The 72089-nt window shown below is 45.4% G+C and overlaps 3 protein-coding genes across 4 annotated transcripts; all 3 read right to left on the bottom strand.

The window, feature by feature from the left end:
* Positions 1 to 34442: 34442 nt before the first annotated feature.
* Positions 34443 to 37853, bottom strand: LOC125517340 (nuclear transcription factor Y subunit C-4-like). Its single transcript, XM_048682538.1, has 2 exons — positions 37663 to 37853; positions 34443 to 35518 (listed from the first exon to the last, which is right to left on the bottom strand). Exon 2 carries the CDS (start codon positions 35476 to 35478, stop codon positions 34708 to 34710), a length of 771 nt encoding a protein of 256 aa, XP_048538495.1. The 5' UTR covers positions 35479 to 35518; positions 37663 to 37853; the 3' UTR covers positions 34443 to 34707.
* A 207-nt stretch (positions 37854 to 38060) lies between these two features.
* On the bottom strand, positions 38061 to 39830 carry LOC125517341 (transcription factor SOX-4-like). The gene has a single exon (XM_048682539.1). It carries the CDS (start codon positions 39695 to 39697, stop codon positions 39059 to 39061), a length of 639 nt encoding a protein of 212 aa, XP_048538496.1. The 5' UTR covers positions 39698 to 39830; the 3' UTR covers positions 38061 to 39058.
* A 12000-nt stretch (positions 39831 to 51830) lies between these two features.
* On the bottom strand, positions 51831 to 59549 carry LOC125517339. Of its 2 annotated transcripts, none has more exons than XM_048682535.1 (14): positions 59373 to 59549; positions 57973 to 58180; positions 57420 to 57470; positions 57053 to 57183; positions 56830 to 56952; positions 56603 to 56725; positions 55364 to 55422; positions 55019 to 55188; positions 54706 to 54759; positions 54035 to 54144; positions 53308 to 53421; positions 53101 to 53226; positions 52768 to 52831; positions 51831 to 52030 (listed from the first exon to the last, which is right to left on the bottom strand). In XM_048682535.1, the coding sequence occupies exons 2-13, from the start codon at positions 58147 to 58149 to the stop codon at positions 52804 to 52806; spliced, it is 1266 nt and encodes a 421-aa protein (XP_048538492.1). In that variant the 5' UTR covers positions 58150 to 58180; positions 59373 to 59549; the 3' UTR covers positions 51831 to 52030; positions 52768 to 52803. The 2 variants fall into 2 exon arrangements, with proteins under 2 accessions (XP_048538492.1, XP_048538493.1); XM_048682536.1 differs by having other exon boundaries at positions 52029 to 52169.
* Between the last annotated feature and the right edge of the window lie 12540 nt (positions 59550 to 72089).

The following is a 72089-nucleotide window of genomic DNA, read 5'->3' as shown; positions in this document are numbered from 1 at the left end:
CCAAGAAGACTTTAGGGCATGACCTGACTCCTGCTGCCATTCTGTGCAATGAGGAAGACACCATTGATCTGTCTAGTGATGAAGATCTCGGTGATGAAGCTCTAGAGAAGCTGATCAAGAGCAAGCAAGAGGCTAAGATCTTTCAAGATCTGCCACTCTTTGATGTTGATATTCTAAAAAACTTCATTGACGAATGGTTTAAGGACCAAAGCATCAACATTGATGATCTGCAGCTGCCAGTGGACATAAGCGTCATGTTTCACGGAGCTATTGCCAATGAACCGGCCTTGGCTTAGAAAATCATCGAGATCAAGAACAAGATTGATTATGAGAAGGCACACTTCAAGAAGCAGACGGCCAATCTCAGTGTGGCTGATGTGCAAATCTTCAAGAAGATGATGAATGACCTCAAGGCCGAGTTCACCAAGAAGCGTGAAGAAGCCAAAGGCTCATGCGGGCGCATGAAGTACTATGCGCAGAAATGTGTTCAAGTGCACAATGAAGTTGAGAAGAGAAAGGCTCTTGGGCGTCCTAGCATCGACCCCGGGATGGCTGCCAAACAAAAGAAGAAGTCTATTGATGCCATACTCGAAGCTCAATGGCAGGAACGACCAAGCATTGTCTTCCCTGCCAGCTTAACTGGCTCGAAGCCAAAAATTCCCTCAGCGGCTTCTGAAATGAAGAAGACACGGTGTCGTGGGTTTGTCATGGCAGATGTCCTCGTGAAAGGACTTAGTCGCGGAGCCATCGCTATGGGTTCGCTTAAAGGGGTTGAACCGGACAAGGGGACACGGGGGGTTTTATACTAGTTCGGCCCCTTCGATGAAGGTAAAAGCCTACGTCTAGTTGTGATTGGTATTGCTAGGGCTTCGATGACCAGGGAGCGAATCCGCTTTGCCTGGCTCTCGAGTTGTTGTCTGTCGTCCCTAAACCGCGGCCGGGTCGTCCCTTTATATACATAGGTTGACACCCGCTGGTTTACAGAGTCCCGAGGCCGGATCATAAACGTGTCCGGCTCGGTCTCTATTCCTTTATCTTACAATACAAGTTACATAAAAGAGTCGGTTTACATCTACAGGCCTTAACCTGCCTATGGGCCTTGGGCCTTCGTAAAGTGCCACCATCCTCATGTCTTCATGGGCTTCTATCTTCATGGAGCTAACCCGGCCACTCCTAGCCGATTTACCTCCAGTAATCAAATCCCCAACATTAGGCCCCAGATTGATTTGAACTTGTTCATGTCAATCTTCAATACTTAGAAAAATTCTTGCCCTGGCAACTTCGTATAAGTCTGGTAAACCGCTGTGACGTCATCCTTTAGATCCGTAGCAATTTGTTATGATGTCATCTACCCGTTGAAGCCGAAGATACCCTTCATTAATGAATATCCAACCCTCGAGGCGACATCCTTATTAACTATTCATTTTAAGCTCCTCGATTTACGCACCGGTCACTTATCTGTTCACCTTATAAATAGGCCCAAAGGTCATTCTCTTTTTCCCCCTTCGCCTCCTTCACTTCTTCTTCCTCCTTGCGATGCCTCTGCACCTGAGCGACGCCGCCGTCACCGAGCTTCGCCTCCGTCTCTCCACCGGCTGCTGCATCAACCTGGTTGCACCAGAGAGCCGCGGCGTACCTCCGCTACTTCAATAGCCACTATAAGTCCCTTCCTTTCTCCGTTGTAGATCTACCTAGGGTTTCCTCGTTTGTTGAAGTTCATCCATGTTTCTCCGGCGCTGTTCTTCCCCGTTTCTCCTTAGTCCACGGATAAAAACTTCAAATTTGATGTGTTCCATGTAATGGCCTATCTTCTGTTACCAAAACAAACCTTTACGCGCATAAAACACTGATCTGGTCCTTTGTGAACTGCTTCGGGATCAACCCTTTAGGTCTAAATCCTTTTATTTTCCTGTCTTATGGTAGATCCAAAATTTCCCTGCAACCTTATGAAATCTGTTTTTACCTTACTTAGTCATTTTTGCCTTAGATCTGTATCCTCTTTATCACATAGGCGGTTTACCTTTGTAAGAGCAACCTATCATATACCATTAGCACCCTGGTGAATCGGACAAGCCTTTTACCTCCGTTGTTATACTCTGGTTTAACAGCATGTGCATACCCTTGTTCTGATATTGCCTTGTCATTCATTATTGTATCAGCCTCCGGTTTACGCAACTTACATACCTGTATGTCTGCCGTTGCATCTTATATATCACCATGAATGATTTGTAAACCGGTATTTCCTTTCAGCTTTTTGCTTGCAATGGCCAAATAGTTCTATGCTTGTAACTGGGCTCCTTCCCGAGTCACCGAAGAACAGCTTAACGGAATGGTCAAGATTGGTACTTTGCCAAAAAAGAATGAAATCCGGTGGCGAGTTCCTGGATCGGAGAATCCTCCTACTCCTAAGCAGGGTGAGGTAGTGGTATTTGTTGAGCACATAGGACGTGGTTTCAAACCGCCCGGGTCAAAGTTTCTCCGGGATGTGCTTTCCAGTTTCCAGCTCCACCCTCAAGATATTGGACCTAACTTAGTTTCCAATATATGCAACTTCCAAGTCTTCTGTGAAGTGTATCTACAGGAAGAACCAACTACTGAGTTGTTCCGGGATTTTTTCCATCTGAACCGGTGCACTGAATTTGTAGACGGACCCAACACTGAACTTGGGGGTGTCTCAATTCAAAAAAGAAAAGAGGTTGAATGTCCTCATGCCAAGCTGCACAGCCACCCCAAAGATTGGAACCAAACTTGGTTCTACTGTAAAGATACCTCCCCTGAAGATGAGAACCCTCTGCCGGGCTACCGTGCCCACTGGCTCTCCACCACTCATCCACTGCCGCAATGTTTAAGTGCTATGGAACGGGCCTCATATGCCCCTTAACTCGCCAAGCTCCGAGCCTTTATGGCCAACGGTTTATCAAGCATCGACTTTGTGCCTTGTTGGATATCCTGGAGCATCTTGCCATTAAGTCGCCGCTCCGGTTTAATGTGTGAGTACACTGGTGAAGTAGAAGACTCCCAATGCCACATCAACATTCAATTAACTGATGAAGAAGTTACTGAGGGTGTCAAGAAGATTTTGAATGAATCGGAATCTATCTGCCGCCAAACCGGCTTAAACCCCTTTTACACACAAAAACAAACCGCCTGCTGTAAGTATTGTCCTTCCTTTTTATCTTCGACATCTTTCTAAACTGTTCAACTTGTGAATATCCTTCTGCTTGTTTATAAACAGGGCGATGATCCATTCTAGAAGAAGAAACCTGTAGAGAAAGCGACAAAGCCATCCCGCCCCAAAACAAAAACCGTCAAGAAAACCTCAAAGCGGAAGGCAACTGAACGTATCAGCATGGAACTGGATGATGACATGGATGAACCGGAAGTTGAGGTAGAACTTGATTCACTTGGTTCCCTATTTATGCATCTCATTAACAATCATATTTATCAGGAGGGCGCGGAAGGCATCCAAGCCGACGATGTAGAGGTAATTGTCCTTTCCTCCGGTTCAGACTCTCTGCCAACACAAAAAATCCGTCAAGCAATCCGGAAAGTAAGCTTTCCACATCCTCTTGCTCACTTGGATCCAACATTTATTTTGAAGAAGCAGCAGCATGAGGCTCGTCGTACAACCCGGCACAACGGTCAGAAGGTCACTTCGACCAGTTTACCTGACACCCCGGTTTGAAAGCGCCGATCTGAGGTCTCACCTCCTTCTGACAATTCTTACCCCAAGGCAGGTTATTTTCGACAACCTCTTAATCCGTCCGATTCAAATTATCAGGTGACACCTCCCTCATCATCTGGCGAGTCAACAGCAACCCAACTCCCTCCTCTCAAAACTGTAGCTGGGTAAATACTTAAACCCCTTCTTTGAATGTTTTCATACCTTGTATACTATGCTTAATTTTCACATCTTTTTTTGTTTGTAGAGCCAAAGCCAGACCCAGCAAAAAAGCTTGGGTGAACAATTTGTCTGAAGACCAGGTGGTTCTTGAACAGGAGCAAACAGGTGAACCGGACCAAACTGGTTAACCGTAGGGTCCCAGTCCTGAAGTCACCTTTGATGAGCCACCCCCTCAAGATCACAATATCGATGAACAACCAGAAGCTGATACTGCTGTGCCTGATACTGAACCGGCAGATCCAATTCGGACTAGTCCGATGCAAGCTACTGAGACTCCATCAACTCCAGACAAAGCTGTTGGAGATAAAGAAGGCGAGGTTACCATTACTGGTATTGGTCACACCTCTCCTGGCCATCCTGTAATCTTGGCCCAACATAGTGCCAAGGAAGAGCGTGCTACCATGGAAAAAGGCAAATGGAGCACTGACTTGTCAAGCTACGCTCATCTCAGCGCTCAAGAACTCCACTCCGGTTTTCTAAACCGTCTGCACTCAAACCGTGATTATGAAGCCGGTTTGGTGAACCTGGTGAAAGAACGCTATGAGGTATTTTCATTACCTTTCCTTTCTTGATTTAAAAATGTAAACATCAGCCCAAGTAGCCCCCAAGGGCCAGTTTAGCTTTTGTGAGGTAAACCGGTACTTTAGCATTGTACTCATGTAGTGTTCATCGGTGGATCCCCCAAGGGCCGGTTTAGCTTTGCAAGGTAAACCGGGTCTTTAATCAACGCGTCAGATTTGAACAGATGTACATTAGCCCCCAAGTGTTAAGGATAATGCTTGCATTGTACTTGAGACTTGTGAAAAATATGTTGATGAGAAAGCAAATAGGCATTAGCCCCCAAGTACAAAGTGCATAACTTGTTATATGCTTGGTACTTAGAAAATACACATCTCATTGTTGATGTATCTTCGCCTTTGCAGGCCAAGCTGAGTAAAAAGGATACTCAAACCGCTGATCTTCAAGAGAACGTAAAGTCTCAACAAGCAGAGGCTTCCAAAGCCAAAGAGGAGCTGAGCAATGCCTTGTCAACTATGGAGAAGTTGAAAGAGACCTTCAACAAGGAGCGTGCTGACTGGGAAACAGAAAAGGCCGGCTTGATAAAAAAGGCCGAGGACGCAGATGCAGCCCTGAAACCGGTAGTGGAAGAATTGTCCGGCTTAAAGCGGAAGATTGACGCCATGACATCCGTTGTATTTGGTAAGTGCTCTCTCGTGCAGTTTGTCTAATCATAAGATTTTATCAATGGCCGGTTTACTGATGCTGAACCATAACAGGGACCCGCATTGCTCATCTGGGCTCTGACATGCGGATGAAGCTTAAAGCGGCGTATAGCTTGATGGAACAGCTATACTCTGGCTCCCAGCGTGCTATTTGCACTGCAGCGTATAACAAGCCGGCGCCATCGTTGATAAAGGAAACACTTGAGAAGCTGGCCATGCTACCTGCCCGGATCACCGAACTAAAGAGATCAGCCGCAAGATCAGGAGCGCTGACCGCGCTAATCCGGGCCAAGGCATGGATTCCGGATCTTGAACCGGCAGATATCATCAAAGGATATCATGGCGTGGAAGAGGATGTCTCAGACTTCAATAATGACGATCTGCGAAAGCTGACAAAGGAGATGCGGCCAATAGCAAGCAAACTGGCGGAGGACACCGATTTATCTCACTTCCAACCGGTTTACGATGCTGATGGAAAGAGACAGCCTGCTGTGATCCATGATGTTGAAGAGCTTGTGCCTCCAATCCGTAAGCATACTTACGCTCCTGACATTGACCCCTCTAGCCTTATCCATGAAGAGGCCGTGTTTCAAGCTTTAACCGGAATCGATTGGTCAAAGGTTGATTTCCAGCATCTGGGGAGGGATGAAGAGGAGGTGACTGCACAAGATGACCCTCAATCGTCAAGCTGTCCCGATGAAGCATCCTAAACCAGCGACCGGTTTATCAGCTACAGTCTGCCACTGCTTGAAACAATTATTCAATTTGGGCTGTTTTGAAGCTCCTTGTAATAGGATAGCAGAAACACCTTTATCTGCCATGCCATTGAGCATGCTTTTGTTGCTTGATATTTTGAAAACTTGTTCCACTTTTGGGATCTATTTATGCATAGTCCATTATACTTTGTGTTCCTACATATAAGAACTTGAAAGCGTCCAGGTGGTTTACCACTAGACGGGTCATGATGCCCAAAAGATATACATAACTTGGATGGATAACCAAGATTTATATTAACCAGAAAAAATAAATAATATATGTGACATACCTCATTGGCTGACCAACTGCTTGTATGGTAAAGGTGAAAAAACACCAATCCAGAGTGTTGTCAACTCCTTGCCCTCTTGCCGGTTCATATAGAAACCATATTGGGCTATAATAGCCGCATAATGCTGGTGACATCTAGTCAAAAACCGGACCGGAAGAATATACTACCGATTTAACACTGATCATGTACTGACAACTAAGAGTTGAAAGTCATGCCGGGTTGTAAAGAACACCTGGTTTATCAAAAAATATTCATAAATCCCTTATCATAAAAAACAGCAAAGACAAGAAATATGCAAGGCTTTTCATGGGCTGCCAGGCCCTAAATCGAGGCTTTTCATGGGCTGCCAGGCCACTGAGTTAAAGCATTTTGCAAAGCTTTTTAAGATGGACCTCAATCTTTAACCAATCATCGTTTTAACTTTGACAAGTTCAGGGTCCATGGGATTGACTTGTCAAATGTTCGATGGGTCATACCAGGTTTACCTGGACGGAGTGGCTTACTTAAAGAGGCAGGATAACCCAGGGTTTTAGGTGAATACACCTGGCTTCCAAGCCTGGCTTGATAGCCTATTACAAGGGTGCAAGCTCGTTGTTCTTTGAGAAGCAAGGAGCCCCCAGGTAATATTTGAGCTATGCTCTATGGTTACCTATGTTTGAGTTGTGCTTAATGCAACAGACTCTCTTTGGTTCCACATAATTTCCTTTTGGCTTGAAGACTATCAAGAGGTGTAGCTATGGTGAGAAGACAACCAAGCCCCCTAGTGATATCCCTTTTTGGTTTTAAACCGATCAAGAGGTGCAGCGATGGTTCGGATATGACCAAGCCCCCTAGTGATTTTCTTTATATCTGTGCGGCCGCATAGGTCGGGTTAATAAAACGCCGCTTTGTCAGTAGAAGCTCTTGTAGGCTCACACATGATGTAAAAAGAACAGAGACCCCGCTGTATTCGAGGCTCCGGTTTATTATATAAGATATACATTGGCATAAGTATGTACACAAGAAGAGCCTGTGGCTCAAGTATAGTAAGGCCGAAGAAGAGCTATATTCCACGACCGCTTGGTCTCCTCCTCCGAGTTACGTGAGTCTTTGTGCTCTCGAACATCAATGAGGTAGTATGACCCGTTGTGCAGATTTTTGCTGACCACAAAAGGTCCTTCCCAAGGTGGAGATAACTTGTGCATATCAGTCTGATCCTAGATGAGCCGGAGCACCAGATCGCCCTCTTGAAAAGTTATGGTCTTAACCCGGCGGCTGTGATAACGTCGGAGATCTTGTTGATAAATCGCCGAACGTGCCGCTGCAAGATCACGTTCCTCGTCTAACATGTCCAGTAAGTCCTGACGTGCCTTCTCATTGCCAGCTTCAACATAAGCTGCCACACAGGGCGAGTCGTGACGGATGTCACTAGGAAGAACCGCCTCTGCTCCATAAACCATGAAGAAAGGTGTGTAACCCGTAGATCTGTTAGGTGTGGTGTTGATGCTCCATAACACAGAAGGTAACTCCTCCACCCAACAACCCGGCGTCCGCTCTAAAGGAACCATAAGCTAGGGTTTAATACCTCTCAAATTTTCTTGATTTTCCCTCTCCGCTTGACCATTAGATTGGGGGTGAGCCACTGATGCTACATCAAGCCGGATGTGCTCACGTTGGCAAAATTACTCCATCTCACCCTTTGACAGATTAGTACCATTATCAGTTACAATAATGTGTGGAAATCCAAACCAGAATATCACCTTTTTGATGAACTGAACCGCCGTGGCCGCATCACACTTACTGACTGGCTCTGCTTCTACCCATTTGGTAAACTTGTCAACTGCCACTAACAGGTGAGTCTTTTTGTCCTTGGATCTCTTAAAGGGTCCAACCATATCAAACCCCCAAGTTGCAAATGGCCAAGTGATTGGAATCATTCTCAACTCCTGAGCCGGAACATGAGCGTGACATGCAAATTTTTGACAACCGTCACACCTTTTGACTAAATCCTCAGCATCAGCATGAGCTGTTGTAATGCCCCGAGACCGATGTGCCAGGTGTCGTCCAGTTATTCGCTGTTGTTGCCTTGTCATTGCTTGCATGTCATGCATTGCATATCATGTCATCATGTGCATTTCATTTGCATACGTGTTCGTCTCATGCATCCGAGCATTTTCCCCGTTGTCCGTTTTGCATTCCGGCGCTCCTATCTCCTCCGGTGGTCATTTCAACCTTTCGTTCGTGTGTGGAGGTTAAACATTTCCGGATTGGACCGAGACTTGCCAAGCGGCCTTGGTTTACTACCGGTAGACCGCCTGTCAAGTTTCGTACCATTTGAACTTCGTTTGATGCTCCAACGGTTAACCGAGGGACCAAAAATACCTCATGTGTGTTGCAGCCCAACACCCCTCCAATTTGGCCCAAAACCCACCTAAACCCTCTCCATCATCTAGAGCGTTCGATCACGATCGCGTGGCCGAAAACCGCACCTCATTTGGACTCTCCTAGCTCCCTCTACCTATATATATGTGCTCCCCTCCCGAAAATCGCGGATGAAACCCTAACTTCGTCCTCTCCGCGTCGCCGGACACTTCTCCACTGCGCCGGACATGTCCACCGCCGCCGGCCACCTCGCTCCGGCCAATCGGAGGCTACCACGTCGCCTTCCCCGCCGCCGCAGCCAACCAGGCGCCGCCACCTCCGCGCGCGGCAGGCTCCTCTCTCTCCTCTGCCGCCGCGGGCCCGCATGGCCCAAATCCGGCCCGCAGGGCCCGAACCAGCGCCGCCCCGCGCCACCGCACCCGGCAGGCGCCACTCCGCCCGTGCTCCGCCGCACCTCGCCACCTCCTACCATACCTCGTCGCCCGAGGTCACCGGCGACCTCCACGGCGCCGCTCCACCGCCGCCCAGCGCCGGCAACCTCGCCGCGCCGCCCTTCGCGTCCTCCGTTCCGGCCGCCCTCCTCCTCGCCTCCTCACCGCCTCTCCCTCCTACTCCGGCGATGATGAGCAAGTCCGGCCACCGCCGTAGCCATTTCCGGTGATCCTCGAAGTCCGTGCCCGAAACCCTAGATCTGTTTCCGGCCACCACCGCAGCCATTTCGCCAGTCTATATGGTCAACTTGATAACCCTTGAAATGACCAGCCACTATGTCCACCTCTCGTCGATACGCAGCCATGAGTGGGTCCTTAGAATCCCAAGTGCCAGATACCTGTTGAGCCACCAGGTCCGAGTCACCGAAGCACTTAACCCGGCTTAAGTTCACCTCCTTAGCCATCCGAAGACCGTGGAGTAGGGCCTCATACTCAGTTGCATTGTTAGTACAAGGGAATATTAAGCGGAGAACATAACAAAACTTGTCACCTTGCGGGGAAGTTAATATAACTCCAGCCCCCGAGCCCTCCAATTGCCTGGACCCATCAAAGTGAATAGTTCAATACGTGTTATCTGGCTTTTCCTCTAGTGCGTGCAACTTTGTCCAATCATTGATGAAGTCCACAAGTGCTTGAGATTTGATTGTTGTGTGAGGTGTATACTTGAGCCCGTGAGGTCCAAGCTCAATAGCCCACTTGGCAATCCGGCCAGTTGCTTCTCTGTTTTGAATGATATCTCCCAGAGGGGCGGAACTGACCACTGTGATAGGATGACCCTGAAAATAATGTTTGAGCTTCTAGCTTGCCATAAACACCCCATACACCAGCTTCTGCCAATGTCGATACCTCTGCTTTAATTCGATAAGCACCTCACTGATAATAATAAACCGGCCGTTGAACCGGATATTCCTTTCCAGCCTCCTTGTGCTCCACAACAATAGCCACACTAACAGCCCTGGCATTAGCAGCCACATACAGCAGTAAAGGCTCTTTATCGATCGAAGCTGCAAGCATAGGCGGTTCAGCTAACTGCCTCTTCAGATCCTCAAACGCTTTATCAGCCACATCACTCCAGACAAAGTCATCCGTTTTCTTTAACATCAGGTATAAAGGGATAGCTTTTTCCCTGAGACGACTGATAAACCGGCTCAAAGCCGCAATCCGGCTGGCTAAACGTTGAACGTCATTGATACACGTCGGTTTAGCCAAAGACGTGATTGCTGAATTTTTTTCCGGATTAGCCTCAATGCCCCTGTTTGATACCAGAAAGCCCAAGAGTTTTCCTGCCGGGAAACCAAAGACACATTTGTCCGGATTGAGCATCATCTTGTAAACCCGGAGGTTTTCAAAGGTTTCTCTCAGGTCATCTATCAATGTTTCCTCTTTCCTGGACTTTATCACAATATCATCCACATATGCAGGAACATTGCGTCCAATCTGCTTATGAAGACAATTCTGAACACAGTGTTGATAAGTCGCCTGGGCACTCTTGAGGCCAAAGGGCATGGAGACATAGCAGAAGGCTCCAAAGGGAGTTATAAAAGTTGTCTTCTCCTAGTCCTTAACTGCCATTTTGATCTGATGATAACCAGAATAAGCATCCAAAAAACACAAGCGGTCACACCCCGCCGTAGCATCAATAATCTGATCAATACGAGGAAGGGCAAAGGGATCTGCTGGGCAAGCCTTGTTCAAGTCTGTGTAGTTGACACACATATGCCAAGTGTCGTTTTTCTTGAGAACCAGCACCGGATTAGCCAACCACTCCGGGTGAAAGACCTCCACGATAAACCCTGCAGCCAACAACCGAGCTACCTCTTCACCAATAGCCTTGCGCCTTTCTTCGTTGAAGTGGCAGAGAAACTGTCTGACCGGTTTAAACTTAGGATCAATATTAAGTGTGTGCTCAGCGAGTTCCCTCGGTACACCTGGCATGTCAGAAGGCTTCCATGCAAAGATGTCCCGGTTCTCACGAATGAACTCGATGAGCGTGCTTTCCTATTTGGGATCCAGGTTAGCGCTGATGCTGAACTGCTTGGATGAATCGCCAGGAACAAAATCAACCATCTTATTGTCTGTGGCCGATTTAAACTTCAACGCCGGATCGTGCTCCGTAGTTGGCATTTTCAAAGAATTCATATCTGCCAGATCAACCTTGTCTTTGTAAAACTTCAGCTCTTCCGTGGCACAAATCGACTCAGCATAAGCCGCATCACCTTCCTCGCATTCCAAAGCAATCTTCCTACTCCCATGTACTGTGATGGTCCCCTTATGACCTGGCATCTTAAGCTGTAGATAAACATAACACGGCCTCGCCATGAACTTGGCATAAGCCAGTCGCCCAAACAGAGCGTGATACGGACTCTTGATTTTCACCACCTCAAAAGTCAATGTTTCTGACCTTGAATCATGATCATCCCCAAAGGCCACCTCTAGGGTATCCTGCCCACTGGATATGCAGATCAACCCCATACAGCGGAAGGTATCATAGTATAGAATATTGATATTGCTTCCCCCATCCATGAGCACCTTGGTGAACTTATACCCCCCCCCCAACTTGAGGTGCCACCACTAAGGCCAGATGACCCGGATTGTCAACCCGGGGTGGGTAATCCTCTCTACTCCATAAAATGGGGTGCTCAGACCAGCGCAAATACTGAGGCACAGCCGGTTCAACATAGTTCACGGCCCTCTTGTGAAGCTTCTGATCATGCTTGCACAAGCTAGTGGTGAAGACATGATACTGCCCACTATTTAACTACTTCGGATTGCTCTGATAACCTGACTGCTGCTGTTGATTCCCCTGATGGTTATAACCTCCCTGGTTGCCCTGGTTCCCTTGATTGCTATGTCCGGTTTGATTGCCCTGAAATCCTGAACCGGAGCTGCCGCCTCCATAACCCGGCCCATGAAAACCACCTCATGAACCGTCGGGCGAGCCATTGTCATACTGAAACATATTGGAGTTCTTGAATTCTCGCATGATATAACAATCCTTCCAAAGATGTGAAGCTGGCCTCTCCTTTGATCCATGCTTTGGATAAGGTTGATTTAACAGGCACTCCAGATTGGGGCCAGAACCTCCGCCCCTCTGGGGCTGTTTACCCTTACGACGCTGACCGTTATCATGAGCGTTGGTGTTAGCCACAAAGTCCAAACTATTGTCTGCCTTGCGCTTACCATTGTTCCCATGACCTGCCGGGTTATGCTGCTGTCCCTTGGTGTTGTCGTTCTTCTTCCCTTTCCCCAGTTTGTCCTCCTCTGACTCAGGGTCTTTGGTATTATCTGAATCGGCATATTTAGCCAAAGCGGCCATAAGCTTTGCCATATCATTGCAGTGACGTTTGAGCCTTCCTAACTTTTGTTTTAATGGTAGAAACCGGCAATTGCCCTCCAACGTTAACACCGCTGTGTCCGCATTGATGCGATCCGACGAATGCAGAATAGCTCAGACCCGCTTCACCCAATGGGTTGTAGACTCCCCATCCTCTTGGATACAAGCGGCCAGGTCCACAATCGACATAGGCTGCTTACAAGTATCCCTAAAATTCTGGATAAACCGGTGTTTTAACTCGGCCCATGATCCGACGGAGTTAACTGGCAAGCTCTTTAACCAAGTACGAGGTGTCCCCTCCAACATCATGGTGCAGTATTTAGCACACACCGCTTCATCCACATCCAACATCTCCATTGTCATCTCATAACTTTCAACCCACGACTCTGGTTGCAAATCGGTGGTGTAATTGGGCACCTTACGAGGGCCTCTAAAATCCTTGGGTTGTCGCACATTACGTAAAGCGGGGGTGAGACACGGCACCCCTAAGGAACTGAAGACCACACCTGGCTCCACTGAAGAGGCAGGGTGAACCAGAGTAGGTTGATGAGCTCCATGCAGAGCTGCTAACTCCGCCTCTCTACGTGCACGACCATGATCCACCACATCCTGCACATTAGCACCTCCACCTGCCGGGTTGTGCCATTGCGGCGAGTTACGGCGACGTGCACTGCTTGACACGGCCGATTCATCCTCAATGTGCCTGCTGTAGCTCCGGCTCAGGCGGGGGTGGAATGAATCCTCTCGCGACTATGCGAATAAGCCTGCTGCTGGTTTAAAGCTGTTTGAAGGAGCTCTCTAGCCCGTCGTGCCTCAATCGCAACTGGTGACTCGCCGTCGGTTGGGAGGGCTGCCAATCGTGAAGTGGCGGCCACAATGTTGTCCAACGGGTTGTAGTAATGCCCCGGTGACGTCGGAACATACTGCGGCACAATGTTGTTTTGACGAGGCGGGTCCATTGTGCGTGGCTGAACCGGCGCTCCTGTTCCCGGTTCCTCCGTTCGGTTTAACACTGGCTGGTTACTAGTTCCTGCTCCTGGCGTGTTGAGGAGATTTCTTGGCTCATAACCCGGTGGGGGATGCGACCGGTATCTTCTTCTCATGACTTCCTCTGGGGCATTCTGATCCAGCCTAAGCCGGTAGGCCTGAGCTTCCAACTCGGCCCGTTCCGTAGCCATCCTAGCGTTCTCTGCTGCTAGGTCCTCTTTAGCCTGAGTTATCTGATCTTTCACCTTTGCAATCTCCACATTGTGCTGGTCCCGGGCTGTTGCGTCCACCTCCGCGGCCATCAATGTTGCCAAAGTGTCGAACAAATCAGACAGAACTTGAGCCGGAGGCGGCGCAGAGCCCCCTGCTCCTGCCGGCGTTGCTGTCACTGAACCGGAGAGCATTGCCGCGGAGGTTGATGAGTGGTGTGCTGATTGTGTACCGGCCATGAAGATAGCGACCCGGTTTGGCAGATCGAGGGAGTCCGGAATACTGTTGCCATCGGAACCTCCGCTAATCCGGCCGTCCTGCAACTGATACAGCGATTCGGTCTCTCCAGTTGAAGACTCGTCGTCAGAGCAGACAACGGTTCCATCAGATGCCGGTCCATCCTCATATTCCGCTCCATGGATGACACCTATGAAAACATGCCTTGCTGTGGGCTGAACCGGGGAAGGGCTTGCACGCTGAGCCGTCTCGATGATTTCGGTGCAGGTGTCCGGCTCAGGGCCCGTTCGCCGATCTTTCCGATGAAGACGTGAATCCCACCAAAGGGGACCCGGTACCCGTATTCGATTGAACCGGCCTCGGGACCCCATCCTGCGTCGTCGATGTAGAGCTTGCCGCGACGACTCTTCATCATCCGGCCCACAGCGTATCCCTTGAGTCCATCAAAGCTGCCCTTCAAGAACTCGAAACCATCGTGTGATAGCCCCACGGTGGGCGCCAACTGTCGTGGGTTTGTCACGGCAGATGTCCTCGTGAAAGGACTTAGTCACGGAGCCATCGCTACGGGTTAGCTTAAAGGGGTTGAACCGGACAAGGGGACACAAGGGGTTTTATACTAGTTCGGCCCCTTCGATGAAGGTAAAAGCCTACGTCTAGTTGTGGTTGGTATTGCTAGGGCTTCGATGACCAGGGAGCGAATCCGCTTTGCCTGGCTCTCGAGTTGTTGTCTGTCGTCCCTAAACCGCGGCTGGGTCGTCGTCCCTTTATATACATAGGTTGATGCCCGCCGGTTTACAGAGTCCCGAGGCCGGATCATAAACGTGTCCGGCTCGGTCTCTATTCCTTTAACTTACAATGCAAGTTACATAAAAGAGTCGGTTTACATCTACAGGCCTTAACCCACCTGTGGGCCTTGGGCCTTCGTAAAGCACCACCATCCTCATGTCTTCATGGGCTTCTATCTTCATGGAGCTAACCCGGCCACTCCTAGCCGGTTTACCTCTAGTAATCATATGCCCAGCACACGGTAAGCCGAAGCCTAAGCTATAAAGAGGGAGCTCAAAGATACATCTGATGATGCTCCCTCCAAGAAGAAATTGAAGACTAAGGCTTCAAAGTCTTCAAAAGAGCGTGCTGCTGCCCCAAAGCCCCTCATAGTTAAACCCATCTTAGTTGCTCTCCCTGCTTCAACCAACCAAGAACGTCACCTGGTGATTCATGAGCCTGCTTCCACAGAGGCTCCAGAAAGTGAAGAAATTCCAGCTATTTACCCCAACAGCGCTGAAGACATTGGTCATGAAGACAGTGTGCATGATGATGAAGTCTTTCCTCAGCTCGAGCCCTAGTAGGTATCATTGCCTGCTCCCACGAGCAGTGAACCTATCAGCAATGGTCGTACATTGACGCCAATTGCTCAAGATGACTCATGGGCTGAGCGCCGACAACAAGACACCCCGGTGCAAGATGAAACACCCCGTACTCCACCTGCTCAAGTCACCTTGATGTCTACTACACAACCTTCTTCTTGTAGAGTTGTTGGGCCACCAGGTGCAGAGGTTTGTAGGACAGTAGCAAATTTCCCTCAAGTGGATGACCTAAGGTTTATCAATCTGTGGGAGGCGTAGGATGAAGATGGTCTCTCTCAAACAACCCTTCAACCAAATAACAAAGAGTCTCTTGTGTCCCCAACACACCCAATACAATGGTAAATTGTATAGGTGCACTAGTTCGGTGAAGAGATGGTGATACAAGTGCAATATGGATGGTAGATATAGGTTTTTGTAATCTGAAAATATAAAAACAGCAAGGTAACTACTGATAAAAGTGAGCACAAACGGTATTGCAATGCTTTGAAACAAGGCCTAGGGTTCATACTTTCACTAGTGCAAGTTCTCTCAACAATAATAACATAACTGGATCATATAACTATCCCTCAACATGCAACAAAGAGTCACTCCAAAGTCACTAATAGCAGAGAACAAACGAAGAGATTATTGTAGGGTATGAAACCACCTCAAAGTTATTCTTTCTGATCAATCTATCATAGAGTTCGTACTAGAATAACACCTTAAGACACAAATCAACCAAAACCCTAATGTCACCTATATACTCCAATGTCACCTCAAGTATCCGTGGGTATGATTATATGATATGCATCACACAATCTCAGATTCATCTATTCAACCAACACAAAGAACTTCAAAGAGTGCCCCAAAGTTTCTACCGGAGAGTCAAGACGAAAACGTGTGCCAACCCCTATGCATAAGTTCACGAGGTCACGGAACTCGCAAGTTGATCACCAAAACATACATCAAGTGGATCACGTGATATCCCATTGTCACCAGAGATAAGCACATGCAATACATACATCAAGTGTTCTCAAATCCTTAAAGACTCAATCCGATAAGATAACTTCAAAGGGAAAACTCAATCCATCAAAAGAGAGTAGAGGGGGAGAAACATCATAAGATCCAACTATAATAGCAAAGCTCGTGATACATCAAGATCATGCGATATCAAGAACACGAGAGAGAGAGATCAAACACATAGCTACTGGTACATACCCTCAGCCCCGACGGTGAACTATTCCCTCCTCGTCATGGAGAGCACCGGGATGATGAAGATGGCCACCGGAGAGGGATTCCCCCCTCCGGCAGGGTGCCGGAATGGGTCTAGATTGGTTTTCGGTGGCTACGGAGGCTTCTGGCGGCGGAACTCCCGATCGAGGTTTCTTTCTAGAAGTTTTTGTATATATAAGAGGTTTTGGCGTCGAGAACAAGTCAGGGGGGTCTCCGGGCTGTCCACGAGGCAGGGAGGCGCGCCCCCACCCTCGTGGGAAGCCCGAGACTCTTCTGGCCCAACTCTATTACTCCATGGCCTTCTTCTGGTCCAAAAATAAGCTCCATCAAGTTTCAGGTCAATTGGACTACGTTTGGTTTTCCTTTTCCGTGATACTCAAAAACTAGGAAAAACAGAAACTGGCACTAGGCTCTAGGTTAATAGGTTAGTCCCAAAAATCATATAAAATAGCATATGAATGCATATAAAACATCCTAGATGGAATATATAATAGCATGGAACAATCAAAAATTATATATACGTTGGAGACGTATCAAGCATCCTCAAGCTTAATTCCTGCTCGTCCTCGAGTAGGTAAATGATAAAAACAGAATTTTTGATGTGGAATGCTACCTAACATATTTATCAATGTGATCTTCTTTATTGTGGCAAGAATATTCAGATCCATAAGATTCAAGACAAAAGTTTAATGTTGACATAAAAATAATAATACTTCAAGCATACTAACAAAGCAACCATGTCTTCTCAAGATAGCATGGCCAAAGAAAGTTCATCCCTACAAAATCATATAGTTTGGTCATGCTTCATTTTCGTCACACAAAAATGCTCTCATCATGCACAACCCCAATGACAAGCCAAGAAATTGTTTCACACTTTAGTAATCTCAAGCTTTTTTCAACTTTCACGCAATACATGAGCATGAGCCATGGATATAGCACTATGGGTGGAATAGAATATGATGATGGAGGTTATGTGGAGAAGACAAAAAAGGAGAAAGTCTCACATTGACGCGGCTAATCAACGGGCTAGGGAGATGCCCATCAATTGATGTCAATGCAAGGAGTAGGGATTGTCGTGCAATGGATGCACTAGAGCTATAAATGTATGAAAGCTCAACAAAAGAAACTAAGTGGGTGTGCATCCAACTTGCTTGCTCACGAAGACCTAGGGCATTTGAGGAAGCCCATCATTGGAATATACAAGCCAAGTTCTATAACAAAAAATTCCCACTAGTATATGAAAGTGGCGAAACAAGAGACTCTCTATCATAAAGATCATGGTGCTACTTTGAAGCACAAGTGTGGAAAAAGGATAGTATCATTGCCCCTTTTATTTCTTCTTTTTTTCTTTTTTTCGGGCCTTCTTTTTTGGCCTTTCTTTTTTTCTTTTTTTATTTGGGACAATGCTCTATTAATGATGATCATCACACTTTTATTTATTTACAACTCAATGATTACAACTCGATACTAGAACAAAGTATGACTCTATATGAATGCCTCCGACGGTGTACCGGGATGGGCAATGAATCAAGAGTGACATGTATGAAAATATTATGAATGGTGGCTTTGCCACGAATACGATGTCAACTACATGATCATGCAAGGCAATATGGCAATGATGAAGCATGTCATAATAAAGGGAACAGTGGAAAGTTGCATGGCAATATATCTCAGAATGGCTATGGAAATGCCATAATAGGTAGGTATGGTGGCTATTTTGAGGAAGATATAAGGAGTTTTAAGTGTGATAGAGCGTATCATATCATGGGGTTTGGATGCACCGGCGAAGTTTGCACCAACTCTCGAGGTGAGAAAGGGCAGTGCACGGTACCGAAGAGGCTAGCAATGATGGAAGGGTGAGAGTGCGTATAATCCATGGACTCAACATTAGTCATAATGAACTCACATACTTATTGCAAAAATCTACAAGTCATCAAAAACCAAGCATTACGCGCATGCTCCTAGGGGGATAGATTGGTAGGAAAAGACCATCGCTTGTCCCCGACCGCCACTCATAAGGAAGACAATCCTCATGCTTCAAATTTGTCACACAACGGTTACCATACGTGCATGCTACGGGACTTGCAAACCTCAACACAAGTATTTCTCAAATTCACAACTACATAGCTAGCACGACTCTAATATTACCATCTTCATATCTCAAAACAATCATCAAGTATCAACCTTATCATAGTATTTCAATGCACTCTATATGAAAGTTTTTATTATGTCCCTGTTGGATGCCTATCATATTAGGACTAAATTCATCACCAAAGCAAATTACCATGCTGTTCTAAAGACTCTCAAAATAATATAAGTGAAGCATGAGAGTTCATATATTTCTTCAAAATAAAACCACCGCCGTGCTCTAAAAGGATATAAGTGAAGCACTAGAGCAAACGACAAACTACTCCGAAAGATGTAAGTGAAGATCAATGAGTAGTCGAATAATTATGCAACTATGTGAAGACTCTCTAACATTTAAGAATTTCAGATCTTGGTATTTTATTCAAACAGAAAGCAAAACAAAATAAAATAAATTGACGCTCCAAGCAAAACACATATCATGTGGTGAATAAAAATATAGCTCCAAGTAAAGTTACCGATGAATCGAAGCCGAAAGAGTGGATGCCTTCTGGGGCATCCCCAATCTTAGGATCTTGGTTGTCCTTGAATATTACCTTGGAGTGCCTTGTGCATCCCCAATCTTAGGCTCTTACCACTCCTTATTCCATAGTCCATCGAATCTTTACCCAAAACTTGAAAACTTCACAATACAAAACTTAAACAGAAAATCTCATGAGCTCCGTTAGTAAAAGAAAACAAACCACCACTTAAGGTACTGTAATGAACTAATTCTTTATTTACATTGGTGTAATATATACTATATTCCAACTTCTCTATGGTTCATACCCTCCGATACTACTCATAGATTCATCAAAATAAGCAAACAACACATAGAAAACAGAATCTGTCAAAAACAGAACAGTCTGTAGTAATCTGTATCAAACGTATACTTCTGGAACCCCCAAAATTCTTAAATAAATTGCTGTACGTGAGGAAATTATCTATTAATCATCTGCAAAAGGAATCAACTAAATAGCACTCTCCAGTAAAAAATAGCAGCCAATCTCGTGAGCGCTAAAGTTTCTGTTTTTTACAGCAAGATCGCAAAGACTTTCCCCAAGTCTTACCAAAGGTTCTATTTGGCACAAACACTAATTAAAACATAAAACCACATCTAAACAGGGTCTATATGAATTATTTATTACTAAACAGGATCAAAAATCAAATAACAAAAATAAAATTGGGTTGCCTCCCAACAAGCGATGTCGTTTAACGCCCCTAGCTAGGCATGATGATTTCAATGATGCTCACATAAAGTATAAGAATTGAAACATAAAGAGAACATCATGAAGAATATGACTAGAAAATTTAAGTCTAAACCACTTCCTATGCATAGGGATTTTGTGAGCAAACAACTTATGGGAACAAGAATCAACTTGCATTGGAAAGCAAAACAAGCATAACTTCAAGATTTTCAACACATAGAGAGGAAACTTGATATTATTGCAACTCCTACAAGCATATATTCCTCCCTCATAATAATTTTCAGTAGAATCATGAATGGATTCAACAATATAACTATCACATAAAGCATTCTTTTCATGATCCACAAGCATAGAATATTTACTACTCTCCACATAAACAAAATTCTTCTCATTCGGAATAGTGGGAGTATCATAAGAAACTCGAATACTACAAATTGTTTCCACATTAAAAGAGTAATGTTCTGGAAAGGGGTAATCATAATCATGACAAGTTTTAATATAATCATCACTACTTTTTATATCATATGTGTCATCACAATAATCATCATAAGTAGCAACTTTGTTCTTATCATAATCAATTGAAACCTCTTGCAAGATAGTGGAATCATTACTAAATAAAGTCATGACCTCTCCAAATACACTTTCATAATTGTCACAATAAGATTCAACACCCTCGAAAATAGTGGGATCATTACTTCCTAAAGTTGACACTCTTCCAAACCCACTTTCATCAATATAATCATCATAAATAGGAGGCATGCTATCATCATAATAAATTTGCATATCAAAACTTGGGAGGTTAAACATATCATATTCATAAAACATAGCATCCCCAAGCTTGGGACAAACATTAATTGCAGCAAATACATTCTCAAACATATCATCTTCATAAAACATAGCATCCCCAAGCTTGGGCCTTTTCATATCATAATCACTCTAATCATTAATAGTATGGATAGCACCAATAGTATAGCAATTATCATCATCACAAGGAGTAATAGGAGCAACATCATTTGGGAGGAATACCTCTTTATCTTTACTTCTCCGTCTTTTCTTTTCTTCTTCACATCATGTGTGGGTTTATTCCTCTTTTGGAGCTCTTTATTAGTGAGATTGGTTGAATAGAAAGCTCCTCCTCGTTACCTGATTCATCATAAGAAAGAATAGGAGGATATGGGGAAATCTCTTCCCTTTCATTAGTATTATCTTCATCTTCTATTTGTTTTCTTGACTTTATGTAATTGGCAATATAAGGATTCTCAATGCAATTCACCGCACAATACATATAAATTTCTTCTAGATCAAAATCAAGAAATCTATCAAGATTAAATTTTGGAATACCCTCAGTTATACGTTTCATTTCTTCATACCCCAAAAGAAGACTAAGCTCTTTATGATGCTCAAGGGTAATCAAGTTATCACAATTTTTGGACACGATTTGATCATGAAACAAATAGCATTGGAGCTTTAAATGACCATGTTCATTGCAAAGTTCACAAGGATGGCGATAAATATTGAATCTTTCAGCACAATCATCTAGCCTTTCTTGCAACCATTTAGTTTCCAAATACTTATGCCTCTTGCGAAATCTATCTTCCCTATTTGGTGTGTGCTTGCAAGCTCTAGGTATTCCACAAAAGTTGACATGCTTATAAGAGAAATTTTCATCATGACTAGTGCAATCATCATTAGTACTATGGATATTCAAAGAGCTCATACTAATAACATTGAAACATGCTCATGATTCAAAGATTTAGTGCCAAACATTCTCATGCATCATTCTTCTAACACTTTGGCACAATTATCGGAATCCTGATTTTCATGAAAGATATTAAAAAGATGAAGCATATGAGGTACCCTCAATTCCATTTTTGTTGTAGTTTTCTTTTATAAACTAAACTAATGATAAAACAAGAAACTAAAAGATTCGATTGCAAGATCTAAACATATACCTTCAAGCACTCACCTCACCGACAACGGCGCCAGAAAAGAGCTTGATGTCTACTACACAACCTTCTTCTTGTAGACTTTGTTGGGCCTCCAAGTGCAGAGGTTTGTAGGACAGTAGCAAATTTCCCTCAAGTGGATGACCTAAGGTTTATCAATCCATGGGAGGCGTAGGACGAAGATGGTCTCTCTCAAACAACCCTGCAACCAAATCACAAAGAGTCTCTTGTGTCCCCAACACACCCAATACAATGGTAAATTGTATAGGTGCACAAGAGATGGTGATACAAGTGCAATATGGATGGTAGAATAGGTTTTTGTAATCTGAAAATATAAAAACAGCAAGGTAACTAATGATAAAAGTGAGCACAAGCGGTATTGCAATTCTTTGAAACAAGGCCTAGGGTTCATACTTTCACTAGTGCAAGTTCTCTCAACAATAATAACATAACTGGATCATATAACTATCCCTCAACATGCAACAAAGAGTCACTCCAAAGTCACTAATAGCAGAGAACAAACGAAGAGATTATTGTAGGGTATGAAACCACCTCAAAGTTATTCTTTCTAATCAATCTATCATAGAGTTTGTACTATAATAACACCTTAAGACACAAATCAACCAAAACCCTAATGTCACCTATATACTCCAATGTCACCTCAAGATATCCGTGGGTATGATTATATGATATGCATCACACAATCTCAGATTCATCTATTCAACCAACACAAAGAACTTCAAAGAGTGCCCCAAAGTTTCTACTGGAGAGTCAAGACGAAAACGTGTGCCAACCCCTATGCATAAGTTCACGAGGTCACGGAACTCGCAAGTTGATCACCAAAACATACATCAAGTGGATCACATGATATCCCATTGTCACCATAGATAAGCACATGCAAGACATACATCAAGTGTTCTCAAATCCTTAAAGACTCAATCCGATAAGATAACTTCAAAGGGAAAACTCAATCCATCACAAGAGAGTAGAGGGGGAGAAACATCATAAGATCCAACTATAATAGCAAAGCTCGGGATACATCAAGATCGTGCGATATCAAGAACACGAGAGAGAGAGAGAGAGAGTGATCAAACACATAGCTACTGGTACATACCCTCAGCCCCGAGGGTGAACTACTCCCTCCTTGTCATGGAGAGCGACGGGATGATGAAGATGGCCACTGGAGAGGGATTCCCCCTCTAGCAGGGTGCCGGAACGGGTCTAGATTGGTTTTCGGTGGCTACGGAGGCTTCTGACGACGAAACTTCCGATCTAGGTTTCTTTCTGGAAGTTTCTGTATATATGAGAGGTTTTGGCGTCGAGAACAAGTCAGGGGGGGTCTCCGGGCTGTCCACGAGGCAGGGAGGCGCGCCCAGGGGGTGGACGCGCCCCCCACCCTCGTGGGCAGCCCGGGACTCTTCTGGCCCAACTCTTTTACTCCATGGCCTTCTTCTGGCCAAAAATAAGCTCCGTCAAGTTTCAGGTCAATTGGGCTCTGTTTGGTTTCCTTTTCTGTGATACTCAAAAACAAGGAAAAATAGAAACTGGCACTGGGCTCTAGGTTAATAGGTTAGTCCCAAAAATCATATAAAATAGCATATGAATGCATATAAAACATCCTAGATGGATAATATAATAGCATGGAACAATCAAAAATTATAGATACATTGGAGACGTATCACACCTCTTCGGTGCTTGATGATGACAACTACATGGAGACCACTCCTTCTCCAAAGGCGTCGCCAGCGTTTCACAGGCTTCGCAAAGGCCTCGGGCCACAGGTCTCCATGTCAAGCATTCCAGAAGAAGAAGTGCAACACACTAGCTCAATAGCACGTCAAGTGTTTCCTGAAGCCACTCCTTCTGCGTCTGCCTCTGAGTCTGAAGCCAAAGCTGCTGAAGACATTCCGACTGCATCAGTCGAGGAAGAAAAAGAAGAAGATCGAGAAGAAGAAAGAGAAGCCACACCCCCTGCCAGTGATCCAGTCATTCTTGAAGAGAATGTGATCGTGCCCGACCCTCGAGTCGTTGAACAGATGGAGGTTGAAAACACTGAGGCTGCCGCCAACAACGCCACTGAAGCCAATGTCTCAGTCATGGCTGAAGATAATGTGGAGCCCGAAGCCAATATGAATACTAACACCACTATGACGCCAATCATCTCTGATGGCATTGTTCCCCCTCCAAGGCCTCATACTATGGAACGTGCGTTCAATCATGGTGAGTTGGTGACTGTCAGATGGCCCATCATGGTTCCACCCACTGCTCCCGGTCCAATATGATTATCATGTGGAGCAGAGGCCTCAAGTTCAGAAGCCAAAGCAAAGACTGCCAAGGCTTCCAAGTGATGTCACAACACAGGGCTCATTCAGCATGCTCAGCTTCAGAGAGCATAATACCTTCTTTGACAGCGCCAAGAACCCGTACACGAAGCCCAAGATCACCGCTGATAGATTTTGGAGCCATCTGCAGCGAAGCTATTACTCTTGCATCATGTACAACCAAGACCATATTTTTCTGCATAAGCGTCCACTAGTATAAAAAGGGCCTTCAGTCCCGGTTCATAAGGGCCTTTAGTCCCGGTTCTGGAACCGGGACTAAAGGGTCGGTACTAATACATCTCGCTTTAGTCCCGGTTCAATCCAGAACCGGGACTAAAGGAAATTTTATGATTTTTTTTGAAAAAAAAATTTGAAATTTTTTTTGATTTTCAAATTTCTGAATTATTTTAACCTCTAGTCTGTAATCACCACCCCTCCTCACTTCTCAATTTATCCTCTAATCACCCCTCATCATTCCAAATCATCTAACTTCCCGAACGGTCACCCATCCTCCCACTCCCCCAGCCTGAGCACGCTTAACTTCCGGGTTCTATTCTCCCTCGCTCCAAGTCTGCACTTATTGTTTTCCTGACGATACTAAGATGTCAATCCTATTAACCTTCAGGAATTTTGCTTGAGCATGAAGTGACACATTTCATAGTTTTATTTTGAAACTATTGTTTTAAAAAACAATAATTATTTAGTAACACTAATATTTCTTGAATAATTAGTTTGACCATTGTTTGACCACAGTTGGACCACAGTTTGACCAGATTTGACCAAAATTAAAATAACTGAAATAATTATTTAGTAACACTAATATTCTAGAATAATTAGTTTGACCATTGTTTGACCATAGTTTGCCCACTGTTTGAATTTTTTCGATTTTTTTCACTCTAGATCTTAAAAGCCCCGTAACTTTTTTTCTATTAGGTTTTTGAGGATTTTGAAATGTTTAACGGGGTTCCCCCGTTAAATTCGGATGTATCTTTTCGAGTAGATGATTTTTCATATAAAAAACTTTTTCATCCGAGTTAGTATGCAAAAGTTATGCCCATTTTTACAAATTTCAGAGAGATTTTGCAAATAATGTCAAAATTCACATTTGTAAATTTTCCCAACAATTAGACCACATATCACATGGGAAACTTATTTTCTTTTATTTTTTTTATATTTCCATCATTTTCTTTTATTTTTTAAAAAACTGAAAAGGCAATCCACGGGGGGGGGGGGGGTAGAGTTTGAAAATGGGACCTTTAGTACCGGTTCGTGGCACGAACCGGGACTAAAGGTCTCAACCCCATTAGTCCTGGTTCGTGCCTCAAACCGGGACTAAAGGTCTAATCTTTAGTCCCGGTTTGAGGCACGAACCGGGACCAATGGTTGTGGGCCAGGAGAGAGGCCCATTGGTCCCGGTTCATCCCACCAACCGGGACCAAAAGGTCCAGATGAACCGGGACCAATGGCCCACGTGGCCCGGCCGGCCCCCTGGGCTCATGAACCGGGACCAATGCCCCCATTGGTCCCGGTTCTAGACTGAACCGGGACTAATGGGCTGACCCGGCCTGGACCAAAGCCCTGTTTTCTACTAGTGGTCTGGATTGCGATGCTATGGCTGGGCTGCCATGTCTTGAAGAGGCCCTTGACTGCTTTCGGGACGTTGGTCTTCTGCCCTTTGGAACGAAGAGCTTCTGCTGCAGTTCTATGCTACTCTCCACATTCGAGGCTACAACAGGGATCCAAAGACTTGGATCCTTGAGTGGATGACAAGTGAGGTTCATCATGAAGCCAAAGCTCAGGATATCATCGAGCTTATTTCCCTGCCCACTCCAGGTGAGTTATACGAACCTGGTTGTCAGCTTCATCAGAACGAGCTGCAGAGCATTTTTCAGAAGCCAGAGCCAAATATGAGCCAAATGTTGAGCATGATGAAGCCATTGCCCCAAGACGCCGAATACCCAAAGGAGTTCTTTGTCAAGGACCTTGAGTACTTTCCACGCATAGTGTACCACATTATGAGGCGTACTCTCTGGCCTATCAAAGGAAATTCTTCTGAAGCTAAACTTGAAGGCGCCATGAAGACTTTGGTATTCTATATCATCAATGGCATCAAATTCAACACCCATAATTTCTTTATCCGACAGCTTGCTACTTCTGGGGTTGATCTGTTTGGCCTAAAATTTTATGCTCCATGGGTGATGCGCTTGATTAAGCTTCATTCAACCATTGACTATCAACCCTCCGCGCGCAACCATGTTGTCTTTTTGCCTGATGTTGATATGTCTGTTGAAGCCATCTACCCTGAGCCAGCAAAGAAGCCAAACCACCTTCAGAATGCAGAATTCCAGAGCTTCACGCGGCCTATTGAAGGGATTCATGTGCCAAATGCCACAACACCTACTTATCCTCTGGCTGGAAACTTGCGAGTGCCACACCATGCAAATACGGAAGCCACTGCTAGCACAATAGCTCAAAGGCCTCAAAAGCGTTCTCGTGTCCTCAACGACCATGAGCTTCTGGTGGCTTTACATCAAAAGTAGGATAGGCATCATGACTGGCTGAAGCGTCAGATGCAAAGTCTCTTGGTGGATGTCAATCGCATTCGCAACTTGGCCAACAAGAACACATTTGTTGCACATGAAGCCTGTCGGCGGTCCTGGAAGAGCCTCACATTGCTCTGTTTTGAAGATGATCTGCGTGTAGATGGCTTCACAGAGCACTTCAAGTTTGACTCCAGGCCTCCCCAAAATGCAAGCTAGCGTCGCACTCCCTCTATTGAAGATTCTGAACATTCATCTTCGGCTGCAACTGTTGTTGCGAGAGTCATCGATGAAGAGGATGACGCCACTTCACCAACCTTGGCTGCACTGCATCATGATTCTGCGTCAGGCCCGTCTGCACCACCAAAATCCAACGTCGACCCTGCTCCATCTTCTACTCCAACTAGGAATGAGTAGATCCTCTATGCCTTCAAACCTTTTTGGTCATTACTGACAAAAGGGGGAGAAGCATATGAGGTTGATAGTCTTCAAGCGGGTCCATATGTGTGGTTGCATTATTTTTGCTAAGTTCTTACAACTCTCGTTTTTGAAACTAACTAGTTCTTGAGTTGTAACACTTAAACTCGATGGTCGTCTACTACTTTTGCTGGTACTTTGTGACGCGATGATAAATTCCGCATGAAGTCATTCTGCAGACGCCCATTTCTCATTATGCATGCCATTACCTTCGTTATTCTTATATGTGCATGATGAATTGTCTTTGTAAGTTGAAGAGGATCTCCACAAAGTAAAACCTGTCATGTGCATTCGCATTCAAAAGCAAACTACTTATATGCACATCTTCAGGGGGGCCTTTTGCAACTTATGAAGACAATGCCCTTATCCTTAACCCTCACATACTTTTATCCCCGTTGAGAACTTCAACTAGTTTTTCATCAATCACCAAAAAGGGGGAGATTGTAAGTGCATCTAGTTCCACCCCTAGTTGGTTTTGGAGTATTGACGACAAACTTGGTGGAGGGACTAATGTGTTTGTGAGAATTACAGGATAACATAGGTAGTAGTCCCTTATTGATTCGGTTTACCTACCAAAGATGACCCCTAAAATGTGTGAAGACATTGAAGACAATGGTGGTTCGTGAAGACATTCACAGTGAAGATTATGACATGTGAAGACATTCACTTGAAGACTATGGAATGCAAAGACATAGTTGTTTCGTAGTTTCATTTTCTTCTTTGTTGAGTCATAGGAACCACCGCACTGTTAAGTGGGGTCCAAGTGAACAAAGTCAGAGTGACTGAAGTGATGCTCAACCAAAATCCTATGTCTTCGAGCGAAGACAATGAGAGCAAATCTTATCTAGAGTTGGATGAGTCAGCTTTACTTGTAGCCCAAGTCAAGCTGCCATGTGTGTTTGAAATCTGACCATTGGACACGTGTCGGTTCCTTAGTGACCCAGGGTCATTTCAGACAAATCAGGTCAGGTTGCCTCCTAGCTATAAATAGCCCACCCCCTACACCATAAATTGGTGGCTTCTCAGAGTTAGTACACGGCTTTTGTCGTTTGAGAGCAACCCACCTCCAAAGCATTTGAAAGAGAGATCCTTGGAGGACAAAGCCCAAAACACCCTGAGCCAAAGAGTGTTAGGCATCACTGAAGTCTTTCTGTCTACGTGACCTGAAGACTTGTTACACTTGAGGACTGTGAATCCTCCAGCCGGTTAGGCGTCGAGTTCTAAGCATCCAAGAGCCATTGTGGATCGCTGGTGAACGAAGTCTATGAAGGTTTGGAAGTCTACCTTGAAGACTTGCCAGAGTGATTGGGCGAGGACTGGGTGTCCTTAGCTCAGGGGGAATAAGGTGAAGACGCGGTCTTCTGAGTTAAATCTCAGCCTCCCTAACCAGACATACAGTTGTCACAGCAACTGGAACTGGTCTACCAAATCCTTATCTTCACCAAGCAACTCGTTCTAACCTCCACTTCCCTTTACTTTACAGTTTGTCTTCGTGAAGTCATTGTCTGCTTGTCTGATCTGATTGACTTCACTGAGTGAAGACTATTTATTGTTTGGCTTCATACTGTCTTCCATCATGATCCATACTACCTAGCTGCTGATAGTCTTCGTGCTTTCACTACATTGCTTACTTGACTATGGCTTGTCTAGTGTACTCTACCTTCCGTTGCATATCAATAGGTTCATTTCTACTGTTTGTCTTCAAAGACCTCGTGTTTTGAAGACTTTCATAAAAACCGCCTATTCACCCCCCCTCTAGTCGATAACTAGCACTTTCAGATATTGATGTGTCTTTGTGGCCGAGTGGCTACAATGTGTATTCTTAGTTGGGTATGTGAGTCGACCCGCTCTCAGGTCGTGGCCGTCCTCTATTTATATTGAACCTAGTCCTCCCCACTTCCAACGGGGGGTTGTCACATGTTCAGCTCCAACCAAGACGAGAGAATGGAAAACCATCTACGCCGGTTGGACACGATGGGGGATGGCTTTTGATCCATCCCGCGTGAGCTGCTACATGACACTCCTATAGCAGCACGCTGGGTAGGTGAATCTCCGAAGGTCACTATGGATGACCTTCGGAATGGCGTGCTCCCATCCGTGCCCAAAGTCAAAAGGCGTCACTGTCGCATCCTCTCTCAGTTGCTGACACCATCCACTACAGCGGCGTGGCTTGCATTAAATGCCCCTGCCAAACCGTCTCTCACCTCCTTCTTCGGCGGAGTCACGCGGGGCAAGATTACTTTTTGAATCGATCACGGGAAGCCCTAGCCGGGTTTTACTACCCCATGGCGACATTTTTCAAGGAGCCCATATGTATGGTTGGGCAGCAGAGCTTCCATGCATCATCTAGCACGGGGCTTCTTGCCGGGTGACACCGTCTAGCCCTTGGTCCGTCGGCCCTGGGTACCCAGTTTCCCACTAGGCCGACACCTATATCACTCCATGGGACGCACCTAACCTGCACAGTTAGAGCATCTCCAGCCGTTCGCCCCCCAGGACGCATAAAAATCGCCCCCTGGGGGCGAGCCGGCGATACAATCGGCGCTGGGGGCGGTTTCGCGCCCAATCGTCGCCCCCAGCTCGCCCCCAGGCGCCGATATTGGCCCACTTTTCAGCCCCATTTCGGCGAATAAAGGGCCCATATGGGCGACAATAGGCCCATATTCGGCGTGGTTCGCCGTTGTTCGGCGTTCAATTATGCACATAATTTTTTTATCACATATTTCATCACAGAAATATCAAATACTTCAACAAAATAATACAACAACAAATAGTTCAATACAAATTATATAGTTTAACAAATAAAAACTCATATTTCATCACACGTCGTGCCCGGCGTCGCCCTTGAGCCTCCATAGATGCTCTATCAGATCTTGCTGCAGTTGATGATGCTCTATCGGATCTCCTGACGCATACTGAGATAGGCAGTCCAGGTTGCCGATAGCTGGTGATCAACTTCGGCTAGAGAACCCTGCTTGTAGTATGGTTCAGTGTCAAACACTGGGTCTTCTTGCTCGCTCTCGATGATCATGTTGTGCAAGATGACACAGCAAGTCATAATCTCCCACATTTGATCTTTCGACCAGGTCTGAGCGGGGTACCGGACAACAGCAAATCGAGATTGGAGCACACCAAATGCCCGCTCGACATCCTTCCTGCAAGCCTCCTGAACCTTCGCAAACCAGGCATTCTTGCCTCCTGGCACAGGGTTTGATATCATCTTCACAAATGTCGACCATCTCGGATAGATGCCATCAGCTAGATAGTACCCCTTGTTGTGGTGCCGCCCATTGATCTCGAAGTTCACCGGAGGAGAATGACCTTCAACAAGCTTGGCAAAGACAGGAGAGCACTGCAGCACGTTGATGTTATTGTGAGTTCATGGCATACCAAAGAAGGAGTGTCAAATCCAGAGGTCCTGTGTGGCCACCGCCTCAAGTACCACACTGCAACCGCCTTTGGCGCCTTTGTACATCCCCTGCCAAGCAAATGGGCAATTCTTTCATTTCCAATGCATGCAGTCGATGCTTCCAAGCATCCCAGGAAATCCTCTTGCTGCATTCTGTGTTAGGATCCGAGCAGTGTCTTCCGCATTGGGTGTTCTCAAGTATTGCGGTCCAAACACTGCCACCACTGCCCGGCATAACTTGTAGAAACACTCAATGGTGGTGGACTCGGCCATGCGCTCATAGTCGTCGAGTGAATCACCGGGAGCTCCGTATGCAAGCATCTTCATCGCTGTCGTGCACTTCTGGATGGAGGTGAATCCAAGGGCGCCGGTGCAATCCATCTTGCACTTGAAGTAGTTGTCGAACTCCCGAATGAAATTCACAATCCTGAGGAAGAGCTTTCGGCTCATCCGATAATGCCGCCGAAATGTTTTCTCGCCATGAAGTGGAGCATCGGTGGAGTAGTCGGAGTAGAGCATGCAGTAGCCTTTGAGACGATGCCGGTTCTTTGCTTTCACCCGCCCCGGCGCCGAACCACCTCGCCGCGGCTTTTCATTGCTCGCCATCAGCTGGACGAGGGCGGCGAGCACCATGAGATGTTCTTCTTCCTGGACGTCGGCCTCGGCTTCCTCCTCCAGCAGCGCGGCGAGCGCTTCCTCGTCATCTGAGTCCATCGCCGAGGCAGGCAAATCGCCGAACACCTTGCGCCCGGTGGGCGTGTCCCCGCCGCTAAACTGCCCCTCCGCGGTCGGAAACGGCGGCCGGAAACGCCCAGCTGCTCTTGGAGGGGCTGCCACGGCGAAGCTCTGCTATTTTTCCGGCGTGGAATGGCTATCTAGTGGTGAAAGGCGGCGGGCGGCTCCGGGATATAGCTACTGGCGGCCGAGGGCGCGGGGGGTGGGAGGCGAGTCGGGAAAGAAAACCTTGACTTTTCCCCTGACGGCATGGGCCAGCCGCGCTTTTTCCTTGCGCCGGAGCCCCCAACTGCCCCTCAGTGCGCCGGGTTCGGCCTGTGACCGCCAGGCGGAAAAAAGGGCCGAACCGGCGTTTTTCGGCGTCCTGAGGGCACGATTGAGACTTTTTTTGACGCCGGCGCCGAAAAAATAGCCTGAGGAGGCCTGTTGAGGGCGCGGCTGAAGATGTTCTTATTCTCCGTATACAAGCGACACCTTGCGGCTCACAACAACGGTCTTCCACAAAATGACCCGTTCTCCTCTTGGTCATGCGCCAGTCTTCGGCCCTATGGAGCCAACCACTCCGAGTTTTTGTCGATTTTGTGATAGCACGAGTAAAGTAACTATGCATCGCCACGCCATGGCTGAAGACGATGACAAAGCTGGTTCCTTTCGTCTTATTTAGACAAAATTTTCGAGAACCAACTACCAAGACACAATTTGCTTTTGATCAACTTGCAATTATCTTGTCCAGATAGAAGTAAAAGTAGCAGGGTACGGTCGCCTTGGCACGCGGTTTAACATTTTATAGCGTTGTCAAACGTACGTGATGTGAGTTTGTGAGATTCGAATTAGAGGGATTAAATTCCTTTTTTGTACTTGTCTATTTTATTTCGCAACGTGGCAGTTTTGTTACCAAGCCTACTGTTCCTCTATGAGCCAGCTGTTTTTTTTTGTGAGAAGACAATTGGTTTGGCGATGTCAGTGGTGCGTAGCGTTTTCTGGCGAACAGACCCAAGTACAGCCGAGTGTGTAGCGTTTTCCGGCGAACAGACCCATTTACACCTTGCCGATTTTATTCCCAGTAGAGTAAGGGCCTGTTCGGTTTCTTTCCACTCCAGCGACTCAGCTCGCGAAGCGGAGCAAGCTGCTGCAGCTTTTTATGGAGCAGCTCAAACCGAGCTCCGCAGCTCCACGGAGTTGAGCGGAGTGAAGAGAAACCAAACGGTGCCTAAAACTACTTTCCAATTTATTTATTTTTGTCATATATACTACTCGTAATTTTAAAACAGTCACTCGAGGCCATTCGTTACTAGCTTGTCGTCATCCCCTAGCCTTGATAATTCAGGTGCAAGAAACCAAACCAAGTAAAAAAACCTGTCATCCCTCTCTTTCTACTTGTTGAGATCTCAAAGGCTGTTATAGGCCTACTGACAACCAAATATATAACTCCCCGCAAAAAAAACCAACCGAATATATAACAACAGTAGGTGAAGTTGCTATGCTTATGAACAAGAATCTGAATTTGTCTTTGTAGAGAAGGGCGACCATGCATGAACACGAGTAATTTTATAAGCAGCAACATGGAAATGCATATACTCCAAATTAAGCACATAGATTCAACAGCCACAATAATTCATGTCCCAGGGGTATTCCTCAAACTGGGAGCGGACACGCAGTTCTCCTTCACACACATGCATGGATTCCACCACAAAGAAAGGAACCAACCTGTTTTTCATGCTCCAGAGAGTGGGTGGTCTCCATGACCTGGTCTGGTGACTGCCAAAACGGAAGGCAGGATTCTTGCGAGGCAGGCGGCATGATGACTGGTAAATGAGGCAAACAAACAGAGGCAATGACATCAGCCTCCACCAATCGATTCTTACAAGGCTCTCCCCAGGCAGGCATTTGGAATATTGGATTAGATAGAAACTAGGGCGAAAACGAAGGCATTTGGAATATTTGATTAGATAGAAACTGTGTAAGCATGCTAGTTAGTTTTTAGATCGTCACACCTCCAAAAGTAAGTAAATGTTGGTAGGAACATTCACCCACGCATGAGATCCAAAAGCAATTCACATATCTCACGCCTATCATTGAGAGGGTAGCTAGGGTTTCCATTTATGATGCGCTGATGGAGATAAGAAACCGCCTCGTTGCATCATGTGATGGAGTGCTAGTGTAGGTTTCCGTGGAATCAAAGGGTGGGGAGAAATGGGTGAGGCTTTGGATTTGTTGTGAGATGGTTTAGCAAGGAAGCTTATGCCATAAAAATGCATTAGCATCTCAGTTGCAACAACCACCACTGCCTTACAGCAATGACAGAGCGATTGATGTGCCAACTGCCAACAAGTGATAAGAAAGATGGGATCATCTTCTTTTTTTTTTCGCATACGAGAGAATGTGATGAAACCAAGCAGTAGACATGTTTTCTTAATTTTGGGTGCAAAATATGATATGGCTGGCTCTCATAAATTCAGTCTAACTAGTAGCTCCAACAGTTGAACAGACAAGCTCAAGAACATCGTCAGCTTGTCTCTGTTAGGTGCGCTCCATTATGCGAACTCGCACGTTCCCATTCCATTTGCTTCAGAGCATATCTTGTATTGCTAAGTTGTTGTTGTTAGGGACAGTGATACATGGACTTCAATTAAGGTTTCAGATTACTATTAGGCTGCTGCTTATGTGCTATTGATAGTGTGTGATCCATATCTTACCTTTGGGAAAGGGAAAGCAAAACAGGAGAACCTCGCAGACTCGTTTGCCCTAACCTTGGTAGTTAAGGTGCAACCAACCAACCAAACCAAGTAAAAACCCTGCCATTTCTCTCTTTCTACTTGTTGGGATCTCAAAGGCTGTTACAGGCCTGCTGGCAACCAAATACTCCTATATAACAACAGTAGGCGAAGTTGCTATGAACAAGAATGTGTATTTGTTGTTCAAAAGAAGGGTGACCATATATGCATTTTCGAACCCAATTAAATAGGCAGCGAAGTGGAAATGCATATACTCCAAATTAAGCACACAGATTCAACAGCTACACTGGAAAGCACAATAATTCATGTCCCCCGTTATTCCTCAAACAGGGAGCAGAGACAGACAGTTCTATCTTCCACACACATGCATTGGATCCACCACAAAGAAAGGAACCAACCTGTTTTTCATGCTCCGAAGTGTAGGCGGCCTTCATGCCCTGGTGTGGTGAACTGCCAAATCAGAAGGCAGGATTCTTGCGAGGCAGGCAGCATCATGACTGGTAAATGAGGCAAACAAACAGGAGTGACATCAGCCTGCACCAATCGATTCTTACAAGGCTCTCCACAAGGCGGGCATTTAGAATATTGGATTAGATAGAAACTAGGGCGAAAACGAAGGTACTGTTTACTAGATCAGTCTCAAATCACCTAACAAATCACAATCTTTTTTTCCTACCGCTGGTGCCATACCAGCGTCGAAGCTACCATTAGGAACCCCCCCTAAGACCTAATCATGAGTAACTGTTCCGGGCAACGATGATGGAAATAAATTAACACAAGCCTGAGTTTATAGGCATCAAGTTCAGGATCATGTCATGGCTTCATTGTATCAATCTCTTGGCTAGTTTGAGGGAGACTGCTGCTGCTCTTCAGGGGCCTCCTCGGCCTGTTGCCCTTGAGGCTGCTGCCACGCATATGCCACTGGGTGACCCTGCTGGCCACCATACATCATTCCTACTCCCGGTACCTGTTGTGCTTGCACATAGTAATAAGGAGGATATGCATCAGCCGGTGCCCCTAGAGCAGCAGGTGGCAAGCCCACCCTCGGAAGCCCAAGGCCTTCCTCCTTCATGTCATCCCTGGGAATGATGTCCACCAAGAAGTCGTAGATGTCAGTCCTGGTAATGGCAGCTGCAATGTCATTCTTCTGCAAGGTCCGGCGCTTGTTCTCCTCAGTGTGCATCCATGACCTGAGTGTCAACTCTAAGATAAACACCTCGCATGCCTTTGCAAAGACAACAGGAGCTTCTGCGGAGATCATCCGGACATCCTCGTCAGCCTTCATTATCTTTTTTATCCTTGCCAGTGGTAAGGTGTGGTTCTTGAAGTCAGTTGCCTGCTCAATCTCTTCCATTTGAGTAGCCCAGAACTCACGAAGTTGCTGCTGCTGCTGTTGCTGCAGTTGTTGGTGAAATTGCTGGGCTTGTTGGTAAACCAGTTGGTGCTGAGCACTGAGTTGAGCTGGATTAGCAGGGAATGGCACTGCAGGCTGCGAGCCAGGAGGAATGGCGGCAGGCATGGCTGGAGCTGGATAGGCAGCAGGAGGAGGATATGCTTGTGACCCAGCAGTGGCCACACCCACCACAGGCTCAGGCTGCGAGGATGGTTCCATGTGAGATCTTGTTCGTGCAAAGCCAAATACCTCCTGAGCACTGCGCAAAACAATTAAAGGTATTGAACAGTTAATTTTCATCTAGATTAATTAGAAAGATCAGAACTAAGTTTACAAGATTGGAAATTCATAAATGTATCGTAGATGAATGGGAATTCCATCTTATAATGTGAACGAAGGAATCAAAGCAATCGAACTCAACATTTAATCTTCAAGGTCCATTGCAGCATTCCAAACACAAAAAGATTCTCGTTACACATGAAAAGGTGAAATTAAAGGGATTAAACGGAAAAGTATGATCAGAACACAAGCAGCAGCAGAAATGAAATCAAACTGACTATGTAAATAAAAATCACAAGTTCCCATCAACCTTATCCCTAATATGTGCGATAAGAACCTTCATAATGCAACTATCAATTGACCTCAATAACACTGAAGGTTGATCGCAGTATTCCGAACAGAGAAAGATTATCGCTACACATAAAGCAACTGAAATTAAAAGGATTAAAGGCAACAGTATCATCAGAACACAAACAGCAACAGAAATAAAATCAAACAGACAATGTCAATCAAAATCACAACTTTCCATCAACCTTGACCCTATTATGTGTGATAGGAAGGAAAAGTTTCCTTCGCACTACCACAATCCATATATTTGTAAGTGTACTTTTGCATGAACAATCAATCCCTGCTAATATTGGTTAAGGAGTAACAAACACAGAAGAGTCCAATATTTGACTACTTTAAAAAAGCAAATTAGATGGATCGGCACTAATAATAGAGAAAGTTCAGAGCTTCAGATCATCCATGTCTGAAGATTTTCAGTGCAAGCAGGTTCCATAGATCACACAGAAAAGGCACATAAACCTACACCTTCAGTTAGGACTCGGGAGTCTACAGAAAGGATGGTATGTATAGCTATGTATTCCTCCTAAACTAGTAAGGCAGTATCATGTACTTGCATAAACCAAGAGCTTTGAATCAAGTCAATATCACACCTTGTAAAGTTCAGCTAAAGTTAAAAGTGGAGTGGCGTGTAAAAGAAGGACTTCTTTATTTCCTGATGGCACGGCTTACTTTTACAAACTTTGGTGATGTGAAGGACAAAGTTTATTTAATTAAACCTACTACATCACCAAGTTTGTCACATATATCCAAGACGCCAAATGACTTACGCTGTCTTCTTATCCTCACTTTTCACCATCAGTTGAAAATGATTTATCGTGTTCTCCCAAGTATGCTAAAGGCAGATAACAACTGCCTTAATAGGATTTCTTAGAACATATAGCAATTGGGCAGCTTCAGACGATTCACGCGTTTGACATGGGCAAAGGAGACCTGGGGTCTGTCGTGTCACCATGACATATGGACACGGCAGGCCATATATCGATACCTTCCAAAAATCAGACTGAGAAACGTATGCAACCAAAAACATCGACAATACGTTGGACACGTGGAGGGGTCGACTCCACACCAATACTAATTTATAGAAGGTTGAGCTTTCGTGGAGCCAATCCCAACTAAGCCTACTACACAGCGGAATTTTCTCTATCGCAATCTCACTGGATTGGCGCTGAAGATAAACAGAACGGCGGAAGCGCGCACTGTAAATCTTTGAACTCTCATTTTGCTTAGGCGCTGGCAACTGAATTTGATGCATACATCCAATTCCGCCACACAGCTTAATTACCTGGGGGGAAACTTGGCTATATCATAGTACGATCGAGCGAAGCAGGTACAACAAGCTGCGCATGCCTAGGAAATCTAGGAGAAAACATAACTGAACTAGGTTAATTACGGATCACTCGGGCGCATGCAGTGGAACAGTGCCAAGGCATGGGCCGATGGTTACCACACTCTTCCACTGAAAAATTCGTACGAACACCGCCAATTTCACAACTGAAACCATCTCCGAATCGCACTTGCCCTAGGAATTCAGCAAACGAGAAGCCACCTAACAGATCGCAAGCACGACATGCGCGAAACGGAGAAGAAAGTCCCGGATCAATCTAAGCAGGCGCGCGTGCGGGGATTGGACGGGATCACGCGCCGCGGACTGGCCCGCGAAATTGGGGAGGGGGGGGGGGGGGGGGGGGGGGGGGGGGGGGCGGGGGGGGGGGGGGGGGGGGGGGGGGGGGGGGGGGGGGGGGGGGGGGGGGGAGAGGGGAGGAACGGGGTCGTTACCGAGAACCGCCGGATCTCCGGTACGGGGACCGGAGGACGGATGAGACGGCGGTGGAGGCGGTGGAGGCGGCGGAGGGGTCCCTGTCTCGCTGCTCCGCTGGTGGATTCTCGGAAGCCCTCGGCGGAGGCGGAGAGAGAGACAGAGAGTCGCCCTCGGTCAAGGACGAAGGGAAGAAGAGTCAAGGGAGAGACTACTGCAGGCAGGGGTTTTTATGGGTTGTGGGCCGTCTGGGCCTGTATGGAAAGATCTAGCCAGCCCCTTGATGGCGTAACAGTTAAGCTAGATTTATCCAGCCCATGTATCTGCATGGGCTGGGCGCAATTTTCATTTCTGGAAGAAAAACACTCTTCGTGTCCAAAAAATTGGTCATGATTCATGAACACTAACATCCCTATTGTTGTCACAAAAGGAAAAACACTATCTTGTTCTCATATAATCGGTGTCATGTATACATTGTCAGTAAGAGAACATATCACTATTTCCCAAAAAAGAAAAGAGCATATCACTAAGCTGCAGTTCTCTTTGCCCAGAAAATGTAAGCAGAAACTACCAAGACAAATCATCTGCATTCATGGGTAGGAAGCACCGAAGCAGGAGCATCTGCTCAACACAAACACACACACACACACACACAGCCATATCGCCTGGTCGGAAATCCCAGTGAAAGTAAAAACAGCACCGGGATTCATTGGGTCCAGTGGCCGGAACGCGTCCCATCAGCCTGGGCAAGCATCAGATCCGAGGAATCCTGACGGTGACGGGGCGCACCATAATGCCGTTACGCGTCGGTGTCATGGTCGGTCTCGCCGGCCATGGCAGATTGGCAGGCATCTTCTCCTCCCCCACCCCCCCGAAGCAGCCGGTGCGGTGGTGGTGAGTGACAGCGACAGATCACGGACGGGACTGCGGAGCCGTGAATTCCATTTCCAGGGCCAATTATTGCGCCACCGCCACCCCCGACCACCACCCATTCCGCTCCCACCCAGTGCCACTGCCATGGCGTCACCGCCGGCAAGTACCGCCGCATTCATGGCGCCTCTCGGCCCCGTACGTCCCCCCTGCCCATCGGCATCTGCCTGCCACTGCAATTACAGTACTCTCGACCCTATCCTCGGCAGCTCAGAATCAGAAATCTGAACACGGTCCTTGAGAATCCGGTCGAGCATGGCATGGCATGGCATGGCACAGCTCGATCGACCCAGCAATGGCGTTCTTCTCGCATACATACAGTACTGCAGTATTAATGTACAAGCATCGTCGTTCTCCCGACCGAACTTTCCCCTACGGAAAACCTCTTCTTTAATCCAATTAAAACAAGCTGCTGCCTTTCCATTCCAGGGGTTGAGGAAAAGGAACCCGAGGAGAGACAAAGGGAAGCTACTGGCGCCGGGACGGCTAATGGCTGGCGGCGGTTGGCCGGCTGGCGACGACGAGGCCGTTCGGCGCGGGGGCAACGGCCGCGACGGAGGCTGCCGACGAGGCGGCGCTGCCTGGCGCGAGCACGAAGCGGGAGGAGAAGGTGTAGCTGTAGTAGAGGCTGGCCGCGTCCGCGTCCGGGTCGGGGTCGCCGAAGCCGCTCTGGTCGAAGTTGCGCGCGTAGCTCAGCGGGTCGTACTGGCACCCCCGGAGCGCCCCGGCCGCCGACGAAGACGACGACGCCGCCGCCGGCCTGGCCGCGCACAGCGCCTGCCTCCCCTGCCGCCGCAGCCGCCGGACGAGACGCCCGAGCCCGCACCCGCCGCCGCAGCACCGCCGTGCCGCGGGGCCGACGATGCCGCCTCCGCCGCCGCCGCGCCGGCAGGTCGACGTAGCCCCCGCGCCGCTGCCGCCTTCCACCATGGCCGCTGCCCCCGTCTCTCTCCCTCTCGCTCCTCGCCTCCCCGCGGCGGCGCGTGCGCGGCCGTGTGTCCAGTGCAGTGCGGCGCAGTGTGGCTGTGGCTGTGGGACTTGTGCCGGGCGCGTGTGTGGGTTGTTGGTAGGTAGACGTGTCCGTGACCGTGATTTATAAAGGTCCAGCTGTGGCCGCCAGCCCATTCGCGCAAACCGTTGGCGAACTGAGGCGGTCCGGCCACGGACCAGTGCACTCTCCGTGAGTATTTTGGTGTCAAGCTGGGGAGGATGAGACCCGTGCACCACATCGGGCAGGGAAGGTCTTATCTTTTCTTTTTCTTTTCTTAGCAAAGAAGATATTTTATTTTTCTTTCCTTAGGAAAGAAGATATTTTCTTTTCTTAGAAGTAGAAGGCCCTTTTCTTTTTCTTACATACCTTGTTCAAAGAGCAACTGATGAGGACAAAGCATGCTCTGAATATCTTATCAAAGCTTAGTGTTGTTTCGGATGGAGTACCTGTGGCCGAACTGGGTGTTGCGGCGGCATGGTACCTTTGGTGGCAATGACGACAACTTGTGAAAGGAATCGTGATTCAAAACCCTGAGAAAACAGCACTGTCTTTCACTCCTAGCTACAAATTACATCAGATCGATGTCTCCGAAGCTCCCGACTCAGAAGAAAGAACATATGTGGAAAAAACCGTCTCATGGACTGATCTGGAGGTTGCGGTACTATTGTGCGTGATGAACGGGGTGGCTTTTTAGCAGAAGTTACTTGGTTTCTTCCGTATATCCGAGATGTTTGATTCAACGGAGCTCATGGCAATTAGAAATGGAATATACTTGTTGGCAAATTTGGGGTGCAACAATGTGAAGATTGAATCTAATTGCTCGTTTGCGGTGGAGGCAATTCAGCAAATGGACTCTTATCTAGAACCCTACATTACATTGATCTCTGAATGCAAGCAGTTGATAATGAACTTTGCCGAAAGTATCATTTAAACACTATTTCTGAAAAGCTAATCATGCAGCAGATGAGCTAGCTAAGCATTCTTTTAGTGCTAGATTTTCAGGTTCTTGAGATGATGTAAACCTAACTTTTACTTGTAAACGACATGACCATCATATAAGAAATAAAGTCTATTTGCTGTAAAAAAAGGCATTTTCTCTTCCTGCAACTAGAAGGCAAAGACGATATATTAGAAATGTCCAATCTTCGGCTAGAAAAATGTCCAACCTTACGAGACCATTTTCTAAAAGGCAGCAAATAAAATGCCATGTTGTATATCAATGATGTCTTCCTCATGTATTCATCGGTGGCAGTGGCACGTGATGAGCAAATCTCCATGCCGCGTCTAGATCTCCGAAACATCCTTGGAGACAGATAACAATCTTGAGGCACGGGACGGAAAGTTGTCAGACGGAACCAGGAGAAATCAACGACAAGGAAGTAAGGTTGAAATCATCATCCTATAGAAAAGGACGATGAAGGGCCCTAGACAACCACCACGATCCGATCAGACGGAACTAAAATGCCTTACATCCTCTAGATCTTCGAAACATCCTCAGAGCCAGATAACAGTATTGGCGCATGAGGCGGGAAGTTGTCGGTCAGAGCAAGAAGAAATCAAACGACAATGAAGATAAGGATAAGATCACCGTCCTAGAGGAGAGGATGATGAAGAGGCCTGGACAATCATCCTCATCCGACCAAAGAGAACAAAATGTCTTACCTCCTCTAAATCTCCGGAACAACCTCAGAACCACTCCCAATGAAAAAACCTCCATAATTCATAGCAACAGTAAAGAAATCCCTTTCTTCATCACCTACATGGACATTGCAAATTCAGACGGGCAGATAATGTGTAAAATTCAGTTATTTTCAAAGATCGTTTTGCATTGCAAAATTGTAAAAATCAATTAGCATGGTCAGGTTCACTTAACAAGATAAGTTAGCATGTGCAAAGACAGTTCATCAAAGTTAAGTTTAGTTAGAACAATATTTTTCACACATTTAGTTAGCACATTGACATTTCCCAATCAAAAGGGGTCCCTCACCATGGCGGTTCCCGGTCCTGGTGGGCCGAGTTGAGGACCCCTAGGTCGGTTCTGTCCTGGGTCATATTGCGCGGCCCTTAGCAAATTCTACGAAGACTCCGCGAGACTTGGAGCACAATCCGCAGATGCCAAAGTCGTGGAGGACTCTACCTCCATCGACTTAGCCGACTAGGATTTATAACCCTAGGCCCCTGGTATACTATATAAGCCGGGGGTTGGGATCTTCTATAGGACAAATATAATCGCTTTGTACTGTACCTGTACTTTCCATACACCCCAACATAATATACAAGAGCAAGAGTAGGGTATTATCTCCTCTGTGAGAGCCTAAACTTGGGTAAAACCTTGCCATATTACCATCATATTGGGCCAAGTCGCGTGACTAAGATGCCCTGCCATGGGATCTATCAGATCTAGCTTTGACACACGTAAATCCAGTTAATTGAAGATGGGCAATTGAGTTTATATGATTCACATCTAAGCTATATCATATAACCTTAGAACCACTTATTTACCTATCCTAGCATCCAAAATCCTCTACTTTAATCATAGCCCAAGCATGACCCCCCCCCCCAAAAAAAACCCTTCTTTCCACAACCCAAGCAAACCACATGAACGGAGCATGGAGCATCGCATTGACGACATCTAAGCCACACGAGCAATCATGAACAACGATGAACATCAAGGGCGGGGGGGGGGGGGGCCATGCCTCGACTCGACGATGAAATCTATGGCATATGCGCCGCCACTGAGGCCTCCTTGTGTCGAAGCAACAAATCCCTAGGTGATCATCATCGCAATAGCTTCCTCCTCTTTACTTTCTTCCCTTTCTTTCCTTTCTCTTCCTTTCTTTCCTCATCGGGTAGTTTTGAAGCATTGTCGATGGAACCGAGGTGGGGGCAAGGTTTTTTTGGCAAAATGGTGTACGCACGTGGCGGCGTCTTTGCAATACAGCCCCTAAAACAATCCATCTGCATTAAAGAAGGCCCACCAACCGAAGTACGAAAACGTCTCCGGTGAATGTATGTGCACAATATCACCCATGCCGTCCATCCTACGCTGACGTGGCTACATACAGGGAGGCAGCCGCCGCCGTGTGGGCGACATACATATGAAAACGTCTCTGGTAACCGTATGCGCACACACGGAACAACTTCGTCAACCGAAAATTGCAGTTCGTGAATTCAATGACTTTTTATGCACACTTCTCCCGTAGAATGTGGGAGATGAATTTTTACTCTTTGGTCGACAGGAACATGAATAAGAATGAACATCACGACATCTAAACGACGGGCGACAGGAACATGAATAAGAATGAACATCATGACATCTAAACGGCGGGCGACAGGAACATGGATAAGAATGAATATCATGGGCGTCAGGGAACGAAAACTCACCATAAAAGGAGGTGTCTCGCCCTTTTGTCGCAACCGTGGTGCCATGCTTCAACTCGACGGCGAAATCTCCGGCATAGGCCCCGTCATCGAGGTCTCTTTGTGTCGAAGCGAAAACCCTAGGTGATCGCCGTCACAATCGCCTCCTCCTCTTTACTTTCTTTTCTTTCTCTTCCTTTCTTTCCTCATCGGGTGGTTTTGAAGCATCGTCGATGGAACCGAGGTAGGGGCAAGGCTTTTTTATTTGCAAAATGGCATGCACACGTGGCGGCGTTCTTGCAAATGCGGCCCCTGAAACAATCCACCTGCATTAAAGAAGGCCCACCAACTGGACTCTCTTTGCGGAAAACCCTTTGGAGACGCAAAGTATCACCGTCGCGGTCCATCCTACACTGACGTGGCTACAGACGGCTAGGCAGACAACGCCAGTGGGAGAAACGTGTCCCGTGACCGTGACCGTATATGCAGAGTGTCACTCATGTGGTCCATCCTATGGTGACGTGGCTACACACGGCGAGGCAGATGTCGCCGTGTGGGCGACACACGTATGAAAACGTCTCCGGTGACCGGAACAACTTCGTCAACCCGAAAATTGCAGTTCGTGAATTCGGTGACTTTTGTTTTTTGCACGCTTCTCCCATGGAATGCGGGAGATGAATTTTACTCTTGTTTTCTCAAAAAAAAATATACTCCTAATAAAAATCCTGCTGGCAATGCATGGATTGATGGATCTCGATCGGGCGTGGGAGGGAACAAAACGGTGGGCAGTACGGTTGGCAGTGGAGCCACGCGGGGCGGCAAGGACGTCGTCATGGGCCTCCCTTGTCGTGGAGCAAAGCGTGACAGCCAGCCACGTCGTCCCTACCACCACCGCTACCCCCGCCCCGATCCGGTCGGGTCCGGTCGCTAGCTACTCTCTCTTTGGCGATTGGCATGGCCACACTTCACAGTTGTACGCCCATATCCACTGCACCCTGGCCGACGCCAGTACGCCGCAGCGCGCGCCGCTGCTACTGAAATTTCCAGCAGCAAGAGCGAGCGCACACCAGCCATTTCCCTTCCCTTCCCCATCAACAACACGGCGCGCGCTGCGCGAGTCACTTTTTTAAAGCGTGTGAGAGGCTGTCGGCATGGCATCGTCAGCTCGCTCGCGGTCAAGGAGCACACTCCCGAGGGCATTTCTCCCTTCTCGCGGTGCTGCTAGCCAGGCAGTAAAATATTACAGATTCTAAAAAAAAGGATAGTACAGATTCTAAAAAAAAGGTAAAATATTACTAGTAGTACTCGACAAGTCGCCGGATGCAGGGAGGACGCAGGCATGTGGCATCCCACTAATAAGATATATATACTTTTGTCAGATTAAAATAGATCCAGCCGAGAGTGGTCGCTCGACATTCTCTTGGTCTGCCATCGAGCACTGAACTGAACTGGATCGGGTTGAGGTACTAGCTAGCTAGGAAAGCATTGCTTGGAGCGAACGGCTACATGATTAGGCTTTCCTTCTTTCAAAAAGGTCCAGCGCTTTAAGGACGGGGCTTGCCTGCGCCCCGGCGTGCGCCCATCTGTGCGCCGCTGACACGCGTCACCCATCCATGCCTCCCCCTCCAGTGGCCTTTTTTAGCCGCAGAAAAAAAAACCCCGAAATACCCATCGACTAGTACACCGCTGCCCCGTCGTATTCCTCACCTCTTTCACTTGGACCCGTAATACTTGCAGATCATCAAAACTGAATACAAAAATGGAGGAAAATAATCCCACCCAATCAGATCTCTTAATCCCGTCAAATCAAATCTCTTAATCCCGCCAATAATCAAGGATACAGAGGACTGCATCCTTGTCTCCAAATCTCACGCTGCTGCATTGGAATCAATCAGAAAATACAAAGATTAACAGAGACTGCTGAAACAACTAGCAGACTCTTATCATTCATCAATCAGTGGCGTCAAGCAGATGCAACGTCTCGAGTCTGGAGCGACCTAGAGATTGAAGAAGGATCTTCTTGTCCTCCCTGATGGCTTCTCCAGGGAGTGGTCATGGGAACCATGATGATAATGGATCAGAAACACCAAAAGTGAGATTCTCACTTGTATTCTTCATATCCTCCTTTCATCTTTCTAGTCTCCATCTTGCAATGCAAATAAACATGGTTGTTATACATCTGTGTATTAACTAAAAATGTATATTAATTGATACAGGATGTGCAAGAAACCGCAGCTACCAATGCGAAAGATCGTATTAATGAAAGAGTACCAAAGATTGGAATGAATTTTTTATCTGATAAGGAGGCTTATTCCTTTTATAACAAGTATGCTGAAGTTATGGGTTTTAGCGTCCGGAGAGGCAGTAAGCATAAAGTAAAGAACTCTAATACAATACAACAGAGGACATTTTTCTGTTCTCGTCAAGGTATTGACCACTTGTAATTTGTTTGGAGTATAATAATTTTTAGATGCACTAAGACAATATTTTCAACTACTAGGAACTCGAGCTGAAGATAAGAGAGAAGATACATTCAGTTATAGTAGGCCTGAATCACGATGTGGATGTAATGCACATATGAAAATAAGTCTTAGGAATGGATTTTATCAGGTGTATGAATTTGAGGAGACACATAACCACATTCTTGCTACTGGAACCATGGCCCAATACTTGAGATCTCACAGAAAAGTTACCGATGCACAGATAGCGGCTGCAGAGGTCGCAAAGTCTGTAGGCATTTCAAATAAAGCAACTATTGATCTTATGGCCAAAGAAGCATGTGGACAGGAGAACCTTGGTTTTATCCCGCAAGACATGAAAAATCGGTTGTACTCGAAAAGAACATTACAAGCAGCGAAAGGTGATACAGGGGGAGTGTTAGAATACATGGAGAAGAAGGTAGCAGAAGATGTCAAGTTTTTTTATTCAATTCAAGTAGATGAGGACGATTTGATAACTAATATTTTTTGGGCTGACTCCAAAATGGTCTCAGACTATGCAACTTTCGGTGATGTCATAAGCTTTGACACCACATATAGGAAACTAAATGATGGGCGTCCATTTGGTTTGATTGTTGGGGTGAATAATCACAAGAAAACTATTGTGTTTGGTGCTGCACTTCTCTATGATGAAACTGCTGAAAGTTTTGGTTGGCTTTTTAGAACTTTTCTAAAAGTTATGTCAGGGAAACATCCACAGACAATTCTAACTGATGAAGATGCAGCAATGGCCAAGGCAATCAGTGAAGTCCTACCTCACTCTCACCATAGACTTTGTGTGTGGCACATGAATCAAAATGCTTGCAAGCACCTTGGTGGAGTTGTTCCAGAATATAAGAAGTTCAATAGTGATTTCCAGCATTGTATCTATGACATAGAGGAAGAAGAAGAATTTATAAGTGCATGGAATGATATGCTTGATAAGCATGGACTACGTGAGAATACATGGCTTCAAAGGTTGTTCGAGAAAAGGGAACAGTGGGCACTAGTGTATGGTAGAAATACATTCTCTGCCCACATGAGCACTACCCAAAGAAGTGAAAGCATGAACAATGAACTGAAGCGTTACATCAGTATTAAGTATGACATGCTTACTTTTTTCGAGCATTTCGAACGGCTTGTTGCAGATAAAAGATTTGAAGAAGTGAAGTGTGACTTCAAGGCATCACAAACTACTCCCAAGATGAAGGCAGAATCAAGCTATATATTAAGGCAAGCTGTAACTACATATACTCCAGCAATATTCAAGATATTTCAGGAGGAAGTGCTTCTGACCCTGAACTATGACACATTCCTTTGTGATGACAGTGATACAGAGCAGAAGGTTTATATGGTAAAATTTCATGACACAAAACGTGAGCATGTTGTTAGATTTGCTCCAAATGAACAAAAGGTGAATTGTAGTTGTAAGAAGTTTGAATTCGCTGGAATTTTGTGCCGTCATTGCTTAAAGGTACTTGATATCAATAATATCAAGCATATCCCTGAACAATATATATTGAAAAGGTGGACAATAGATGCCAAAGTTCTAGAGATAACAAGCAATCGCAATCTGCATGAGGATCGAAAAGCAAAAATGTCAAACTACTACAAGGAGTTGTGCAGAATGTTTGTGAAAATAGCTGCTCGTGCCTCTGAATCCGACGAAACATATGATATGGTTGCTAAATGCGCAGAGCAGCTAGCACAAGCTGTGGAGAAACACTTGAAAATAAGAACTGATCCTGACCCTCCTGATCCAGATTTGGGCAACTCGTCTGTTTCACAAGGTATATATTGTACTACTAATTGCATACAGTTTTGTATAAGACTTGCATTTCACTTTATAGTTGCAGGTCCACTTATCGACTCTAGTAGAGTTTCAAAACACAACGAGGGGCTTGCCAAGCCGAGAGGTATTAAGGAGAAGGAGAAGACTGCACGAGGATCAGCAAGACCCATTGGTGGATTGGAGAAAGCAATAACAAAGAAGAAAAAGAAGAAAAATGATCCTTTACAAGTTCAACATGAAAGCACATCAATGGTCTGAAACTGTCCCACTTGTTTCACATAGAAAATTTAATTTTACTCACATTTATCTATCACTTTTTATAGGGTCGTTTGGAGCTTCTGACAAATCAAATGGGTGCACCGCAATTGCAGTACAACCCATTCCTAAATGCTTCAATGCAGCAATCACTTGGTAACACAATGTTGATGTCACCACAACCCACTTGTGGCTTGGTGAAAGAAAAAACAAAAAAGAAGACAAACAATTCTCTACAGGCACAACTTACAAGCACATCAACGGTATAAAACTGTCACACTTGTTTCACATAGAAATAAATTTTGCTAACATTCATCAATCACTTTTTATAGGGTCATTTCGAAACTATGGCACATCAAATGGGTGTGCCGCAACTACAGTACAACCCATTCCTAAATGCTTCAGTGCAGCCATCACTTGGTAATACAGTCTCAATGTCACTGCAACCAACTGGTGGCTTTGAGATAGCAAAAACAACGCAGAAAAAGAAGGCCAGTGATTCTTTACGAGTACAACCTGAAAGCATATCGAGAGTATAAAATGATCTTGCTTGTTTCACATAGAAAATTTACTTTTACTGACATGTATCTATCATTTTTATAGGGTCATTTGGAGTTTATGACAAATCAAATGGTTGCACCGTACTTGCAGTACAACCCATTGTTAAATCCTTCAATTCAATCGTCACTTGGAAATACAATCTCGATGCCACAGAACCCAAGAATGCTGGCAGGATACCAACAATACAATACACTAATGGTATAAGCATTCTACATTGTCAACTTTTTTTATCATTTTGAAACTTCTGCATCATTGAACTTTGCTACATTTCTGCACATAGGGCCATCCAGAAAATCACATATGCACTGAATTCCAACTGCACAACTCAGCTCTGCAGCAACAGAGCATTGGAACCTCTACCTCTACTATGATGACAGAGCAGAATCAAGTCTTCTTCCATGAACCGGAGCCAAGTTAATAAATTTGCTATGAACGATTTGTAGCTATGGCGTGACTGCCGTCCTTCTGCCATCTTGGTCCACCTTTCCTACCCCGTCATCACCCTACGTGCTTACGGCAGATCGAACGAAAAATGACTGCTCACACCAGACAAGATTTCTCACATTCGCTCCATAAGATACTCAATTTGTTGTGTACAAACTTTTGTCTCGTGTACTGAAGTCGATTTAATCAATGTCATGGTTGACACTAATTTTCTTGTTATTGGCCATGGATTGAAACAGAAATCGATCAATTATCCCTATGCATTGAAGTCGATTTAATCAAATGCATAGTTGACACTACTTTTAACTTGTTATTCACCATGGATTGAATGTGATAGTAATCAGATTATCTCTATGCACATAAGCATAGTTGGTGCTTGTCTCCCGTGGGATAGTAATCAGATTACCTCTATAAACAAGCAATAAATCAGAGCTCACGAGAGCAACAAAGCAACAAGAGAGTATACCTGTGTGGATGTGTCGTGTCTGCCGTGGAGGTAGAGCTGAATATCCTTCCGAACGGACAAACGAACGGCCGGAGCACTCCATCACGAGCCGGAGGAGCTTCCAGCATCCAGGTCTGCCGCCTCCGGCTGACCTGCAGCACGCTCAAGGCAGCGGCTGCGCCACCCGGGATCCACCGCCTCCATGTACGGGTACGGGTTGCCACGCTCGAGCTAATTGAGGCAGCTGCGCCACCCAGGATCCACCTCCTCCCGGTCCCGGGCTGGAGCGCTCGAGCTGGTCAGGCGCGTCGCGGAGCTCAGCTCCCAGGATCCAGCTCCTCCATGTCCGGGACGGAGCGCTCGAGCTGGTGATCCGCTGCGCGTCCGGCGAGACAAGGATGAGGCCACCGGCGGGGGGAATTGCCATCCGGTGAGAGGGAAAGGGGCGCAGCTGCAGGGGGAGGACATCCGACGGCTTCATCCTCTCCGTCCTCCATGCTTGTTCCATGTCTGAGTTCTCGAGGGGAAAGAAGGCAGTAGTACTACAGTAGCATTTTTTCTACGGGAAGTGAAAGAGGTGAGGAATACGACGGGGCAGCGGTGTACTAGTCGATGGGTATTTCGGGGTTTTTTTTCTGCGGCTAAAAAGGGCCACGAGAGGGGGAGGCATGGATGGGTGACGCGTGTTAGCGGCGCACAGATGGGCGCACGCCGGGGCGCAGGCAAGCCCCGTCCGCGCTTTAGAGCAACTTCAACGCGCTAATAGATGTTTTTTTTTGTCCGTTTAGGTCGGCTGTTCGCTCAACGTTCGTCCTTTTTAAGATTTGGGTCGGCAGTGCGTCTAACGACCGCCACCCATTTCATGTTCGCATGTAAATTTGGAAAAAGACCCGTGGTCATAGATCATGTCAGCGGCCATGTCGTCGAAGTTCATGTCGGCATCATGCCAGTGCCGACATATAATATCAGCTTCAGAAAAACACCACACATCTCAGCTGGCGCACTTGCCAGCGGCCGGCACAAATGCCAGCACACAAAAAGGGGTGGGAGTTCGATCATGCCATCGCGGTTGTGGTCATGTCAGCATACTTGCCGGCGTAAAAAAGGATGACGCTCGCTGCCATGGTCACTCGTCGTCAAACTTGATCATGTCGGCCTGCATCTTCTTGAACCACGGCCGCTTCCTTGGCGACACGGTGTTGAGATCCACCTTCATGATCTCCACCCTCGTCATCATGCTAGCGAGAGCCACTTCTTTCTCCTTGGCCTTGGCATTGACGGCCTCGATCTCTAGCATCCTGGCTTGCTTCTCCGCCTCCATCTCAAGCATCCTCGTTTGCTTCTCCGCCTTCACCTCAAGCCTCCTCATTTGGATCTTCATGAAGGCGTTCGTTTGTTCTTTCTTGTCTTGCCGGTGCTTCTCCTCCCTTGAGTCCTTTTTGATCATCATGTCCTTCATGGTTGCGATCAAGGCGTTCGACGCCACATCCCACTTGTCCTCCTTCTTGGAGTTGTTCTTCCCCCGCGGCCGTGGCTTCTCGCCGTCCCCAACCTCCTCCACGACCTTCTCTCCCCCCCCCCACGCGACATGAGGGCGGCATATTGCGCCTCGGTCTTGCGGGGGCGCGAGGCTTGCCTTTGCTAGAGGGGGCAGTCGTGATGTCGGACGAGGCGAGGGTGGCGAGGCCGGCGGCGGCATCGAGGTCGTCATCCATGGCGAGCGGCAGGAGCGCGTGCGGGCGAGAGGGTCTTGGAAAAAGTGGAGGGAAATGGTGGAGGCTGCCACCGACTGGCAGGCCAGAGGGAGTAGTTGGCGCGCGTCGCGCACGTCCTCCTCGTGTCCGCGCCGACACAAATAAAGCTTCAAAATAGGCCGTGAATGGACCGACAGCGAACGAAAAGCGAATACGCATCCGTTTGGGTCAGCTCATTGAACCAACTTTTCTGTCTACGCTGACCCAAACGAACGCGCACGGATGAAATGGGTAATCGCATTGGAGTTGCTCTTAGCCCGTCCTCCGACTCCGAGACCATCATCACCAGTAGTACGCTGATGAGTCACCAAAACATACCAAGGGCATCGTAGATACCAATCTGAAATTCTTCTTCTGCCACCCGAGAATCGTAGTATTCTCATCTGATTCGCTTTGGATGCTCGTGCTTGGTAGTAAATGGTAATGCTGTGGGTTGCTAGTCACGTGACTGCGTAGTCTACATTTGTAGAGTATCGTTGATAAGCACCAAGAACCAACGAATCATGCATACAGGCTAACGGCTAGGACCGACCCAGATTGATTCGCATTGGCGGCAAGGCCTGTTACGGGAAGAATCCGATGAGTTTGTCCAGCAAGCTCGCAGGTACTCTTTTTGTCATAAACCGGTAGGAGTTGTCCGATGGAGCTAAACGCATCACGGCCCGGCCCTAGCTAGTCAAGATTGTACCAGTTACGATGGTTCAAGTTGACACTGTCAGCTCCGCTTTGGAAATCGGAAAGCCCTAATAACATGATAACATGTCTATGATCGGAAAACGCCCTAATCGTGGACACCCTCACCCCTTGCGGTCACTATACCGTGAAGCTTTAATATACGATACCAAAAGGAAGTTCATGTCCTATAACAATTCCTTCTGGTGGAAAGATGCGTACTTCGCCTGTCATTTTGGGAGAAAGAAAACAATTTCTGTATAGCAACAGTGCGTACTTCACTATGGAAGGCAAAATGGATGTGAGCAGAAGCAGGGCGGGCATGGCTCTATCAATCAAGCTTGACACATGTCCTATAACAATTTAGTAAAGCTCTATCAATCCCCTGTATCTCAAGTAGTAGATGCAAGTGCATCGCTCGTCAGTGTCGGATCCTCGGGGAGAAAATCTTAAATTCGGCAGATCACTGATAACCCCGTCATACAAAAATGATGCTCGAGCAAGAGCTTTACTAAACAGTGACTTCTTTTCAAATATAATGTACAGGCTACAGAGAATCACAAAAGTTCGTTTGAAAAAACCAGACCAACCAAAAGGCCAGCAAAAATTACAAATGAAGTGTTTACTGCTACGTGGATTATTTAAATCCGAGTTTCCTTCAGTTACAAGATGGTGAAAACGAAGCTTTGCTACTTACAGCCTGCGGTCTGCATTAAACGCCAAAAAAAAGAAGAGAAGTTATATGCCTGGATACAGTGTAGTACTAGTCTTGCTGGAATCTTATGCATATACAGGAAAAAATGGCTAGTCGTCTCATTCACTATTGGTTCACACTCTTCGATCAACCTGGTAGAAAATGAGGACCCATAAATGAAGTGCAATGATGCAATTCAACTGCTGCTTATCTGTCAGTTCCCAGCAGCTGTTAAGGGGCACAGGGCTAACAGTTCAGGAGTAAAGGGTATGCTACAGGGTACTGGTTGGCTGGTACATGCACCCTGAATTGGTAGGGGATGGGGTAGGACCATCTGCCTCTCATGATGCACACTTGTTCTACAACCACCCAACAAGGAAGCAGATTGTTGTCTAGAAAAGTGGACGTTCTGAACGCACTACCATACATAATAAACTGTAAAGTGAATACACTTAGTTGACAGCACTGAGAAACAGCCCTGCTGTCTTTCTTTCGGGAAAAACTACACTGCTGGTAACAGGGACTAGGCAAAAATATGCAAGCCAGACATTTTGCATGTTTAAATAATGAATTTGCACGCAATACCAGAAAAAATATCGAAGTACTTAGAGATCGTTCATACTAACAGCAAGTGTTTGAACTTTGAGCAAGAGTAGACAGCAAATAGAACCATGAACATCTCTTGCTGACAAAAATTTGAAGGAGTGGCAAAGTTTATATTAGACAAAAAGACTTGGAAAGGACTAATACCTTCAGTAAACAAAACCGTATGAAGACATCACGATTTTACAAAATACAGCAGCTCGTCTGGTCCCTGAAAAGGTAGATAGACGGTTTAATTAGCGACTGCAAGTCATGATAAACCAAATCCATTTAAGATAACGTCAATTTTGAAGTCCTGGTATTGCCTGCATTTACAAACAGATGTTACATAGTATGTTAGAATCTCTTGTTTGTGAGGGTACATGTTTGAAAATGTTAGCAGACTGTGGTGACTACTTGGATAGCCAAGTTTTGACAGGAAAACGAAACCCACTTCATAATTCTGAATCTCATTCCAAGTTATACAGCAAGAGAACATACTTCTTCGGATCTTCATAGTGTACTAAAGCCTCCAGAAATTTCTTCCAATATGGTCCAGTTTCCTGAAGGTTAACTTTGTCTGGTCCCCCAAGATAAGCTTGAACAATGAATTCATGGCTCCTCTCCCTGAACAGAGGAAAATGTGTCAGTTTGTCGTTTATTATGCAGTAAGATGAAATATATTGTGCTTAATCCTTTTAGACAGACCTTCCTTCATATCGTGACAACCATCCCAAGTAAGCTGCTCCAAAGTACATGGATGCAAATGGATTGTAGAGATCATCCACCGAGCTCACTGTGTATGCCGTATAGCCACAATCTCTACATACTCAAAATGCAAACTGCAAGTGAGGACAACTATATGGAAACTGCAATAGAAAAGTTGAACAAGAGAAGTGCCAATGCAGCCTTTTCTGATAGAGTATGCAACCAACTCAATGCAGTTAGATTCCAGTTTATTAGATCAATACTTGCTCTGAAGTATGATTGTCTGACTTCTGAAGTAACCGAAAGTAGCAGATCAAAAGAATTCATGTACTCCCTCCAATCCATTTTAATTGTCAATACTTGCTCTTAGTCTTATATTTTGTACTTGGATCGCCAAATATGTACTCCCTCCGTCCCAAAATAAGTGTCTCAACTTTGTACTAACTTTAGTACAAAGTTGTACTAAACTTGAGACACTAATTTTGGGACCGAGGGAGTATGTATGAAACAGTATACGCCAAATCTGTAGTTCAGGTTCAACTATCATGTGTAAGGACAAAATAATAAGTAAAGCAAGGATAACTGGTAAAGCAAAGAGTTTCAGGATTGTCAGGGCGAACAATATCGTTCAAAATGTTGAGGTCCTACTCAGACTCCACAGTCACCTCACCAATAATTGTTTGGATAAAGTGTACAGGTAAATGGCTAGACACAATGTCACGCTCACCTGGAAAGCCATGCAGCAGTAGGGTAATCTATTCCCATCAATCCTGTCCGAGAACGTACTCCATGGACAAAGCGCATACTGCTCACCTCTGCAAGAGCAGCTAGGGCTTCCTATGCAGATTTGAAACAGAATAGACGGTTCAACAAATGTTAGGATGCAGGAGCTATAAGAAATTCAGATAATATATTTGTTGTTACTGGGATAGCCCTACAGGCATCTACATAGTCAGTACCGCTGGAATTTCAATTGGAAATATCTCTAGTCACTAATTTTACAAGGAAATGGATGCTAATGCGATTAGCAGACATTACTTTCAAATATTTACAGAAAGAGAGAAACAAGGGAAATGTTTATGATAACTAACAGCACAAGAAATGCATTGGCTAATATACTGTTGCATGAATTGAGAGCCAAAATATGTGAGCATAGTATGTGATGATCACTCATGCTACAGTACTATACATACTTACGTAGGCCTTCGAAATGCAATACAAATGCATGCAACAAAACAGAGGTTTAGGAGCTAAATGGTTCTACAGGATGCACAGGTATCGGTATTTCAATGCATTACAGATTTGCTATAAGAGAGGTCTCAGTTGATGACCAGATACAAGAGCAACATGTTTAAGCAAGTTCGAATAGAATGCACTGACTATCAACCCAAAACTTACCGGCTTTACTCCTCTTGAGCTGAAATGGCGAGATATGATTATTTCAGCAACAGCCTGAGATTAAATTCAGAATCACGTTTAGAAACTGACATAAAACCATTAAAAAAACTATACTGATGATATGATATAGAGTCGGGGCGGTTGTATCAAGTAAGGTGTGAACTAATGGTTATCTGAAGAATATGCAGATGTGATGTTTACTGTAGCTTTACGTACAAACATATGTTTGTCAAGTTTTAGCACGGCAAAGAGGGCACCCTACTAGTGAAAGGAAATGTGAAGTAACTGCACAATTATTAAGAACCAGCCATACCTTGACCTCAACTCGAGAAAGATACGGTCTCTTCTTGGCATCATGCGAAAATCTGACATTTCCACGCCGCTCGCCAGAATTTGTCCACTCCTTCAACACGTCAGGCTGACTCCACATTCCACCCATATCTTCCTCTGACACTTTGGAATCCCAATATACCAGCTGTGTTCCTAACACAAAAATGATAACCGGATGACATGTTGAATGTAGTAAGAAGTTTCTCCGGAATCAAAATAGGGATCAGCTGTTGGAGTACATGCTTTATTTTAAGTCTTTCCTATATTTTACACTCCTTGAATATAAAAAACTAAAGAAAAAAACAAAATCAACAGAGCAAAATGTAACCTGCAGTTGAGGAATTTTCTAGGAGATCAGGAGCGAGCTCATTGAAACTGTCTGGTTGTCTGCTAACAAAAAAGTGAGAAACAGTTCATCAACAAGTTCGATCCTGGATGTAAGGTAAAACAAACAAATAGCTTTTGCGCAAAATCATAACTTCTGAATTTTAATTCATTGAACAGTTTCTACATTTCTAAAATAATGGACATTCAATGGGTTGCAAGGAGTTGACCATGCAGTTCATATAGTTTACTTAGGGCATGTACAGTGCACTGCTAAGTGCTTTTATATCGGTGCTTAAAGAGAGATGAAAAACCACATCATTTAGCACGCATGCAAGAGTCACCTTCTCACATACAAGCACATACTACAACATTAGCACCTTATCAGTCATAAGTGGCAAGAAAACTGTTTCTTTCATTAAACACTTCTTCACGCGCTTGCATTGTATGTGCCTTAATGATACAATCATCAAGGAACATCCTTTGGATTGTTGTGAAACAAAAAAAAACTGGTTATTTCATTAGTTTGATACAATATAAGTTTTGTGGCATACAACATATATTTTCTCAGTCAAATCTACAGTCAAAATTGAGCACAAAATATGAAGGGGGCAAATAAATCCGGACGGAGGTAGTACCAATTTAACTGGAACACTGCACTACTGCAGCGGCTACAGAAGTCCGCATTATCCTGCTATAGTGGGTACAGAGAGGAGTATGCTGAAGGACTGGGACGCCGCCTGCAATGACAAGGCAGGCTGGAGGTGGTGACTGCACCATCGGTTTCTTGCAAGATACTCCCTCCGTTCCAAATTACTCGTCGTGGTTTTAGTTCAAATTTGAAACCATGGGAATCAAAGTAGTCAGTCCGCATCGCAATTGGTAAGCTTTTTCATGGCACGGCCCAGCAGCTTAGCTGGGTGTCCGTGCCCGCTTACACCCTCATAATTCTCCGGTCCCAATTTATAGAGGTGAAACTTAAGATTAAAGCTACTGTAAACTTGTATCATGTCAAACAAGTAAAGTTGTCGCTTATGGTTCTGTTATTTCGAGGAGCTCAACAATTTTCCCCAAACTTGAGGTCTTACTAGGCTTACATATTTAAGCTCAAAACCTTAAAGAAAAGACCTTAATAGACCACAAACTATAAGAGAAACAAATTTAACCAAGGCAATACACTGAGCACTGAACAACATAACAATGTTGGAAGTAGAATACGAAGAGAGATTTTGAAGAATAAAACCTCATAGAGAGCAAGATCTCTTTCACATAAAGATAACGTTCGAAAATGGGGGCAGATGACTTGTGAGTAGCTTTCTTTCTGCCTCCCTTGTAAGCTCTAACGACAAATTCTTCAGTTCTTTCTCTGCAGCATTTTGCCAAATAATTGCGTTTAGGAGTAGAAAGATACAAGATGATAAAGTATATTAAATTTAAAAGTGAAACATAATCTACCGGAGAAATACATACTTTTCATCACATGAGAAGAGCCACTTTGCATAAGCAGCGCCAAAGTAGACATTTATAAAAGGCCAGTAGAGCAAATCAATATTGTCTTCAAGTTCAATGTCATAATTCTTGTAACCCAGTTCCCTTATCAGAAGTGATGAAAACAAGAAGTTCGGTTAAAGAATGTAGATGAGAATGGAAGATACATAAATTAAGTTGACCAGGCCTGTTGACTGTTGAGTACCTGCCAAGCCATTGAGCAACTTCTGGTGTCACCTGCATTATGCCCATCTTAGTCTCCTTAGTCTTGCGATCATAGTCATCCACAAAGAGCCTCCTTCCACTCGCAATTTCTGCAAGGGCACCTATCATATACTGCACAAAATAAGTAGCATGCTTAGCAAAGTCCACCAGGATAGTTACCAACAGCAAGATAGCTGAACTCTATCACTACAATTGTCATGTCTCATACCCACATAATTTTTACTCGTCTACAAAAGATAATGCGTCATGAAACATATGTTAGCATACAGTTGTACTGCACCACTCACTTTTCCGATTACTGTCACAAGTGCAAATGATGATAAAACATAGAGAAATAGAATCAATACCGGGTCTAGCTGTGATTTGAAATGCCTCTGAACAGTAATTGCAGCAACTGCCTGAAAGAATCACGAGTGTATGTAAGAACACTTGAAACCCAGCATTATACAAACAACAAACATAATAATTATCAAAACCAATAGACGCCAGCTTTGTTATTATTTTTCATAGCTCGGCAAACTTCAGCACTGCATTAATAAACTTCTAAACAGTCATTTAACCACTTCCTTGAATATAGCAAGAAACCACCATGTTTGACCACTTATCTCACAGCAGCGATAGCATTTACCTTGGTTAAAGTTCAGCAAAAAATTCGCTAGCGACTACTGATAGCCTGCTTTTAGTGCCACATTCTAGATCTCAGATGTGAAATGATTATCAAAATGAATAAAGCAAACAATGGATAGACTGGATATGTCAGACATTTTGTTTTTCAAAGAGGTTATCTTAGACATGCAGAAATGCAGCTTCAAAAAACAGATATATAGTGATCTAGCAAACAGTACAAGTATCCAACAGCTAACGATAACAAAGGTTTACACAGTTAGGCTGATCACCCACCATAATTTCAGTTTGTGTCAGATATGCCTCGCCATCAGGATCCCGTGATAGGTGAACTTTCTGTCCCTGTTCTTCCCCAGCATCAATCCACTCTTTACTTACATGAGGATCTGCCCACATTAATCGAATATCATCTGGATCCAAGCAGTCATCCCAATATTTAAAGCTTACAGGCATCTTGTACTGATCAATAGCAGTTTCTGCCAATCTGCATTGAAAACAATAAACAAGTAAAGCTTAGATGCCATATGGTACCTTTCTCAAAGTACAAAGAATTCAACGACCCAGTTAGCCGTTTGTTCTGGACTTACATAGGGGGTCAGACAGTTTTGACAGGATAACAGGTCAGTAAGTACATTGGAGTCTGGAGTTAATACTTTGCGCAAATGCAATCACATAATAAGAGGAAAATGCAATGGCTGGTTGCATTGTATTGATAGAAATGAGGGCATCTAAGTATCTGTAAACCAAACTGTGCACTCACTCGAGATGGAAAATCGTCATATCCTGTACATGTATGCATCATACTGCAGATCGTAATAAACAAGGCAAAGTAAATGTAACATGAAACTAATCACTGAAAGTGAAGAGAAATATGGTGAACACACAGTATCTTATGTGCACACAGCACACAGAAGTCATCACCAAAACAAGTACACAGAATTCAGCAAGTCACACCACACCCACACCATGACACCAACAAGCAGCGCGCACTCAAACTGGAGATTCACGTAACAAGAATTGGAAAGATAATCTGGGGTCAGGGGAGATGATTATTCATAATCTACACACAAAAAAAGCTCGCAGAAACTGTACAATCCCCACAAAGTTCCATATGACGATCAAAATTTCCAAAAAAACTACTTCCACAGGCACATAACATGAATCATGATCACTGTTTCCAACGTGGGATAACTTTTTAGGTGAAAACTGTGAGATACTTAAATTCGCAACATTATAAATCGCACTGAATTAGAACTAGCTATGAACAATTTACACACTAAATCAGTAAATCTTCGATACAGACCCAATTCCTGCGAAGGAACGACCGACCAACCAACCACCAACTAGCAGCAGCCTTAGCGTCGCACGCACGCACGCTGTACCTGTACGCACGCACGCACGGCGAGATCGCCAAAAACAGCAACCGCATTGGCCTCGTCAACCCGCCACCAAACAGCACGAACGCACCGAGCGAGCATCGCACGCAACAACGAAAAAATCGCACCTCGACACCTCGCGATCTCAGTCGTAACCTCCATCAATGCACGACACAGCAACCAAAATCGGCGAAAGGAAATCACTAGGCGCTACCAAAAAAAACCTCGCTCCCACGGCCGAGCACCGAAGAGAACGGGCCGAGAAGAGGCTGCGGCGGCGGGATGGCAGAGGGAGCTCACCAGGGCGCGCGGAGGCAGTCAGGAGGGGAATCGGGGGTGTTTCCCGCCGCTCGCCGCCGGCTCCTCGCGATCCGAAGGGGATTTGCGGGTGGCGACGGTGGGGTGGGGTGGGGTGGTGGGAATGGGGAATTGGCCAGAGAGAGAGAGGAAGGAGAGAGAGGCGCGTAAAGTGGAAGACGGGAAGGGAGGATGGCAGAGCAAAGCGCGAGTGCGGGCGGTACAGTTTAAACGTGGGCCTGCGCACGTGTCTGGTGGATTTCGGATTTGAAATCACAGTCGTTGAAATTGGATGGGCGTCGATTTCTTGCGAATGAAGCGACGCTGTTTGGTCGTTTCGGATAACTATTTTTCGCCGCTCACCAGTCTAGATCAATTTGATGTTTGCTCGTCATCCAATGATTTTTCCAGTGGACTTCTAAAAAAAAAGAATGTTTTCTCCGGTGGAACGCTGTAAAAATTAAATGAAATCAATGCCGGGTGACAATCTGTTCGACTGTTCGAGGATCTATTAGTGCAAAAATGTTGTATATGCTAGTGTAATGCTCCCGTGTTTCCCCGCTAAAAAATGCTCGCGTGTTGCATTCTTTTTCATGATGGAAGATAATGACTTTCATTTTAGCCTTTGCTTTAGATTGCCACATCTAAACACAAAATTAACTAAATTATGTGGATATTTGGTTCAAGCCACACACTTAAAAGATTAGTTTTGAAAGAAAAAAAATCAGTTTTGTTAAAGCACATCTAGATGTGTCATAAGTATTGCATATCTAAGTCATATGTCATTGGTCTTACATTAAGATTCGTGTGAATATTTTCTTTTTCTTTTTTCTTTTTCTCTTTATGCTTGATTCACTCACTTAGATGTGCAATAATTAGAGCATATCTAGATGTGCCCTAGACACACCCGCAAAAAAATATCCAAATTTATCGATTGATCATACTCTGGCATTGGTCGCACCCTCCGTGGGCACCACGTACCACGTGGACCACTTTCAGAAATATTTCGGGCATTCACGTCCTATACCCGTCATCTCTATCCCCTTATCTTTCTCGGTAGATCCCCGTTTATGTACAAGGGCGACATTGTATACAAGGTTGGAAAAGACGGTAGGCGTAAGCGAGGCGGTTGGCCTTCGCCTAGTGCCTAGGCGGTGATTAAGTGCCCTAGGCGCGGCCTAGGAGGTAATATAGTTTTTACTATCGGGTGTATTTGTGATTATTATATGTCTTGATATTAATTTAGGGCATATAAATTAGTTAATTATGGACTACTGCCATTGGAATATGATACATTTGGCATATCAGTGGAGTATGACATGATTTCTGGGTTGCATGGAAAATTTCTTTGCTTGCCCTGTCTAGACCTCCATTTATGCCCTAGGCGAGGCGTTTGGCCATTGCCTAGCGCCTAGGTGTGCCTAAGCACCTCCTAGGCACTGCCTTTTTCAACAGAGATTGTATATCTCGCCATCCCCGCAACATGGCACCATGCGTCACCGCCAACGTTGTTGGGAGGTAATGTTGCAGCCCGCTGATAACCCACAAGTATAGGGGATCGCAACAGTTTTCGAGGATAGAGTATTCAACCCAAATTTATAGATTCGACACAAGGGGAGCCAAAGAATATTTGAAGGTATTACCAGCTGAGTTGTCAATTCAACCACACCTGGAGATTAATTATCTGCAGCAAGTAATCAGTAGCACAATAGTTTGATAGTTTTGATAATAGTGACAGCAGCAATAGTAACAGTAACAGTGATAGCAGTAGTTTTGTAGCAAGCGTAACAGCGATGACATGAGTAGTAACTTAGCAGAAACAATATAAGATAAATTCGTAGGCATTGGATCGGTGACTTGTTGGATGATATTCATCATGTGACAGTTATAATCTAGGGCAACACAGCACTAGCTCCAGTTCATCGATATAATGTAGGCATGTATTCCGTAAATAGTCATACATGCTTTATTAAAAAAACTTGCATGGCATCTTTTGTCCTACCCTCCCGTGACAGCGGGGTCCATATTGGAAACTATGGGATATTAAGGTCTCCTTTTAATAGAGAACTGGAACAAAGCATTAACACATAGTGAATACATGAACTCCTCAAACTACGGTAATCATCGAAAGAAGTCCCGGTTATTGTCACTCCGGGGTTACCGGATCATAACACGTAGTAGGTGACTATAACTTGCAAGATCGGATCTAAAACATGGATATAATAATGATAACATAAACGTTTCAGATCTGAAATCATGGCATCCGGACCCAAAGTGACAAGCATTAAGCATGGCAAAGTCATAGCAACATCAATCTAAGAACATAATGGATACTAGGGATCAAGTCCTAACAAAACTAACTCGATTACATGATGAATCTCATCCAAATCCTCACCGACCAGCGAGCCTACGAAGGAATTACTCACTCCCGGTGGGGAGAATCATGGAATTGGCGATGGAGAAGGGTTGGTGATGACGAAGAACGAAGATCCCCCTCTCCGGAGCCCCAAATGGACTCCAGATCCGCCCTCCCGAGGAAGAACAGGGCTTGGCGGCGGCTCCATCTCATAGATTGCGATAATTCTTTCTCCCTGATTTTTTCTCCAAAAATAGGATTTTATAGCGTTGGTTTCAGGGTCTGCGGGGCCACCAGGTGGGGACAACCCACCTGGGCGTGCCAGGAGAGGGGGGCGCGCCCTGGTTGGTTGTGCCCACCCAGGGGCCCCTCTCCGGTAGGTCTTGGCTCTAGAAATTCTTATATATTATATAAAAATTCCTCGCAAAGTTTCGTTCCATTTCGAAAACTTTTATTTCTGCACAAAAACAACATTATGGTAGTTCTGCTGAAAACAGCGGCAATCCGGGGTTAGTTTCATTCAAATCATGCAAACTAGAGTCCAAAACAAGAGGAAAAGCGTTAGAAAAAGTAGATACGTTGGAGACGTATCAACTCCCCAAGCTTAAACCTTTGCTTGTCCTCAAGCAATTCAGTTGATAAACTGAAAGTGAAAAAAAAAACTTTTACGAACTCTTTTGCTCTTGTTTATATAAATAAGCTTAAACAACACCCGGTTTTTCAGCCAACATTATAACTAACCATATCGACAATAACTCTTAAAGATTATAATAACTCATATCAATGACATAATCAGCTAGCGAGCAATAATAAGATATCTCAAACGGCAACATGTTGTCAAAACAACCATGATATAATATGACAATAGTGGTATCTCGCTAGCCCTTTCTGAGACTGCAAAACATAAATGCAGAGCACCTCCAAAGTTCAAGCAGTGACCAAACATTGTAATTCATGGTAGAAAAGATACAGTCGTGATGCACCCAACATTAGCTACACACAATGCATAAATCATGACAACTGTGCTCTTCTTAGTTTCTGGCGCTTGTTTTAGAAGGTGATGACACAACATAAAAGTAAATAGATAATCCCTTCACAGAGGGAAGCAGTGATTTGCAGAGGTGCCAGAGCTCAATTTTTAAAGCAGAGGTAAATGATATTTTGAGACATGCACCCTTCTCATTTACTTCACGATATTAGTTATCAACATCTCCCATGCTAAACAGGCTAGTGGCGGTTTCCAAGCAATAAAAGTAAGGTTTACTCCATTGGGAGTTTTTGTTTGATTATTCGAGTGATTAACTATTTTTGTATTTTGCAATTTGGGACTGGTGTTGGGATCTACGGTAGGGTGCGTCGACTGCAAATTAAAATTTCCTACGCGCAGAACAACCAAGAACATGCTACGGGAGATGGATCACAGTTCGTTACCACTAGACGCGCAGTGTCGTGCAGCGCAAGAAGAGTTGGGGCAGTGCGTCTGCGTGGATCATCTCCTCCTCGTCTGATCTCCCTCGTACAACCTGTGGTCGGTTCCCACGTACAGGTTCGCCAGAGCGGCGCAAGTGCACCGCCTCTAACGGTATCCGCGCGTGCAGGAGGAACGTCGTGCGGCGGACTCTCTGTTGGAAAAGGCAGTGCCTAGGAGGCGCTTAGGCACGCCTAGGCGCTAGGCAATGGCCAAACGCCTCGCCTAGGGCATAAATGGAGGTCTAGGCATGGGAAGCAAGGAATTTCCTACCCAAGCAAGAAATCATGCCACATACTGCACATATATGCCAAGCAGGTTATATTCCAGTGGGAGTAGCCAGTAATTACCTTATTCATATGCCCTAAATTAATATCAACACCCATATAAAAGTCACAAATACACTTCGAGTAAAAACTATATTACCGCCTATGCCGCGCCTAGGGTGCTTAGGCACCGCCTAGGCACTAGGCAAAGGCCAACCGCCCCGCTTACGCCTACCGCTTTTTCCAACCTTGGGCAGACTGCTAGGTCCGATCACACAACCGGCGGCGAGTGGAGGTGTCTATTCGCAACACATGCAAACCCTAGTGACAGCACCGAAGCGATCAGTTGCGTGAGTGTGCGGCACCTCCACTACATATAGGCGTCTGTCACGGGCTCAACACTTGGGCTTCGCATGGACCCTAAAGCCCATAAGTCTACTCGGCCACAATCCGAATACAGTTCGGATCACATCCGACCAGTGTCCTCGGATACGACCTTGTAGGTTCCTTCCCTTAAGCGCACGACCCCTTAGGTTCAAGTCGGCTTGGTCGCAGTTCGGATCACCTCCGAACTGCACGGTTGGTAGCAGCCTCTAGCAAGGCATGCCGAACACCAAGCAGACTATGAAGCTGGTTAGCGAACCTGTACATCACACTTCCATTCCTTTTGCCACACGATATATGTTGTCGAGCTCAAGGCGAGTCTGTCATTCTTGTGCTAGCCCGACCTCTTTCTCGTTCCAGTGATGCCGACCACTATCCGGATTATCTCATAATCCTTGTCGCATGGCCATGCTTATCCTGGTCGGATCACACGAGGGGCCCAGAGTATATCTCTCCTGATCGGAGGGGCAAATCCCATCTTGCTCGACCACGTCTGGCAGCATGGTTCTGGACAAACCCAAAACCTACCTTTATAACTACCCAGTTACAGAGTAGCGTTTGGTCGGCCCAAAGCAAGTCTGTCACCATCCCGAGTACATGCGTCAGCTCAGGTCTTAGGACATAGAACATATGTTGTACTAGAGACTCACAGATGACATATCGTGCGTCTCATAGTTGGGTCTGTCCGACTCGGACCTTATCTTGACTCGGATTCGACTACGTCGAATCCGACCAGATCTTTCCAAGTCCATATTATCCGGTTAGCATCCAATGCTCCATGGCTAGTGAGACCAAGCCATCGACCGTGTCATATGCTAGTCTAGTTGGCCGCGCGTCCACACAACCCTTTCGACTAGGGGCCTTTTAGGACAGTCATCATACAATGCATAGTCCCACAAACAAATCACGTACTTGCTGATACACATCATTGATAATGTCCAAGGACTATCTTTATTCATAAACACATAGGAAATATCATCATACATGATTGCCTCTAGGGCATATCTCCAACAACTGGGCATCCCTATTACCGCTCTTTTCTCGTGCGATGGCGAGTGAATAAACACTCGACCTGAGAATAACCCGCTTAGCATGGAAGATAGTGACCACTTCCTGTCATTCCATGAACGATCCAGGCACACAAAATGGATAATTTTTTAGAAATTTTTAAATGTGGCACAAGCAAATTTACTTAGGACGGCAGGGTAATACCGTATATAGGTAGGTATGGCGGACTCATCTGGAATAACTTTCGGTTCAAGGTTTTTGATGTACAAGCAGAATCCCCACTTAGTACAGGCGAAGGCTAGCAATTATATTGAGAAGCGTCCAGCTAGAGAGCAACAACGATCATGACCATGCATTATGCATAAGTAACATTGGACACTAGCATGAGTAGGATATGAACACCACGAACATAAATATCATAGAGGCTATGTTGGTTTTGATTCAACTATATGCATGAACATGTATCAAGTCAAGCCACTCGAACATTGAGAGAAGGATACCATATCATCATACTACATCACAATAATTTAAACGCAATGTTGATATCCAAGATAAATCATTATCAACTCCCAGCTACTTATGCATGGCATGAGAAACTATAATCTCTAATTGTCATTGCAAACATATTTATGAAGGAAATATGCCCTAGAGGCAATAATAAAGTTATTATTTATTTCCTTATAATCATGATAAATGTTTATTATTCATGCTAGAATTGTATTAACCGGAAACATAATACATGTGTGAATACATAGACAAACAAAGTGTCACTAGTATGCCTCTACTTGACTAGCTCGTTAATCAAAGATGGTTATGTTTCCTAACCATGAACAATAAGTTGTTATATGATTAACGAGGTCACATCATTAGTTGAATGATCTGATTGACATGACCCATTCCATTAGCTTAGCACCCGATCGTTTAGTATGTTGCTATTGCTTTTCTTCATGACTTATACATGTTCCTATGACTATGAGATTATGCAACTCCTGTTTGCCGGAGGAACACTTTGGGTGCTACCAAACGTCACAACGTAACTGGGTGATTATAAAGGAGCATTACAGGTGTCTCCAAAGGTAGATGTTGGGTTGGCGTATTTCGAGATTAGGATTTGTCACTCCGATTGTCGGAGAGGTATCTCTGGGCCCTCTCGGTAATACACATCACATAAGCCTTGCAAGCATTACAACTAATATGTTAGTTGTGAGATGATGTATTACAGAACGAGTAAAGAGACTTGCCGGTAACGAGATTGAACTAGGTATTGGATACCGACGATCGAATCTCGGGCAAGTAGCATACCGATGACAAAGGGAACAACGTATGTTGTTATGCGGTCTGACCGATAAAGATCTTCGTAGAATATGTAGGAGCCAATATGGGCATCCAGGTCCCGCTATTGGTTATTGACCGGAGACATGTCTCGGTCATGTCTACATTGTTCTCGAACCCGTAGGGTCCGCACGCTTAAGGTTACGATGACAGTTATATTATGAGTTTATGCATTTTGATGTACCAAAGGTTGTTCGGAGTCCCGGATGTGATCACGGACATGACGAGGAGTCTCGAAATGGTCGTGACGTAAAGATTGATATATTGGAAGCCTATGTTTGGACATCGGAAGTGTTCCGGGTGAAATCGGGATTTTACCGGGTTACCGGGAGGTTGCCGGAACCCCCCGGGAGCCATATGGGCCTTCATGGGCCTTAGTGGAAAGGAGAAAGGGGCAGCCCAAGGTGGCTGCGCCACTTCCCCCTCCCCTAGTCCTATTAGGACTAGGAGAAGGTGGCCGGCCCCCTCTCCCTCTTTCCCCCTTTGGGGAATCCTAGTTGGAATAGGATTGGAGGGGAGTCCTACTCCCGGAAGGAGTAGGACTCCTCCTGCGCCTCCCTCCTTGGCCGGCCAGCCTCCCCCCTCTACTCCTTTATATACGGAGGCAGGGGACACCTCTAGACACACAAGTTGATCCACGTGATCTATTCCTTAGCCGTGTGCGGTGCCCCCTGCCACCATATACCTCGATAATACTGTAGCGGAGTTTAGGCGAAGCCCTGCTGCTGTAGTACATCAAGATCGTCACCACACCGTCGTGCTGACGGAACTCTTCCCCGACACTTTGCTGGATCGGAGTCCGGGGATCGTCATCGAGCTGAACATGTGCTCGAACTCGGAGGTGCCGTAGTTTCGGTGCTTGATCGGTTGGATTGTGAAGACGTACGACTACTTCCTCTACGTCGTGTCATCGCTTCCGCAGTCGGTCTGCGTTGGGTACGTAGACAACACTCTCCCCCTCGTTGCTATGCATCACATGATCTTGCGTGTGCGTAGGAAAATTTTTGAAATTACTACGAAACCCAATAGTTTAATCATAATGGGTTGAATCATGGGTACTAGGTTAAACATATTTACACAAAAAGAACAAGTTGAGTTCATATCAGTTTCTCTCTGCCACGACCAGTTCATCGAATGTCGTCATTATTGTCTTTCACTTGCACGACCGAATGATATGAAAATAATAATAATGCAAGAGTGTCGTGGACTAAGCTGGAATCTGCAAACATTTTATTCAATAGGAGAAGACAAGGTAAAATGTGTTCTTTATTAGTTCAATAGTTATTCAAATGAGGGCCACTCAACATTTTTATCGCGGTCTTCTCCTTGGTACAACTCGAATAAAAAGAAAAGAAATTCAGAGAAACACACTGAAATATTTTTGGAGTTCTTAATTTTCTTGTGCAAGCAAATAAGAGAAAAACAAAAACAAGAAAAATTATTTACATGGAAAAGCTCCCAACAAGCAAAAGAATAACAAAGAAATCTTTTTGGGTTTTTTAAATATTACAACTAAGCATGCATGAAAAGTAAATTAACTATAACTAATTTTTTTTGGTTTTTTCTAAAGTTTATCAAACACACAAGAAGAAAAGCAAGAAATATAAATCTAAGCATGGATGATACAAAGAAAAAGTGTGAGAACCGACAAATGGAATAAGTAGACATGAATGTAAAGTCGGTGGAAACACGTACTCCCCCAAACTTAGGCTTTTGGCCTAACTTGGTAGTCGATCAGTAGCATGGAGGGTAGTAGGGGTGTTGAGGAGCGGGCATCCACTCATCCCACTGTGGAGGCTCCTCCTGTGCCGCTTCCGCAGCAGCTTGAGCGTTCTGGTAGGCGATGATGTCCGCATGCATGATCCTATATCCGCCCCATGCAGCAGAATCAAACAAAGCAGGTGCAGTCAGTGGAATAATATCACGAGTTTTAACGCTAAAAACCAGGTTATAAGGAATGGGAATGTCAGGGTAATCTCATGCAAGAAAATGATGGTGCTCCATTGTTGCCCTGTCTAGGTAGACCTTGGTCAAAGGGTAATCATGAGGGCGTATCTCAACCTCAAAGTGACCTGTCAAACGAGTAGAAAAAAATATCACCATGTATTCCACCCTGTGATTTATTAAGCTGGAGGCGACGAGCCACAATATCTCCCAAGCTATGGGTGTTGTCGCCCTCTAGTGCTCGGCGTAAAATAGCAAAGTCTGGTGCACTAAGCGCACATACTTTCTTTCTAGCAAGCAAGCACTTAGCAACAAATAAAGCAAAATAATGTATGGCAGGAAAGTGTATGCTAGCAGCCGTAGTGGTTGACACCCCTCTCTCATCTCCCACTGTCAAAGTGCGATAAAAATCCTCAAACCCAATCGGCCTAGGCTCGGCTAAGCTCCCATAAGAAGGGATCAAGCATATATCACAAAATTCAGTAAGTGGTATCTGATGGTTTTCAACATATAAATCAAAGCTCACTTCAGGAGGATTATTCCTGGGCAGGAAAGTAAAACTCTGAACAAAGATATTTGTGAGGATTTGGTGTTGGTCACACTCATCTGCGATGAAGTCGGTGAGACCGGCATTCGCAACATATTGTGTGAACTCTTGAAGGATTCCCACCTCTTCCAGGAACGGGGTATGCGGCCGTTCGCACGGCCGTACCTCCGCCAACCTCCGGGGGTGGAGATCACTATCAGAAGACTCTCCAATAACACCCTTGGAGTTCTTCTTAGAGACAAACTTCCTGAAGATATTCATGTCCGCGTACAATTTTCAAGCAACAATCCCCCAAAACAGTTTCGGAAACGGAGCTTCGAGCAAAGAGATCGAAATTCGCAGGTTTGAGCTCAAGAACACGGAAGAGAGAGCAATGGAGATTTTTTTCTGGAGGTAAGTGATCATGTGGGATGAAGAGGTAAGTGAGGGGGCCCATGTTGGGGAACGCAGTAATTTCAAAAAAAAAAATCCTACGCACACGCAAGATCATGGTGATGCATAGCAACGAGAGGGGAGAGTGTTGTCCACGTACCCTCGTAGACCGTAAGCGGAAGCGTTATGACAATGTGGTTGATGTAGTCGTACGTCTTCATGATCGACCGATCCTAGTACCGAAAGTACGGCACCTCCGCGATCTGCACACGTTCGGCTCGGTGACGTCCCACGAACTCACGATCCAGTAGAGTGTCGAAGGAGAGCTTGGTCAGCACGACGGCGTGATGATGGTGATGATGATGCTACCGGAACAGGGCTTCGCCTAAGCATCGCTACAATATGACCGAGGTGGATTATGGTGGAGGGGGGGCACCGCACACGGCTAAGAGATCAATGATCAACTTGTGTGTCTATATGCTCAAAAAAAACTTGCGTGTCTATGGGGTGCCCCCTCCCTCGTACATAAAGGAGTGGCAGAGGGGGAGGGCTGGCCCTCTACTATGGCGCACCCTGGGGAGTCCTACTCCCACCGGGAGTAGGATTCCCCCCTTCCATGTAGTAGGAGTAGGAGAGTAGGAAAGGGAAGAGAGAAGAGAAGGAAGGAGGGGGCGCCGCCCCTCCCCCCTAGTCCAATTCGGGCTAGGCCTGGGGGGGGGTGCGCGGCCTGCCCTAGGCAGCCCCTCCCTCTCTCCCCTAAAGCCCATTAGGGCCCATATACTCCCCCGGGGGTTCCGGTAATCCCGCGGTACTCCGGTTAATGCCCGAACTCACCCGGAACCATTCCGATGTCCAAACATAGTCATCTAGTATATCGATCTTTATGTCTCGACCATTTCGAGACTCCTCGTCATGCCCGTGATCACATCCTTGACTCCCAACAACCTTCGGTTCATCAAAAAACAGAAACTCATAATACCGATCGTCACCGAACGTTAAGCGTGCGGACCCTACGGGTTCGAGAACTATGTAGACATGACCGAGACATGTCTCCGGTTAATAATCAATAGCGGAACCTGGATGTTCATATTGGTTCCCACATATTCTACGAAGATCTTTATCGTTCAAACCGCATAACGATATACATTGTTCCCTTTGTCATCGGTATGTTACTTGCCCGAGATTCAATCGTCGGTATCTCAATACCTAGTTCAATCTCGTTGCCGGCAAGTCTCTTTACTCGTTCTGTAATGCATCATCCTGCAACTAACTCATTAGTCACATTGCTTGCAAGGCTTATATTGATGTGCATTACAGAGAGGGCCCAAAGATACCTCTCCGACAATCGGAGTGACAAATCCTAATCTCGATCCATGCCAACTCAACAAACACCATCGGAGACACCTGTAGAGCACCTTTATAATCACCCAGTTACGTTGTGACGTTTGGTAGCACACAAAGTGTTCCTCAGGTATACGGGAGTTGCATGATCTCATAGTCATAGGAACATGTATAAGTTATGGAGAAAGCAATAGCAACAAACTAAATGATCATCGTGCTAAGCTAACGGATGGGTCAAGTCAATCACATCATTTTCTAATGATGTGATCCTGTTAATCAAATGACAACTCATGTATATGGTTAGGAAACATTACCATCATTGATTCAACGAGCTAGTTAAGTAGAGGCCAACTAGTGATACTCTGTTTTTCTATATATTCACACATGTACTAAGTTTCCGGTTTATACAATTCTAGCATGAATAATAAGCATATATCATGATATAAGGAAATATAAACAACAACTTTATTATTGCCTCTAGGGCATATTTCCTTCAGTCTCCCACTTGCACTAGAGTCAATAATCTAGATTACATTGTAATGATTCTAACACCCATGGAGTCTTGGTGCTGATCATATTTTTCTCGTGAGAGAGGCTTAGTCAACAGGTCTGCAACATTCAGATCCGTATGTATCTTGCAAATCTCTATGTCTCCCTCCTTGACTTGATCGCGGATGGAATTGAAGCGTCTGTTGATGTGCTTGGTTCTCTTGTGAAATCTGGATTCCTTTGCCAAGGCGATTGCACCAGTATTGTCACAAAAGATTTTCATTGGACCCGATGCACTAGGTATGACACCTAGATCGGATATGAACTCCTTCATCCAGACTCCTTCATTTGCTTCTTCCAAAGCAGCTATGTATTCCGCTTCACACGTAGATCCCGCCATGACGCTCTGCTTGGAACTGCACCAACTGATAGCTCCACCATTTAATAAAAACACGTATCCGGTTTGTGACTTAGAGTCATCCGGATCAGTGTCAAAGCTTGCATCGATGTAACTGTTTATGACGAGCTCTTTGTCACCTCCATATACGAGAAACATATCATTAGTCCTTTTCAGGTATTTCAGGATGTTCTTGACCGTTGTCCAGTGATCCACTCCTGGATTACTTTGGTACCTCCCTACTACACTGATAGCAAGGCACACATCAGGTCTGGTACACAACATTGCATACACGATAGAGCCTATGGCTGAAGCATAGGGAACACCTTTCATTTTCTCTCTATCTTCTGCAGTGGTCGGGCATTGAGTCTGACTCAACTTCACACCTTGTAACACAGGCAAGAACCCTTTCTTTGCTTGATTCATTTTGAACTTCTTCAAAACTTTATCAAGGTATGTGCTTTGTGAAAGTCCAATTAAGCGTCTTGATCTATCTCTATAGATCTTGATGCCCAATATATAAGTAGCTTCACCGAGGTCCTTCATTGAATTTTTTTATTCAAGTATCCTTTTATGCTATTCAGAAATTCAGTATCATTTCTGATCAACAATATGTCATCCACATATAATATCAGAAATGCTACAGAGCTCCCACTCACTTTCTTATAAATACATGCTTCTCCAAAAGTCTGTATAAAACCATATGCTTTGATCACACTATCAAAGCGTATATTCCAACTCCGAGATGCTTGCACCAGTCCATAAATGGATCGCTGGAGCTTGCACACTTTGTTAGCACCTTTTGGATCGACAAAA

This window comes from Triticum urartu, chromosome 6 (assembly GCF_003073215.2).
Source record: "Triticum urartu cultivar G1812 chromosome 6, Tu2.1, whole genome shotgun sequence".
Lineage (NCBI taxonomy): Eukaryota > Viridiplantae > Streptophyta > Magnoliopsida > Poales > Poaceae > Triticum > Triticum urartu.
This window is presented reverse-complemented; position numbering and strand designations above follow the sequence as displayed.

Bases quoted from the DNA above. Each gene is read 5' to 3' on its own strand.
- LOC125517340 (XM_048682538.1), bottom strand. From the start codon at position 35,478: ATGGAACCATCCTCGCAGCCTGAGCCTGTGGTGGGTGTGGCCACTGCT.
- LOC125517341 (XM_048682539.1), bottom strand. From the start codon at position 39,697: ATGGGCTGGCGGCCACAGCTGGACCTTTATAAATCACGGTCACGGACA.
- LOC125517339 (XM_048682535.1), bottom strand. From the start codon at position 58,149: ATGCCTGTAAGCTTTAAATATTGGGATGACTGCTTGGATCCAGATGAT. The intron at 56,953-57,052 runs GTACTCAACAGT...ACTTCTGATAAG, and splicing joins GTTGCTCAATGGCTTGGCAG to GGAACTGGGTTACAAGAATT. The intron at 53,422-54,034 runs GTGAGCGTGACA...TTGAGTATGTAG, and splicing joins ACTGCTGCATGGCTTTCCAG to AGATTGTGGCTATACGGCAT.